Below are 72089 nucleotides of genomic sequence, written 5' to 3' on the forward strand. Positions count from 1 at the left end.
ATTAATGCATTTCACATTTAATTATAATAATACTAGGCGAATGCCCACGCGTTGCGCAGAAACACTTATACAGTTGAAGTCTTTACAAATATATGATTTTTTTAATATAACAATAACGTTATTGTTAAATTTGATATAATAATTTCTATATATTATATTGATATAATATATTGATTATTTATAATTATATGATAATATATACATTTATTATAACTTCATAATCTCAATCGTTTGAATAACTTCTACCCGCGAGTTACACATGAATAAAATTTAATATAATATATGATTTGATGTTATTTATAGTTGTTTTTACTGTTAATTAATTTTTTAAAATGTATTTGTTTAATATTTTAATTTCTATCATTATCATTATTTAAAACATCAAACATTGTTTTTTATTTTAAAACTAACAATATAATCATTTATATAGAGTTGTTTTTAACTATTGTTATTGTAAGTTATTTTAAGCTACTTATTTGGAAACTTTTAACGATTATAAAAATATATTTAAGAAATATTTTAGTTAAATTGAAATTACAATTTAGTTTTTGCTTTTATCACTACAATTTATCACTTTAACTATTTACAAAATATTCTTTAGTTTTTTTAAATGGAACTGAAATTTATATTTGAGTTGACATTGTAATGCGCAGAAACATCTATATAGTTCAAGTCCTTACAAATACATATTTTAAAATATAACACTAACGTTGTTGTTAAATTTGATATAATATATTGACTATTTTGAATTATATGATAATATATAAATATATTATAACGTCATAATCTCAATCGTTTGAAAGACTTCTACTCGCGAGTTACACATCAATAAAATTAAATATTATATATGGTTTAATATTATTTATAGTTGTTATTTTTAACTAATTTTTTAAAATATATTTGCTTAATGTTTTAATTTCTATCATTATAATTATTTAAAACATCAAACATTATTTTGTTGATTTTAAAGGTAACAATATAATCATTTATATAGAGTTATTTTTAACTATTGTTATTATAAGTTATTTTAAGCTGCTTATTTGAAAATTTTTAACGATTATATAAATGTATTTAGGAAATATTTCAATTAAACTGATATAACAAATTAGTTTTTTTTGCATTTATCACTATAATTTATCACTTTTAACTATTTACAAAATATTATTTGGTTTTTTTAGTCGAACTGAAATTTATATTTAAGTTGACACTTTAATGTTATATTTAAATTAACAATTTAAGTATTTTGTCCAAACTGTTCAAAAATTGTAGCTTTAAACTGATAATGGTTTACATGCAACAACATTTTAAATTTAATAAATTAAGTATAATATGTTAAAATTTAAAGAAATAACTTTATAAATAGAAGTAAATATATTATTTTAAAATTGAAATTTAGTCTATTTATGATTACACTTTAGGTTTGATATTTATTTAACCTTATTAACCAACTTACAATCATTATTAAAAAGACACTACAATTTATCATTTTTAACTATTTATAAAATAATCTTTGGGTTGTTTAAGTTAAATCAAATTTATATTTAAGTTGAGCCTATAATGTTATATTTTAATTAATAATGTAAGTATTTTCTTCAAATTGTTCAAAAATTATACCTTTAAAATGATAATTGTTTACATCCAACAATATATTAAAACTAATAAATTAAGTATAATACGTTAAAAGTTAAAAAACATAATTTTATAAGTAGAATTAAAGATATTATTTTAATATTGAAATTTATTTTATATATGAATACACTTTAGATTTGATATTTATTTAACCTAATTACCAAATTATAATTATCATTATAAAGAAATTGAAAAGTCATAAGAGTTTCAAATGAATGTGGTGGAAGGAAAAAAGAATGGGGGTTTCAAATGCATGAGATTCAAGAAAAAATGCTAGCTTTATAAGTATGTATAATTTTCCATAACAGGAATAGGATCAAATGAGAATACTTAAAAATTGAAAATGCGAAAACAGATCTGGACCATTTAAATACTTAGATCAAAGGTTATTATTAAACAGACGATTTATGAAAAAAATTTAAAACTAATGATATTAAAGTGTAACTTGTAAATGATCAGAATGGCATAATAGGAATTGTAGCTTTACCTATTACCTATAATTTCTCACCATCTCACCTCTTTCCTTTCATCTTTCTCGTATCTATATTCCTTCTGTCTCTATTCTCTCTCTCTCTTTCTCTAGGTTTTTATAATAAATTTGCCTCCATCATAAACATACTACCACGAGGATCTTTTCAGCATCATCACCTCACGTCGTGGCCACTATCGTTGTACCCATCACCGGTGACGCTAGAAGTGGCGTCGATGAGACCGGATGAGGCGCCTCCTTATGTCGCCTTTCACTCGATTCTAGGGCTACGAATACACAGATACACAATAGCAAAAACAAAAAGAAACACTTCTGCTCTTCGTGTTCTTCTTTCTTCTTTTTTAGACCAAGACCTACAAGTCAATTATTGGCAAAATGAGTACTCTTTAAGATCCATCAGGTAATCAACCTTATTGGCTATTTGATTATTCGATTTTCTGATTTTGAATACGAGAGAGTCTTTGGTTCCCTACTTTATACTTAGCGGATTTCTGATTATGAAATTTCCAAGTTCCGATTTCTGAAATGTGAAGAATGAAGTTTGATTTCTGATTCTGAAAACCAATATGAATATTGCTATTTTTTGCTAATCTGATTCTTAATGAACGAGAATTTTAGCCCAATTTACTTATTTTTTTTAACTTTACTTTTTGCTCCTTTGTATTTGAATTCGTTTTTCTTTTAATTGTAGTTTTCTGTAAGTTCTTTAAGGTTCTTATATCATCTGAATGTGACATTTGTGCTTTTTTTGTGAGAACGAGAGCAAAAACTGATTTTTTTTTTCTTGATTAAGTTATAATCATTAGTGACTAAACGAAGCAATATTCTTCGAGTTTAATCATTAAGAAGGTTTACTTCTTGAATCTATAAGAGGTTTTAGGATTGTGCTTTATTCATTTATGCATATTTGTTTTTTTGTTTGATTTTTAATATAGATTTAGTTCTTGTGGATGATTACAGTCGTTCTTTATTCATTTCATATTAAATGTGTATTTGGTTAATGAGTTAAGCACTTTGTTTACAAATAATACAATTTTTTTTGATTTCTTGTAGATTGACCGACTTAATACGGATAGCCTAAATGATTATAATGATGAAAGATGAAGAATGCACATAGACAACAACTTGGAACGAGTCGAAATTTATTTATATTAAGACATTATAATTTTTCATTTGTGATTATAATTGTATTCATATATGATTGTAAATGTGTTTTGTTTATTTATTTATTCCAAAGTTGATGTTTGATTTTTTAAATTTTATATTGTGCTTTATTCATTTACGATTATATTTGTATTTATTAAAGACAATAGTATTTTATATTTATAAATGAAAATGTGCATTCATATATGAATGCATGTCTCGAAGTGATTTTAATCACTAACTACAGTTGTGTCAAAATAAAAGTCAAATTCTAATATAATCATTTATGATTGATAGTTTGGTTTTTTATCCATTTCTGATTGACGTATAATTTATATGAAATTAGAGAAAAATTTTGATTTTTTAAGATTCTTTTTTTTTGTTTCAAAATAATTTTGGGTAAAATGTTTTTTATGCTCCATTAATAAGAAAAAAAAATCGAATATTTTTTTATGTTTTGGTAACTGATCCTAAATTTAAAGAAATTTGATTGAATTTTATTTTATTTTAATTTAATTAAAATATACAATTATTAATATGTCCTTACCCAAAATTTTCGTTTTTCAACATAACCAAAAACCATAATCTGAGTGTCATATCATAAACCATACATGTTGTATCTCAAAATAATAATAAAAACACTGTGCGGAAAACTGTATCATATCCATGTCATATAAAAATTAAGGACCAAATCAACTCCTAGGATAAAAGTTGAAGCTGTGGTGTGTGCGATGCCATCATCCCGAGCTCTTCCCTCTACAAGCGGGAGTACCTGAAACCAAAACTAAAACTGTAAGCACGAAGCTTAGTGAGCTCCCCCAAGCTACCACATACCATACAGTACATATAAAACACATACTGGGCCTTGCCCACTGCATCAGACCGAGGTCTGGAACTAGTTGCATCGGACCGAAGTCCGGAACTAACTGCATCGGACCGGAGTCCGGAACTAACTGCATCGGACCGAAGTCCGGAACTAACTGCATCGGACCGAAGTCCGGAACTGACTGATCATGACATAGCATATCACATAACAACTATTATATTCACACATACTGCATACTGCATCAGACCGAAGTCCGGAACTCATAACACAAATATGCTTGAATCACAAAGACGTCAAGCCAGCTAGCTACTACATCAAACTAAAGACCGGAACTACTGATAATTACACGGGCCGGCATTGTGGCCGTAGACCCGTTCCTACTGAAGGGAAACTCACCTCGTGAACTGGCTGCTGAGTGAAAAGCTCTGAGGGCTAACTGCTGCTGCTCCGGTACCTCCCCGGCTACAAGTCCATAAACACACTTAATCAAATACTAAACACTGCACTGGGTAAAATGACTCTTTTACCTTTGGTCAAAGTCAACCCTCGGACAAAGTCAACCTACAGTTGACCTGACTCGCCGAGTTGGGCCGCCAACTCGCCGAGTCCCTGTTCTCATTCCTCGACCCTACTCGCTGCTACTCGTCGAGTATGGCATCGACTCGACGAGTACTCATTCGATCCAAGAACTCAGACAATCTTCATCCGACTCGCCGAGTCATATGAACAACTCGACGAGTTGTTCTTGAGTCTAAGAAGATTGCCTTGGACTCGCCGAGTTGTATGAACAACTCGCCGAGTCCCTCCAACACTGAGTCTACTCTCAACTCGCTGAGTCCACTCTCTAACTCACTGGATCCACTCGACACTGCTAGAAATGAAGGAATCGGGAACTCGCGACCCAACTCGCCGAGTCGTTCTTCCCGACTCGCCGAGTTGCCGCCATGCAACTGATTTTTACTCGATTTTGTTTGAATCCAACACATACAATTGATAGATCTGAGTCCAATAAGCTGATTTACCACGTAAAGTTTCCAACTTTACGTGTACAACCTCATGAATAAGGGAAATAAGGCTAAAAGATGCACAAAATGGGTAGATCTATGGTTAATATGCAAAGTAACTCCAAAAAGGCAGTAGATCTGGGCTCTACAACACCCAATCATTCAGATCTAAAGATATCTCGACTTATTAAGGCATTCATGCAAACATAAGGCTTGGAACAAGCATCAACTAGATCATAGGAGAGCTCTAATGGAGGTTTAAAGCATATAACAAGAGGGAAAATCCGAAAATACCTCAAATAACTCAGATTTTCCCTTGGATCTTTGCACTACACCTCTTCTCCTTGCTCCTTGCTTCTTCTCCTTCTTCAAACCTTCACAAAATGGCACAAAACACTTAGCTCACACAAGGGTGGATTAGGGTTCTTTCTCACAGTGTTCTCAGGGTGAGGGAGGCGAGAATGGGGCTATAAGGTGACTTAAATAGTGGGCAACCCGGGGATTTAGGGTTTCACCCAGACGGATGCACTCGCCGAGTCTCCGGCTCCCACGTGCTCGAAGTCGCGACCCTACTCGGCGAGTCAGGCTATGAACTCGCCGAGTCCCTCTAGCAAAACTTCAAAATAAATACCAAGGAATTACCATACCGGACACGGGTCGTTACAATTCTCCCCCACTTATCTCAGACTTCGTCCTCGAAGTCTGCTACGGCTGAATCTGCAAATAACTCTGGGTAGTGCTCCCTCATCTCCTCCTCAGCCTCCCACGTCCACTCAGACCCCTTCCGGTGCTGCCACTGCACCTTTACTAACTGAATTTCCTTGTTCCTCAGGGTCTTGGTTTTCCGGTCCAGAATTGCGACCGGTCTCTCAATGTAATTCAGGCTGCTATCAACCTGAATATCCTCTAGGGGAACGACTGCTGACTCATCCACCAGACACTTTCTCAACTGAGACACATGGAAAGTGTTGTGGATCTGACTAAGCTCCTCAGGAAGATCTAACCGATAAGCAACCCGACCCACCCGGGCCAAAACCCTGAAAGGACCAATAAATCTGGGGCCCAACTTGCCCCTCTTCCGGAACCTGATGACACCCTTCCAAGGTGAGACCTTCAGAAGGACCATATCCCCCACCTGGAACTCCAAGTCCGAACGCCTCCTATCGGCGTAACTTTTCTGCCGACTCTGAGCGGTCTGCAGTCTACTACGGACCTGCTGGATCAACTCGGTCGTCTTGAGCACCACCTCTGTGCTCCCAATGACTCGCTGACCGACCTCGCCCCAACAAATTGGGGTCCTACACTTCCTCCCATACAGCATCTCAAAGGGAGGTCGATCAATGCTCGCATGATAACTGTTGTTATACGAGAATTCCGCTAACGGAAGATACGTATCCCAACTGCCACCGAAATCTAGGACACACGCCCTTAGCATGTTCTCGAGAGTCTGAATCGTCCTCTCGCTCTGCCCATCTGTCTGAGGGTGGAAAGCGGTGCTGAAATGGAGACGAGTACCCATCTCGTCGTGGAACCGCTTCCAAAATCTGGATGTGAAACGGACATCTCGGTCTGACACCACCGATACCGGCACTCCATGACGTGCCACAATCTCACGCACATAGATATCGGCTAACTTCTCCGCCGATATACTCTCCTGGATCGGGATAAAATGGGCACTCTTCGTCAACCGATCCACTACTACCCATATTGAATCCACTCCACGCGCGGTCCAGGGAAGCTTGGTGACAAAATCCATGGTAATGTCCTCCCATTTCCACACGGGAATGTCTAACGGCTGCATCCTGCCGTGAGGTCTCTGGTGCTCCGCCTTGACCTTCCGGCAGGTCAGGCATCTCTCAACGTACCAGGCGACGTCCCGCTTCATGCAGGGCCACCAATAATCAGGTCGAAGATCTCGGTACATCTTTGTCGCCCCTGGGTGGATAGAAAACCGAGACTTATGAGCCTCATCCATCAACACCTGCCGTACTCCACCCCAGTACGGTACCCACACCCTCCCGTGAAGCGTCAGCAAACCACGACTATCATAATCAAACGAGGCTACTCGGCCCACAATCCTTTCACACTTCTGTCTCTCCTCCTTGAGACCCTCTACCTGAGCCTCCTTGATCCGCTCCAACAACGGAGTGATCACTGTCATCCTCAAACATAGATCCCTGATAGGGGCCGCCGACACCTTGCGGCTCAGGGCATCGGCCACCACATTGGCCTTCCCTGGATGGTATAGGATCTCACAGTCGTAATCCTTTAGCACATCCAACCACCTCCTCTGCCTCATATTCAAACTCGGCTGAACCATAAGATACCTCAAACTCTTGTGATCCGTGTAAATAGTACAACGAACCCCATAAAGGTAATGCCTCCAAATCTTGAGGGCAAACACAACTGCCCCCAGCTCCAAATCATGGGTAGGATAATTAGCCTCGTGAGGCTTCAACTGTCTCGAGGCATAAGCTATCACATGGCCTCGCTACATCAAAACTGCTCCCATACCTGTGATCGAGGCATCACAATAGACTACAAAGTCCTCTACTCCCTCTGGCAAGGTAAGGATCGGAGCCTCGCATAATCTCTGCCTGAGGGTCTCAAACGCTGACTGCTGCTCAGGACCCCAACGAAATACCACTGACTTCCTGGTCAGTCGGGTGAGCGGCACTGCTATCTTGGAGAAATCCTGAATAAATCTCCGATAATACCCTGCCAATCCCAGGAAGCTCCGAATCTCAGATGGAGACTTCGGGACCTCCCACTGCATCACGGCCTCTATCTTGGCCGGATCTACCAAAATACCCTTCTGGTTGACGAGGTGACCAAGGAACTGCACCTCGCGCAACCAGAACTCACATTTGGAGAACTTTGCGAAAAGTCTCTCCTTCCTCAAAACCTCCAGCACCTCCCACAGGTGCTCCTCGTGCTGCTCCTACGTCTTGGAATATACCAAGATGTCATCTATGAACACTATCACTGACCGATCCAGCATCGGCCTACACACGCGGTTCATGAGATCCATGAACACGGCTGGAGCATTGGTGAGCCCAAATGGCATCACCACAAACTCGTAATGACCATACCTGGTCCTGAAAGCAGTCTTCTGTACATCCTCATCTCTAACCCGCATCTGATGATAACCGGAGCGTAGATCGATCTTGGAGAACCAAGACGCTCCCTGAAGCTGATCAAACAAATCATCTATCCTCGGGAGTGGGTAACGGTTCTTCACCGTTACCTTATTCAACTCCCGGTAATCTATACACATACGATGCGACCCATCCTTCTTCCTCACAAACAGGATCGGCGCTCCCCAAGGCGAACTGCTCGGCCGAATGAAACCCTTGTCTAACAGCTCATGCAGCTGTGTAGACAACTCCTGCATCTCAGGGGGAGCTAGTCGATACGGTGCCTTGGCTATCGGAGCCGCACCAGGAATGAGGTCGATCCTGAACTCAACCTGTCTCTCAGGAGGTATCCCCGGCAAATCCTCGGGAAACACGTCCGGGTAGTCACGAACAATAGGAACATCATCAACTGATGTCTTGACCTTCTCCCGGGCATCCAAAACGTAAGCTACAAAACCGACGCAACCCTGCTGAACATAGCGCCTCGCCCTTGCGGCGGAACAAAAGGTCGGTCCGTGCTGTGGCCTCTCGCCCTGAATCACCAACTCTCCCCCACTGGGAGTGCGAACCCTCACTAGCTGAAGCTCACAATCAATCACCGCCCCATTGGGGCTTAGCCAATCCATACCCACAATAACCTTATTCCCTCGCAGGGGAATAGGTACCAGATCCACTGAAAACTGCTCATCAAATAACTGAAGAGAACACCCTCTGTGCACTATGTCGACCCTCACGGTCCTATCATCTGCTATCTCAACCTCTAATGGACCATCCAGCTCCCCTGGAGCCCTACTAAATCTCTTGCTAAGCGCAAGTGATACGAATGATCGGGTAGCCCCCGAATCGAATAATACCAAAGCAGAAATGCCGTTCACAGAGAACGACCCCGTCACCACATCAGGAGTTGCTCGCGCCTCCTCTGCTGTCATCTGAAACACCCTACTCTTCGCCACTGGCGCATCAGCTCGGCCCTGCCGGCCATCTGTAATCCTCAAGGTAGCAGGGGCAGGTGCAGCCACCTTCCCTGCTGCAGCTAAACTCGGACACTGGGACTTTTTATGTCCCCTCTGATTGCACTGAAAGCAAATCAGATCTGATGCTGCGACGGCAGTAGCAGGGGCCGTACAATCCCTACACAAATGCCCAATCCGACCGCACTTGTAGCAGCCGGAACTCCCTGCCTTGCACGCTCCCTCGTGCAATCTCCCACACTTGCCACATCGACCGTGGCTCTGCTGACTCCTAGATCTGTGATCCGAAACCTTGGGCTTTTTGCCCGAACCGCCTGAACCCGAAACCGCCTCCGGTTTCCTCTTCTTCTCCATCTCGAGATCAATCTCCCTCTCCCGTGCCCTAGCAATCATATCTTCCAGCGTTTTACAGCTGGACCGGCTCACAAACTGGCGGATATCGCTCCGCAACATCTCATGATAACGGGCCTTCTTCATTTCCTCATCAGCTACATACTGAGGAACGAGAAGAGCCCTATCCCTGAACTTGGCGGTGATCTCCGCCACTGTCTCTGTAGTCTGGGTGAGGTCCTGAAACTCCCTAGCTAGCTGTTGCACCTCAATGACCGGTGCAAGCTCCGCCCTGAACCTGGTAGAGAAATCAGCCCAGGTCATGGCGTCCAATGCTGCATCATCCCCAATGGCATGTTCGACCTCCTCCCACCAATCCCGTGCCCTGTCCTTCAGAAGACAGGACGCCAATCTGACCTTGTCCCCCTCGGGACATCTGCTAGTACGGAAGGCGTTGGCCACATCCGCCAACCATCTGGTGCTCGCTATGGGGTCTCGCGCCCCATGATAGTCCGGAGCTCCACATGCCCTGAACTCCCTGAAAGTAAGGGTGCGCGACCCCATCATGGCCGCCACCTCGGCACGGAAGGTGCCCAATCTCTCATCCATTAGCTCTAGAATCCCCTCCTTGATCGAACCAAAGATCACAGGAGTCTGCTCTATAATGATGCGCGTAATCTCCGAAGAAAGAAACTCTCGGGTCTGCTCATCCATGCGCTCATCCCCCGAACCTGAACCTGATCCCTCCCCGGCACCTCCGCTGCCGGCTGCTGGTCTCGAACGCAAAACCACCATTCTGAAACACATCACAACTACATCAGAAAACAGAAATATCTCGAGGGATCATTGATACTACAACTAGCTTCCTGGTCTTGTCTCAGCCTTTCTTGATTCGAGTACGGATCCTCTGCTTCCAGTAGTACGGGCCCATACTACCTTCCACATCTATCCGTACTTTCTTCAAGAACTGCCCTGACTCCACCAAGTCACTTCTACTACTACTGATCTCTGCTACTCTCATCCTAGGCTTGCCCCAGGGAAACCTCAAACTCAACTCAACTAGTCCTCAGCTGCTGCAGGTCTCCTTATAATGCTAATTAACAACCACCTGAACACCATCACATGTGACGAAGATCAGATAATCCTTCAAGTAAAAGACCCGTCCCTATAACGGTTGGACTCAAACAAGAGCTGCGCAATAGGGCCGGTTCCAGCACTCTGGGATTATTCAACCCTGATCACATGTGGTGTAACGTGTTCACCTAATGGCTAACTTCCATCACTCGGATCTCCCACAAAGCACGAAGCAAGCAGCATTCGGATAAAGGAAACATACTAAGGCAAAACTATTCTCAAAACGAGAAACTGATCTAGCATACAGTGCTAAACTCATACTATCAGGCATAACCTAAACAGGCTATCCTACTGCTGTCTACTCAATACTAGCATGCAATACTCATAAAGCTGTAACACATAAAGCAGGCACATAAGGCATCCTCCTAGATCCTTAGTCTTATACTAACATGTTGTTCTACTGAAACTGAAACTGAACAAATAACTTGTATGGGTAATTTTAGAGTACTTACTTGAGCTCAGCTGATCGCATGCATCACACCCTTATCTTGTTTAAAAATTTCTTTCTTTCTAAGTGCTTTCAAAATTCTTTTAGAAAACATTTTCCTTTTAAAAATCTTTTTATTTCCCCTTAGTTTGAGTTCAGATACACCCGAAAGTGTATCCGAATCCCTCAAACCAGGGCTCTGATACCAACTTGAAACGACCCAAAAATACGACCCAAAAATTTCGTTTTTCAACATAACCAAAAACCATAATCTGAGTGTCATATCATAAACCATACATGATGTATCTCAAAATAATAATAAAAACACTGTGCGGAAAACTGTATCATATCCATGTCATATAAAAATTAAGGACCAAATCAACTCCCAGGATAAAAGCTGAAGCTGTGGTGTGTGCGATGCCATCATCCCGAGCTCTTCCCTCTACAAGCGGGAGTACCTGAAACCAAAACTGAAACTATAAGCACGAAGCTTAGTGAGCTCCCCCAAGCTACCACATACCATACAGTACATATAAAACACATACTGGGCCTTGCCCACTGCATCAAACCGAGGTCTGGAACTAGCTGCATCGGACCGAAGTCCGGAACTGACTGGGACCTTGTCCCCTGCATCGGACCGGAGTTCGGAACTAACTGCATCGGACCGGAGTCCGGAACTAACTGCATCGGACCGAAGTCCGGAACTAACTGCATCGGACCGAAGTCCGGAACTGACTGATCATGACATAGCATATCACATAACAACTATTATATTCACACATACTGCATACTGCATCAGACCGAAGTCCGGAACTCATAACACAAATATGCTTGAATCACAAAGACGTCAAGCCAGCTAGCTACTACATCAAACTAAAGACCGGAACTACTGATAATTACACGGGCCGGCATTATGGCCGTAGACCCGTTCCTACTGAAGGGAAACTCACCTCGTGAACTGGCTGCTGAGTGAAAAGCTCTGAGGGCTAACTGCTGCTGCTCCGGTACCTCCCCGGCTACAAGTCCATAAACACACTTAATCAAATACTAAACACTGCACTGGGTAAAATGACTCTTTTACCTTTGGTCAAAGTCAACCCTCGGACAAAGTCAACCTACAGTTGACCTGACTCGCCGAGTTGGGCCGCCAACTTGCCGAGTCCCTGTTCTCATTCCTCGACCCTACTCGCTGCTACTCGTCGAGTATGGCATCGACTCGACGAGTACTCATTCGATCCAAGAACTCAGACAATCTTCATCCGACTCGCCGAGTCATATGAACAACTCGACGAGTTGTTCTTGAGTCTAAGAAGATTGCCTTGGACTCGCCGAGTTGTATGAACAACTCGCCGAGTCCCTCCAACACTGAGTCTACTCTCAACTCGCTGAGTCCACTCTCTAACTCACTGGATCCACTCGACACTGCTAGAAATGAAGGAATCGGGAACTCGCGACCCAACTCGCCGAGTCGTTCTTCCCGACTCGCCGAGTTGCCGCCATGCAACTGATTTTTACTCGATTTTGTTTGAATCCAACACATACAATTGATAGATCTGAGTCCAATAAGCTGATTTACCACGTAAAGTTTCCAACTTTACGTGTACAACCTCATGAATAAGGGAAATAAGGCTAAAAGATGCACAAAATGGGTAGATCTATGGTTAATATGCAAAGTAACTCCAAAAAGGCAGTAGATCTGGGCTCTACAACACCCAATCATTCAGATCTAAAGATATCTCGACTTATTAAGGCATTCATGCAAACATAAGGCTTGGAACAAGCATCAACTAGATCATAGGAGAGCTCTAATGGAGGTTTAAAGCATATAACAAGAGGGAAAATCCGAAAATACCTCAAATAACTCAGATTTGCCCTTGGATCTTTGCACTACACCTCTTCTCCTTGCTCCTTGCTTCTTCTCCTTCTTCAAACCTTCACAAAATGGCACAAAACACTTAGCTCACACAAGGGTGGATTAGGGTTCTTTCTCACAGTGTTCTCAGGGTGAGGGAGGCGAGAATGGGGCTATAAGGTGACTTAAATAGTGGGCAACCCGGGGATTTAGGGTTTCACCCAGACGGATGGACTCGCCGAGTCTCCGGCTCCCACGTGCTCGAAGTCGCGACCCTACTCGGCGAGTCAGGCTATGAACTCGCCGAGTCCCTCTAGCAAAACTTCAAAATAAATACCAAGGAATTACCATACCGGACACGGGTCGTTACAATTTATTGATTGGTTCAGAACTATTCTCGTATTCTCAACCTTTTAGGTGTTCTTATTTGATCTTACTCTTCCATAACTAATGATGACACATGTTAGAAAATCCATGAAATCCACAAGGCACAAGATGCGTAAAAGGGTCTTTTTAAGCATTAATTAAAGCTCTAAATCACATTCAATTAAATGTGTATGCTACAAAAAGTACGTGGGTTTCAGACTTTGTGGAGCTAATTGTTAGGTGTTGTTTGTTTTTTCTGAGGCAAAATGTCTGCAGCCTGCGGACCACATCTGTAGACCTCTGCAGTAGAAGAGGTGGACCAAACGTCTGCAGTCTGAAAAAAGAAGACTGTTTGTTTTTTTAACATCTGCGAGCTACTAAAATAAACTGAAATCTAAATAAACTGATTGTTTTAAACTTCAAAGTGATTTTCTAATATTTTTGTGACTTTATTATAAATAATTAACGAATCTATATCAATTTTTATTTATTATTGTATAAAAAATAAAAATAAAAATAGTATGAATTAATGTATATAGTTGATAAAAACCAACTTTGATTGCAAAGTTATAACTAAACATTATAATTAGTAATCAAAAAATTTGATACATAAATAGATGGAAATAAACTTTAATTTTTTCAATTAAATCCATTAAAAACGTATCATGCATATTTTCTCGAGAAATTAACGATACTGTATTAAATAATGTTTTACAAAATTTGGCAAAAAAATATAAGAATATATTATGATTTTTTTTTCATATTTATATAAAAAACTTCAACGATTATTATTGTAATAAATCTTTATTTATAAATTTGTCAAAAATATCAATGTTTGTATCGTCAAACATTTTTTTTTAAGTTTTGTAATTTTTTTTTTCAAATTGTTTATTATTAATAAAGTTGGAAAAAATATAACTTAAAAAAAATAAACATATATATGTTTTTTTAAGCTAGAATATGTCTGAAGATGTTAGAAGACTCTGGCCCACATCTGCACCCAGAAGAGGGCTCACAGACATTTTTAGCTCAGCCGTCTTCAAAAAAGACAAACCGTCTGCGAAGACTAATGTCTGCGCATAGTCTACACGGCACAAATAGAAGAGATCACGCATATATGCACACAAAAAAACAAACACTACTTAAATGAACGAATGTTGTTAAAAAAAAAACAAAAAAAACGTCTTTTACTTCCATTTCTCCTTTATGGACACCTCACTCTGTGGATATATGTTTTTAACTGGTGCTTAGTCACGATACTTTTTCTACTCATGCCACGTATATACATGTTCACCATTTCCTATCTCAATTTATTCACCGTATGCACATAGGAATCACCAATTCTACACTCTAATCGTTATATATATATATACTAGGTTATAACCCGTGGAAACCACGGGATATAAGTTAGAAATTTTATATAGTAAAAAAAAATTAATAAATATACAAAAACATTTGATTGTGGATGGTAAGTAAGTACAATTTTATTTGATTTAAAAAAATAAACATAAATGTTCAACATAGATTTTGAAATACTTCCTTGAACACAACATTGGAAGTTTTATTAGTCAAATTACCATCCTTATCTAAAATCAATAACTTCAGTCCTTCTCTACTCTTTACTCTAGATAAAGCAACGTATAACTGACCGTGTGAGAAAACCGGTTCTCGCAAAAACAACCCAACCCTTTTTAACGATTGGCCCTGACTTTTATTTATGGTCATAGCAAAACAAACCGCTAGGGGAAATTGTCTCCTTTTGAACTTATATGGAATTTTGTTGTCTGAAGGTGTTAAAGACAACCTTGAAATAAAAACTCGATGTCCAATGTTACTTCCAGTTAAGACCACTGTTTCTATGATGCGATTACCCAATGATACGACCTGAAGTCTAGTACCATTACATAACCCATTTTTCTGGTCGATATTTCTTAGTAACATAACCGGAACACCGACCTTTAAAATCAACTTATGGTTTGGCAAACCGGAGATTTTAAGTCCATTTAGAACATCAGGTGAATATAAACTCTCATCAAATTGATCGTGAAGAAACTCTGTTTGGCAGATGCTATCTGAACTGAGGTATTCTTTTTCTTCTCCAGGAAACGATGAAAGCAGACGATCATTTATTTCTTGTACAACTTCATTTTTCGGTGCAAGTATTGATCTTTCTTCAAAATATTTGGGATCGTTCAAGTTGTCAAGAAGTGATGGATATACAAACTCAATTAATGAACCGATAGGATCAGAAGATTGAGTAATAAGAAGATCTTCAGGAATACGGATAACTGCATCACCATCATTAGAACCACCAGCATTTCCCTCTCCTATATCCAAGAGCCAATTTGCAAATAACCTTGTTTGTTGTATTTCAGACGGATCTTTTCCAACAGTCAACCTCATGTTCTTCGTTAATTTCAAAACTTTGCAATTTGTCCATATATATGATGAACTTAACGACGCGTTGACAATTTCTTGTCTGCTACCATTAGGAACAACCGGTAGAATCTGTCTAAAATCACCTCCAAATACGATTACTTTACCTCCAAACGGGATATGTGAGTTCCTAACGTTCCCAAAACTTAAAACATCCCTTAAAGTGCGATCCAATGCTTCAAATGCATGCTTATGAACCATCGGTGCTTCATCCCAAATAATTAGCGATGTTTGTTTTAGTAATTTGGAGGCATCACTGTCTCGATTGATAGAACAAATTGAATTTTCAGTAAGATTTAATGGAATACCAAAGCGAGAGTGTGCTGTTCTACCTCCGGTTAGTAACAAAGAAGCAATACCACTTGAAGCAACAGTCAAAACAATTTGACCTTTAGATCTGATAGTTGTTGATAAAGTCTTCCAAAGAAAGGTTTTGCCAGTTCCACCATAACCATAAACAAAAAACACACCTCCTTTATTATCTTCAATTGCTGCCATTACATCATCAAAAACACCTCGTTGTTCATTTGTTAATGAAACAATTAGTGTCTGAAATTCGTTTTGAAGACTTGTGATGTCATAAGATAACTCTTCAGCAATCAAACGATTATTAGAAGAAGACACACAATCAAAATCTGGGTAAGGCATGCCTTGGAAGTTCTTGAGGGTGGAATTGTTACGAAGTAGAAATGATTCAATCTCAAACAAAGTCAAGTTCTTCAATTGATGATTAGTAAGGGATAAATCTGTAGAATGGTAAATATAAACTTAGAAAAAAAAATACAAATATATGGTTTATATAAAAAAATGTTAAAGTAATAAAACCTAAGTATTATACCAGGAGACTTTAACCGGCGTCGTTGATTGTAAAGAATTCCATCAGAAAGGTATTCCCATGTATTTTCCCAAACAAATATTGGTCTTCCCAAACTTTCAGAGATCAACATCATTGAAAATAATGACCGTAGGTAATAACCAGTACCTGAATGGCTTGCTTCTTTAATAGCTTCAATATACTCTTTATCATCGTCTAGAAGCCCTAAAGCGTAACATGCATCTCTAAAAGTAGGACATATTTCTCGATTTACTGTTCGGATATCTTCAAAAGATGTTGGACCTCTGACCTTGTTTAAAAGAATTCTTAAGAAATATGCTTCACCAAGTTTAGGCGAAACCGCATGAATTCTCCCAATTGAAAATCCTACTTCCCTTGGTTCCCAATTCCGTGAATTAGCTTTCCACACAAACTTTGTCGGGAATTCAACATAAGTAAGATCTCGGGCTTGTTTATAGATCTTGTTACACTCAAGCCAAGATGTGAACATTGAAGATGCAACAGACGGTTTGTCAAGGATATTCTCGATATCATCATCTGGATCAAAAACAACTTGTTGTTGATCAGGAAGATGAAAAGGAAGCCTAACCACAGAAGGATACCTATAATGAATATCATAACCAAAAATTCGCCATGATGCTTCACATGCAGATATATATCTACAATCATAATACTCTTTGATTTCGTCTACTGAATTATCAGTAGCACTTTCATTGTTCGATTGTATGACAGCAAGTATAGCTCTGTCAGGACCTTTATTGATATATTTGAATAAATATTTTATAGAACCAGCTTGATTGCACCACTCGACATTAATGTGTCCTTGATATCTTTTCAAAAGGTCTTTGTTATAAGCAACAACATGTCTGTTATCCAATTTGACACCAGACTTTTCAACAAAACATCCATCATTTCGTCTCCTATATATCGGAAAACCGTCTTCATCGGCTGAAGTTTCATTGGAGAATTTTTTCGGAAAGTTTTTTGAACACTTGTTATCAACCATGCATGGACATTTCATATTTTCAGCACCACAAGGACCATGCATCATGAACTCACTCACAAGTGAATACAAATCAGGATCTTCATTAATGTTTGGAATCTCGGCCGAAATATAGTTATCAATTTGTTCAACAGTACGGAGTTTGTCATCGGAGTGCAAAAAGAGACATATATGACTATGAGGCAGTCCGCGCTTTTGAAACTCGATTGTATAAACAACTATAATTTTTTTTAAGAAAAGTAAAATAAAAAAAATAAAAAATGTCAGTAATGTAAATAGATAATAAAAAGATAAATATTAAATGAAATGTAATAATTTTGTTAAGTATGATAGTATTTATACTATAAATATGAAGATGGTAAAATTGAAATGTTAAAATCAGACATACCTCCTTTAACTTTTCCGAATAATTTTTTCTCTCGCAAGTCTTTAATCATTGCATCAAGCTTTATTTTAAATATCCTACATAGAATATCTGGCCTGTCTTCAGGTTTGAGATTTGTGTCTTTAAGAAACCTTTTGATTTCAGGCCATTTTGGATTGCATGTTATAGTTATAAAAAAATCTGGATATCCAAACCATTTACAAAGGGACATAGCATCCAAATAGTTCTGTTGCATGTAACGTGCACCACCAGTAAAAGAAGAAGGTAAGATAACACGTTGTCCAGTGTTGGAAAAAGTTGTCTTCCCTTGATGTTGTACGTTGCGAAGATGTTCGTAGGATGCACATCTAAGATTTTTTTGTTTTTTTCGTACGAAAAAAAGTCTCTCGCTTTCGATCATTGTATAAGCATCAACCAAAAATTGTTGGAAAAGCCTTCTTGAATTAAGGATTAATGAGAAGCTATTAATCCTATCTTGAATTCTGTAAGCAAAAAATTCTCTCATTGTACAGTTAGGGCGCTTGCTGTTGGTTGAACTTGTTAGACCTCGATGAAGGATGTCTACTCTATACCCATCATCACCATATGGAAAGAGTAATGGATACTGAAGAGGCAGATAAGAAGGATGTAATTCACTAATACGTTGAAGAGAGCCCGATGAATTTTGTACAATGATATCTCTATTTTGAAAAGAATCATCAATGTCTCCAACAATTAGAGCAGCAACTTCAGATGCAGACGGTAAATTATATGTCCTTCCATCTTGTATCCTTTTTCCAATAAGGCGTAACTTAAGGTCAATGTGAGGATTATCATGGAAACAATCTCTCACCATCCTATAAGTTTGAACCAACACATTATTTGAATCCAACATAACTTTCAAATCGTGTATAATTTGAAGATCAACTGAATCACCAGTTGATGTAGATGCATCTTGTTGTCGACTGCAAATAAAATGTAATTTAAATGTTAATAGTTGTAATGAAAAATATTGAAAATGTATAAATATAATTTTGATATGTCTAAATATGTACCCAAAAATTGTTTGCCTATTTGACTCCTCATTATCGGTGTCATATATGTATAACTGAGAGAATTTTGGTTTAGCTCCATTTGAGGGTAACAAACTTCCAATTCTATGATAATTTTGACCGCCAAGTCTGAATATGAATGGAGCTTTTCCACTGTTAATGGATGCATCAACTTTCCCACCCATTGAGGTAAATGAGAACATTGAATTGTAACGACGAATGTTGTTAATAAAGTACTTGGATTTAGAATCTGTTGAACGAAAAAGATTTAGGTAACTTGGTGGTGCTTTTTTAGAATCTGGCAACTCAACCTTGCCATAACCACAACATAGTGAAAAACTTGTATTTTGTTTATCTTTTCCTCTAATAGATTCAGCTGTCCATAACTTTGCATTACATATTTGACATACAACATTCTGATCACCATGATCAATGTAATCTGTTTAAAAAAAATCAATGTCAAATATAACAATCTATGTAGCTGTAACCATTGCATAAATTTAAGATAATAATAAATTCAAATAACTTTTTTATTGTGATGGTTACCTTTTGATACACCTTTAGCTATGTTTGCATGGGTATGTTGATCATTAACTTCTCCGTGTATTGTAAAGTCAAACATAGGAATTGCGGATATGTTGGTAGGCTTCCTTTTTAATTTCTGGGTTCGTCTTGTTAAATTATCAGAAGAAGAAGGTTGAATTATAGTCGAGGAGTCGAGGGATTGCATGCCATTGGAAAAGAAAGAGTGATGTCTGTTATTTGATATTGGTGTTTGGATGTTATTACAAGAACTATATATGCCTGTAAAAAACGTTAAAAGAATTAGACAGTATAATTTTTGGTAGAATTTTTATACACTTAATGAATTACATAAATAATAAGTGGTAGAAAATTACTCATACTATTGGAAATGTTAGATAATGGTGTTCTAACATTTCGAATTGAAGAAGGAGATTGTAAGCTTCTTTGTTGATATGAAAACGATTTATAGTTACTTGTATTTTCGTTACCAACATTTTTTGAGTTGTTTGAAGGTAGAAAGTTTCCACAAGCATTGCACATTTCTGTTATACAATATAAACATTTGTTAAAAAAATATATAATTATCTATATGAATTCAAGGTATGAAAAGAAAATATATATATATATATATATATATATATATATATATATATATATATATATATATATATATATATATATATATATAAGAAATGGAAAACGATTACCGTGTATGTGCACGTTGAAAACATTAGAATTATAGGGACTTTGAATAATTGATGCGGTAGAGATTCCTTTGGATTTTCTATTATCCAAATATAACTTTCTAATCTTTCTTCTCTGTCTAGCATAATTATAATACATGTCCATTCGTTCTATAAAACAAAAGTAACGAAACGATCAGAGATTGATATGTAATTTGTTCATATAATAAAGTCGAAAATAGTAAAAGTTCGATAGTAGGTTGTAAAAAATGAGTCATACCATTCGAAATGTTAGATAATGGTGTTCTAACATTTAGAATTAAAGAAGGAGATTGTAAGCTTCTTTGCTGATTTGAGAACGATGTATAGTTGCTTGTATTTTCTTTACGAATATTTTTTGAGCTCGTTGAAGGTAGCGGTTGTCCAGAAAGATTGCACATTTCTGTTATACAATGTAAACATTTGTTAAAAAAATATGTAATTATTTATAAGAAATGAAGGTATGAAAACCGATTACCATCGATGTGCGTTTTGAAAACATCTAAATTATATGGACTTTCAACGGTTGATGCGTTGGAGATTCTTTTGGATTTTCTATTATCCATATATAACTTTCTAATCTTTCTTCTCTCTCTAGCATAATTATAATACATGCTCATTCGTTCTATAAAACAAAAGTAAGAAAGACGATAATAATATTACAATAAAATTTATTCAAAATATAATGAAAAATATTAAATGTTTGAAGATATATAAAACGATTTATAAATAGTTTTAAGAGATTGATATGTAATTCGTTGGTATAATAATCTTGAAATCAGTAAAAGTTTGATAAAAAAAAAACTAAATTGATACTATCACCATTCTGTTTCCTGTTTAAAACATGTACGGTTGATGAATTATCCGGGACTGAAGTAGAAAAATAAGTTTTGGATTTTTTTTTATCCAAATATATTTTTCTAAGTCTTCTCTTTTCTTTAGCATGAGTATAGTCCATATTATTCGTTAAATCTGCAAAAAAAAAAAAAAAAAAAAAAAACAGTATTTAAATGTTAAAAAAGATTATATATACATGTAAATATGTTATAAGAATATATGGACAGTTAAATAATCATAATAAAAAAAAATTAAATTGGATTATGCAAAACAAATTGTTATTATTATAATTATTTTTGCATATAATATCATATTTGTTAATTAATAACATATATGAAGTTCTCGTTTTAAAAGTATTAATCTCCATAGTTATAAAAAAAAATGTAAACGTGAATGCACATATTACATATTACATATATTAAATAAATCAGTTTTTCCATATAGATACAACATTTAGTATTATTATAAAGTTATTATAAAGTTATGTGGCTCACTCAAAACATATATTGACAAACAAAAAACTCCGACAGTCAAAGAAGAAACCAACGCAAAACGAAGATGTAGACGGTAGCAACGGTGGCCGAATGTGAAATCGTTGAGTCGGTTTGTGCTACGCGAATAACAGGGTTCGTAATTGCATACTCGATCCGACTTTTTGTGGTAAAAATTAACAATTAGGTATGAATAATGAGTTTTTTTTTTCAACCTAATGTGCCGATTTTGGTTTTCAAAGAGAATGAATAGATAGTATAAAAGAAAGATACCTGGATGGAGGTCGAAATCTGGATAAAAGGTGTTCAAGAATCCCGTACTACTAATCTTGAAAGACGTTTGAAGAAGAGGAATCAAGGTAAAACCTAATTCTCATTTTTTTTGAAGAAGATGCAGATATAATTGTTTAAATAGATTGAAGATTTTTTGTTTACCAAACTGTTTAGGTGATTTAAGTTGAATTTCGAAATTTGAAATTTCAGTGTTAATTTGCGTAAATTTCAAAATACAAGATGTGAAATTTTGGTTTTATATTAGATTTCCCGCTTATGTGTTTTATCATGTCTTTTGAAATTAACAAATATGACGAATTTTTCTTCTATAAGTCAGTGTTCATATTAAGGGGGAGTATAAAATGTAATAAAAGCAAACAATTATAATTGAGTATAATAACAACTTTAATTATATGTTTGTTTCTTAGGGTTAGGATGCATGTTTGTTTGCATTAGGTTGAGAAGAAACCATCACAGTACAAGTTTAAACAAAAAACTTTGTAGTTCACAAATTTCCATACGTATAGCTTTTTATTGTTAAGGTATCAAATAAGGTTTTCTTTAGGCTTTAGATAAGGTTTTTCTTGTTAAGTTATTTGTTAGACAAAACAGAAAAAAAAAAGTAATTTAAAGACTAAAATACCCCTGGGACCAATTTCTGTGAAACACAACCTTGAAAATGTCACCCATCTGCCCAAATTGCCCTCCAGAAAAAACAAAAGTAAAAAAAAAAATTAATAAACACAAAAGTAGGATGCTATTATATGCAATAAAAAATAAAGAAAAACAAAAAAAAACAAATATGTTTCAAGTTTAAGAAAAATAAAAGGACAAGAGTGATATTTAGTGGTGGAACTTTCAAAATCAAATAGCATATATAACAAAACTAAAAACAAAAAAGTAAATTAAAGACTAAAATACCCTTGGGACGATTTAATGTCCAACACAAATTATTAGTTTACTGAGTAATGTGATGTGACTAAAAATCACGAAAATAAACAAAATAGTAAACATAATCGATTCCACTAAAAAAACTTTTAATTTATCTTATGATTAATTACATAAAGTACTTATGAATTATGTATTGATAAATAAGTTATTTGTTAGACAAAACAGAAAAAAAAAAAAAAAAAGTAATTTAAAGACTGAAATACCCTTGGGACCAATTTCTGTGAAACACAACCTTGAAAATGTCACCCATCTGCCCAAATTACCCTCCAGAAAAAACAAAAGTAAAAAAAAAATTAATAAAAACAAAAGTAGGATGCTATTATATGCAATAAAAAATAAAGAAAAACAAAAAAAAAAAACAAATATGTTTCAAGTTTAAGAAAAATAAAAGGACAAGAGTGATATTTAGTGCTGGAACTTTCAAAATCAAATAGCATATATAACAAAACTAAAAACAAAAAAGTAAATTAAAGACTAAAATACCCTTGGGACGATTTAATGTCCAACACAAGAGTGGTATTTAGTTAAAAAGAGTTTATCTTCTGCTAAAAAGAGTTTAAAAATATATATGGATTAGTTTATTTGATAAGTTAATAAGTGGTATTTTAATATTTATGAAAAGTTTATTATATTTGTTAAAAAACCAAAAATGATATGAGTTTCTAATATATTAAAAAAAGTGCATGTATCATATCGAATAAACCTTTCTTTTCTTTTCTTTTTTTTTTTATATATTAAAAAAAGTGCATGTATCAATCTAAACACTAAAACTTGATTGTTACCATTGTCAAAAGTTATTTTAAATAAACTATCCCAAATGTCCCATCAATATTTTTAAGTTTTGGAGTCGAGCATCCTCTATTGACCATTATCGTTTAATTGATTCCGAGCTGATTGATAAAGTCGATAATTGTAGCATACAATGATAAACTCGATAATTGTAAGAAAGACATAAAATTTGATAACAAACATTTAGGGACACAAATATAGTCATATGAAAAGAAAATTAAAATAGTATTCAATATTAATTTTCAAAATACAATGTCAAATTACTTAGGAAATGAAAAAAAGAACATTCAATAAAATTAAAAAACAAAACCAAACATAAAAGTCTTAAAATGCATCAATGCAAAAGAGGAGTCAACTGTACTTTTCAAAGTACAACGTCATAATAAGTTATTAACCAAGTTTGAAGAATTATTAAAAACTTCATGGGAAGTTATAAATAAAGCTAAAGCAAAAAATGTTTCAAAAAATGTTTGTCTTGTTATTTTTCAACTTTTGGTATCAAAAGCTTGATCCCCTCTCCAGTTCCGGTTGAAAGACGCGGTGCTTTTGTTGATGACGAATTCGAATACTGTTCCACATCATACACTTCTTCAAACTTGCGTGTTAAATTCATCGAAGTACTTTTTACATTTTCAAAACTTGTTGGTGTCAAAATATTTTCGGTAGACGGTGTAACATTTTCATCCGAATGTGAAACCCAATCCTTAAAAAAAATGAAAACATACTATGTAAAAAATGAAGAAGTATACTTATAATGCATTATATTAGTGTTAAATTATACCTTGGTAAGTATTTTTTCCTGGGAATTGGAGTCGGATGGTCCATCGTTTAAAGACTCTAAAGTTGCAGGCTATAGATGTGACAATATATGTTTTATATGTCATATACGTGCAAATACTTTAAAATAATAGTAATTGGTATTTTAAATCTGCATAATAAATCCAAATAATAGTAAATGATAACCTGCAACTGAAGTAGCTTTCTCTCCAAACTCTCGATTATTTGCTTTTCCTCCGTTACCCTTGAGATTGTGTAGACACTATTTTGAAATTTCACATTGTATTTTGTGACACTAACTTTAAAAGCTAAATGCTTGTTTTTCAAAAAATTGAGTTCAGGAGGATATATGCCCAAACTGAATCCAAGCTGAAAAAATGGTAAAAATAACTATTACATTTGTAGTCGAACGGTAAAAACAAATAAATTTAAAAATGTATTGGTAATGTACCCTAGTATGTTTTTCTGCTAAATCTCTGGCTGAAATTCCCAAGAGCCCATATGCTTCCCGATCAAACATAGTTAAGATTGTAGAAGCAGAATCGTCTTGAACACAAACTGGAATCATGTATCTAAAAAAGAAAGTTTTAACAATTTCAAATTGTTTAATTAAGAAGAGGAAAACATAATTTTTTATTTAAAATTATTTAAAAAAAAAAACCTTGGGATAGGAACTTTAGTAGACTTAGTTTCACATCTTCATTGCAATCCGGAATTTCAACTGCCTTTACATGACAATCGGGACAACTTTGGTAACACCAAGGTTTGTCTTGGCGGATTCCTATTATAGTACCAACAATTATGAACTCTTCAACCTGCTTAAAAAAAACAAAGATGTTAAGAAACATAAACATTAATATATAAATATATGTTTGTATAGAAAGTAGGATGCTATTATAATAAGTTTACTTGATATATAAAAATGAACACAAAACAGAAAACAAAAAAATAAATTAAAGACTAAAATAACTCTGAGACGAATTTATGTCCAACACAACAAATAGCATATATATAAAGATGAACAACAAATTTTTTAAAAAAAATCACTTATATAAAAACTGATCCAAAACAGACAACAAAAAAGTTATTTTAAGACTATAATACCCCTGGGATGATTTTCTGTCCAACACAACAAATAGCATATATAATCTATAATAACTTTATTTGATATATAAACATGAACAACAAATTTCAAAAAAAAAAATCAATTTAATAAAAACTAAGCCAAAACAGATTACAAAAAAGTCATTTAAAGACTAAAATACCCCTGGGATGATTTTCTGTCCAACACAACAAATAGCATATATAATCTATAATATGTTTATTTGATATATAAAGATGACCAACAAAATTAAAAAAAAATCACTTATATAAAAACTGAAAGGCAAAAAATATAATAAAAAAGTGAATTAAACAGTTGAATATCCTTAGGACGATTTTCTGTCAAACACAACCATGAAAATGTCACCCATCTGCCCATTTTGCCCTCCAGAAAAAACAAAACTAATAAAAAAAAACAAAACAAAAAAGTAGGATGCTATTATATGCAAAAGAAAAAATAAACAAAAAAATTGGTTTACCTGGACAGGTTCTTTACTTTTGTAAATTGTCTTAACCTCATTATTTTTTAGGAAATCATCATTGAGTGAAACATGTTTTGTCCGAATCAAGCTGATGGTACCGGATAATTGTGAAGATTCATTATCCTTAGCCAACCTGATTAATATTTAATTATAAGAATATTATAGTATGATATAATGTCATATAATAAAAAAAACAAATGTTTATTATAAAGAAAGTAACCAACTTTTCAATAAGTTAAAAAAAATAAACATAAACGAAAGTAACCAACTTTTCTCTAAACTGTTTGATTTCATCAATATCAGTGTTGATGAAGACAGTTGTGACATCATAGTAACTTGCAACACCGATATTACCTATAGACAACATAATAAATGTTATAAAGATATTTATAATTTATAATAAGAAATAAATTGACAATTATTATGTGACAAACCTCTGTAATCATTTATTTTTGCAAACTGCACAATTATAACAACACAATCATCAGTGTTATGAGTGTCAAGATAATCAGAAACTTTGTTGGCAAAATGACCCCACAAAGTGACCTTAAGTAGTACACCACTGGAAAAAACACAAAATTATAGATTAGGTAATAAAAAATTATAATAAATAACAAATATTCAAAATGAAATTTTTCTAACTCCAAGTTTTTGAGCTCAAGATGGATTCTTTGCTTGTCTTTCTTCTGAGAGGGGATAATAGTAGTACGGGAGACAACCACGCCAATAACATCTATGAAATTCATTGTGGATAAATATAAAATTACTAAATAATGTTAGGTAAAGTATTAAATAATTAGAATTTATTAAATAAATGAAAACGTACCAACAGATCTTTGGGTTGGGATAACCTTGGAATTAATTTTCTGAAAATCAACAAAAGATAATCCAAAAACATTTTTCGGAAAATTAAGACTTTCCTTAAGTTCTGTTTCCCTTATGAAGGTTATTTTATTTGGAAGATCAGAAAAGATGGTAGATTTGGGATGTGGATTGTGTTTTGCAACAGATAGGGTGGTAAATTCATAAACGGATCCCTCACGAAGACTTTTTTCAAACTTATAAAATAAGTTTTGGAAAACATTAGCTTGAATTAGAGATCCCTAAACATTAAAGAAGACAACATTATCAAATTGTAATCATGTAAGATATTTATAAAAAATGAACGGTAAAATGCAATATATTTTTTGGAAAACAATAAGAATATACCTGTTCATCCAATAAAATCATTTCGATGGAGTACTTTTCGTTCTCATTAAATTTAGAATTGAGCGTCCATAACTTCAATACTTTGACTTTGATAGTGAAATCCGAATTGACTGGGTCAATGTCTTTTATGAATGTAATCTTTGAAGTAGCCATATCTGTAAAAATAATTTGAAAAGTCAATGAAATGACAATAAATTTTACAACTTGTATTTACTTTATCCCCTAAAAATTTAGTAATAGTATATGTAATATATAATAAGCTTAGTTTTTATATAAACATGAAAAAAAACCAGTTATATAAAAACTGACAGCCAAAAGAAAAAACTAAAAACTTAATTAAAGACTAATATACCCCTAAGACAATTTTCTGACAAACACAATAAATATCATATATAAGAATATAATAAGTTTATTTGATATATAAATATGAACAACAAAATTCAACAAAAAATTAGTTATGTAAACACTGAGAGCCAAAGAAGAAAACAAATAAGTCAATTATAGAGTAAAATACCCCTAGGACGATTTTATGTCCAACACAATAAATAGCATATATAACGAATAATAAGTTTATTTGATATATAAACAACAAAATAAAAAAAAAAAAAAAACAATCACTTATATAAAAACTGAGAGCCAAAACAGAAAACAAAAAAGTAAATTAAAAACTAAAATACCCTTTAGATGATTTTCTGTCCAACACAACAAATAACATATATAACAAAACTAAAAAAACAAAATAAAAAAGTAGGATGCTATTATATGCAAAAAATAATAATAATAATAATAATAATAAAAATAACTTAAAAATAACATAAAATCACCAAACTAAACTGAAAGATTTTCTGTCAAACAGAACCTTCAAAATGTCACCCAAAAGTAGGATGCTATTATATGAAAAAAAAAATAAACAAAAACAAAAAAAACAAATATGTTTCAATTTTAAGAAAAATAAAAGGACAAGAGTGATATTTAGTGCTGGAACTTTCAAAATCAAATAGCATATATAATAAAACTAAAAACAAAAAAGTAAATTAAAGACTAAAATACCCCTGGGACGATTTAATGTCCAACACAAGAGTGGTATTTAGTGCTGAAACTTTCAAAATCAAATAACATATATAAGAAAACTAAAAACAAAAAAGTAAGTTAAAGACTATAATACCCCTGGGAACATTTTATGTCGAACAAAAACATGAAGATCAAACTTCAAAGAACATCAAATAATATGAAAACACAAATTGCGAATAATCATTTAATTTAAAAAAAAAATAGCAAACATAGCTGCATTGGTTTTAATATATTTTCACAAAATGGTTTTATATTTTCAGTTATGATGATGAACTCACCAGATTTGTTATGTCAACAACGTGCAGAATGCAGATGCAGAAATCGTAATACTGAAGATGAGAATGGATGTTGAAGACAAGAATGCAGAATATAAACGGAGTTAATATATGAGTAAATTGGAATTCCTGATTTTTTGGGATTCATATAAATATTCAAAACAGTCAAAATAAGATAAGATATGCAGTGAATGAAATTGAACGTAAATTGATATTGTTTCCAAAACAACATGGATTTTTTTATTTGAAATTTGAATTTGGATGTTTATATGATCAGAAAATGATAAAGATGAAAAAAAATCGGGTTTTCTCCTAAACTTATGCAATTTATACGGTTTTTTTAATATTTGTTGTGTTTATTAAATTTTTAAATTTAGAAAATTTAGAAAATAGGATTTAAATGAATACATGACACGTGGCAAGTATGCATTGTAGAAAGGGGACATGTGGCCAATTATAGGTTTTGTTTATTAGAGGAGGTAGATATATATATATATATATATATATATATATATATATATATATATATATATATATATATATATATATTGAAGTCTAATTTAGTGAATTTAAATTTCAATCCCACTGTTGCTTCTAGACCTGGCAATGGGGCGGGTTTGAAGCGAATCGACCTTGATCCAAACCCTTTTAACAAATTTCAAAATCCGATTCAAACCCGCTCCGTAACCCGCAGAGTTTTGAATAATCAAACTCATACCCTTATCCACCGAATCAGCAGATATCCAAACCCGCCCCGTAACCCATACGTTTTTTGAATAATAAAACACATTTTACTTAAATCATAAAATCACATTTATTAAATAAAACTAACTTTTGATTTAGAAAACACATTATGTACTCGATGACTTTCTATTGGAATTAAAATCATTATTTTAGTTACTTCCTATTGGTTTTTGACCGTCGATTGCATTGATAGAGAATAGAAACTTCCTTCCGGTTGATAAATAACCTTATTGATTTATAAATGAAATTGGTGATTACATGATGAAATATAAATGAAATGAAATCATGAATCTTGGGAGAATAGTAGAAGACTGGAAGTCTAGAAGTTGAGTCCTTGACTCCTATGTAAAAATAATTTAGTCTTTGGCCATTTATCTTTGGATTTCTAATTGGAATTTAATGTAAACTTTCGGCAATATAAAATATAAATTTATATTTCTAAAATTTATATGGGGCGGGTTATAAACGGAGCGGATCGGTGTTGATCCATACCCGACCCTTTTAATAAAAGGGTTAGCGGGTACGGGTCGTTAACGGGTAAATAGATCAAAAACTATGCTCCAAACCCATATAATTGTTAAGGGTTTGGATCGGATCAGGGTCAAAACCCGCTCCATTGCCAGGCCTAGTTGCTTCACCTCTTAAACGACTAAACCCATACCCGCAAATTTCAATGTAGTTTTATACAACTTTAATATTTTAAATTTTAATGCATATAATGGATGTTTGGGATGTGCTAATCGGGGCTATTGGCATATCGCAAGCCCAAAATATTTGAAGTGCCTGCTCCAATTCTATTGATGTCATGTTATCATTAATTTATTAAGAATGTATTTTCAGGAAATTTTATATGGAAGAAGCAAAAAAAACCAAAATATATTAAAATAATCTCTAAATATTATTAAAAGAGAACCTTTAATTCTAACTTGAAGAAATCAGGATCATTGATTGCATTTCAATCATATATTTTCCATCATTGGATTATTTGCTGACATCATCTTTGTCATCCCTTTTATTTTTGTCCAAAATTTTTATAAAACATATATTATGTTTTATTTAAATTATAAGTCTATTAATCACAATTAAATCTCACCAAAAATAAAATGAATTAAATTAGGAATTCTATTAATAACAGTTAAATCTCACCAAAAATAAAATGAATTAAATTAGGAATTCTATTAATAACAGTTAAATCTCACCAAAAATAAAATGAATTAAATTAGGAATTCTATTAATGATAATTAAATCTCACCACAATAAAATGAAAAAAAAATGCCCCGTCTCATCCCTGATTACCAGTACCCCTACCCTCTCTCTCTCTTTTTACTTGACATAATTTATCTAACCTAAGTTTTGTAGAGAGGAAGAAAATGGGGAAAGAAGAAATAAAATATATGTTGGTTTCGATCTGTGTAGACTAGTCTTGTGTTCGATCATCATTAAAGAATGAGGAATGATATAGAGATAAATTTCTTTAGATTCTAATTTAGTTTAGTCATAGTTTAGATCCATTTTGGGTACGTTTTAGATTATATTTCTTTTATTATGTTTCAACTATGAAGTTCCAATCTATAAAACCTTTCGATTTTAGTTTAAATGTATAATGGTTACATTTTCTGAATTTGCTTCGATTTTTGTTCTTATGATTTGTATTGTTGATTTTTATTTTTTAAGTTATAGATATTTGGAGAGCAAACTGATGGACACAGCAACACCGCTACCTCTCATCCATTGTTTCAATTTGGAAGATATGTCCACTAGGTAGTGAATTTGTATATATCGATTTTCTTTTTTATTTTTACATTTTTGTATATTCATTTAGTCGATGATTTTTTATGGCTTACCAGGTCGTGAATGGAAAATATAATCGAGTCAATATCTATAGTGCTTTACCCATTCAATCCCTTATTGGATTTGGAGATGAAATTTAAACCCTTATACAATTGAGTGATCCACATATTCAACAACTTAGGAAAACCCAGTAATGATATGTGTTTTGATTTATTGTAAAAAAACATCTTTAAAAATACAAAGTGGGCAGTCAGAAATAAGTTATTACTTATCCTTTTTTTAATATTATAAAAAAACATCTTTTAGACTCAATAGCAAAGAAAATACAAAGTTTTAGTATACCATGTAAACAGATTACATCGATAAATCTTATTGGAAAATGTTTGGGATTGATTAATTTTGGTAAATTAGCAGGGTTTTTTTTTGGTTAACTTGTGTTGTCTAGGCATGCCGAGAAACATAGTAAGACCCTTGCTCAACCTTATTCTTTCGTTTAACCGGTTTGAATCTTCTTATTGAGTTTACTTTCTCAATGATAAATCGGTACACCCTACCTTCTTGAAAATAGGGTTGGTAACATTGTAAGTATCAAGGTTTTCTCAGCAATAAGAGAAGATATTAGTATAAAAGTTGCAATATAAACCATTTTTAATTATATAATAATAACTAAACACGGATATGCGAAAGATTATCTTTATAATTTAAATTGCAATATATAACATAAAAATCGTATCAAATTTTCATTATTCCATTCCATGCCTCACAAATATGTTTCTGGAATGGAATTACTTATTCTATTATCTTGCTTTTACGATTACCTATCCATTCCATTTCTTTGTTGTTCCATTCTTTACAACCTCACACATCTCAAAAAAGTAATTCAGAAATCCATCATACAATAGAAAATGTTTTATAAACTCCTATAAGGGAAGAAGAAAGATAAGACTAAATGAGTGTATGATGTTAATCTAATTATGATGTTCTCTAGTCTCTATTTGCATGTTTCTAGCTTGTTTGTAGTATTGTCTATAAAATATTGTTGTTATATTTGAAAGTTCATTTTAGCATTTTCATCTTTTTGTGTGTATATTTTAATCTTTCAGGTTTTTTTAAAGTATTTGAGGGACCGTTTCTGCTTGGGAGTGGGGTGAAGTCAAGGATCCTAAAACTGGAGGGTAGTTGTATTTAGAGTCACTTAAATATTGAAGATTTTTGTTGGCATTAATTTCAATAATCATATGTACCCTAGAAGAGATATCATAACCACAGTTTATTTTATATATATTTTTTTGTATATTTGTTAAATGTTGTTTAGGTGATGTCTACACAGTATTGGTATTTTTTTGACAAGTTATTACGCTATCTAACACCCCAATAATCTATAATATTTGTATAAGATGGTGACAATTATTATTTTTTTTATTGCAGCTTCTCTTCATATTTGATTATCCATTGTGGTTTGAGTTATGGAATTCTGCCACTGAGAGGATTTCACATTGTGGGGCGTTGGAATTAATTACAAAATGAGGCATGTTTTATATGCCTTTTTGGGTATTGATGGAAATGTTTAATTCTTGCTCATATAGATCGATAAGTAATTTACAATATGCTCTTTTAACCTTATATTAAGACCTTTTCTGGAAAAAATTGCTTTTACTATTGAACTTTGAAAAAAACAAAGTTCATATATAGCATCGTACTCTTAAAAAAAATGAATTTTTTGAATTATTTTTAGTTAATATGGAAAATTACATTTTTTGTATATTGAAGATCATTTAAAGGATTGTCTTCTAGAAAACAAAATATTCATTAATAGCATTAAACTTTGCAAAAAAGTTCATTAATAGCATCGTAGTTTCAGAAAATGACTTTTTCATATTCTTTTTGGCTAATCTAAAAAAGTTTTATTTTTATGTACATTAGAGCTCATTAATAGGATTTTTTGAAAACATTTTGTTAATGGAAAGTAAATTTTCATTTTCTTTCACATATAGACCATTTATGTAAAAAAATATTTCAAATATGGACAATTTATGTATTTTTGTTCACAAGTGAACCATTTATATAATATATAAATTTAAATGTTAATTAGTAGGTCATTAATATGACAATTTTCTAGGGAAAATTTGTTTTTAGTATTGAAATTTGCAAAAAAAAAAAAAAGAGTTTATTAACGGCATTATACTTTAAAAAAATATTATTTTGAAATATTTTTAGATGATATTGAAACGTTTCATGTTTTCCAACATTGAAGCTCATTTGTAGGACAATGTTTTGGAAGCGAATTTCTTTAATAACGTTAAACTTTGCAAAAAAAAATCATTAATAACATCGTACTTTTAAAAAATAACTTTTTTTGGAATTCTTTAACTGCAGGTAGATTCCTTGAATGCCTACCTTGATGAACATATATGGAGAAATCTTTTTGGAAAAGGATAAAATCCTGATATGACAACCCGAACCAGAAAAAGAAAAACCCAGTTTTGACTAACTCAATTTATTCAAAATCTTTATTCATTTTAGTAGCTTACACACCATTTAGATGCTCTCAAAATAGCATATGAATATGAAATAACTTCGAGATGTAATAAAGCTAAAATGTTAATTGACATGTTTTGTACTTTCTAATGATCATTACCAAGAAACATTTGAAAGATTTTTTTTACCATAAAGAATGTGATCAATATACAAATCAATGTTGCATATTCATAACCTAATGTTCTTAAGTTACTGTAATAAGGTCTTTCTGTAATAGTTGATTGGCCCTACCCAACTATCACATGCAAGTTAATGGATTTATGTTGTTCTAAATGTGTTAAAATGCTTCACTTAGGTGTTACTCGGCACATTGTCTGCGGACTATCCACATTGATTTCATGATTGAGAAGAACACATCACATCCACCAAGATCAAACCATCAACCATATTAGTGACCCCACTGAGATTATCAATGTAATTTGAGTAATCATCCAAAACAGACAATGAACTTTGAACTGTAATAAATCTAAAATCAATTCCTAAATTGTACATCAAACTTCCAACATTAAACCTTGAACATTTTCAATTAATGTTATCGAGTTGATATGCATTTGATTATTTAGGTATATAGTAAATTGTTTAGCTTCCCCTGTTGAATTATGACATGAATGTACAGTTTTACGTTTAACCGTAAACATGAGGCTTTAGTTTGGTTATCTAACTAATGATTTGGATCAGAAAAAAGCATTTGATGAGTGGATTCTTAAAATTAGTGAAGGTAACATTGGTGGCCCTAATGATGGTGAAGTTGAAGTTGAATTTCCAGAAAACGTTGTTGTTCGCTCTACAGGTGACCATATTCATTCAGTTGTATCCACCATTTATCCATAATTTAAAAACCATATTGATGATCCATCATATTTTCGAGATAAAGCTATTTTGGTACCTACAAATGAAGAATTCGATGCTACCAATGACTACATTTTAGGATTGATGAAAGATGAAGGGAAAACATATATGAGTTTAAACTCTTTATGTGAGATAGAGTTACCAGATTTTTTTGAGGAATCAATCTACTCTTTAGTTGTGTTGAATGGTTTTAAGGTGTCTATAATTTCCAACCATAAACTTACACAAAAAATAGGTGTTCCAGTCATGTTACTTCGTAATACCGAACAAACCAAATGACTATGCAATGGTACTAGGTTACATATTATTAGGATTGGAAGACATGTCATTGAAGCCTGAATCATATATGTTAGATTTTTCAACGAGACTACTTATATACCTTGCATGAAGTTAACTCCGTCTAATAAAAGAATTTCATTCTGTTTTTAGTGGAGGCAATTCCCCATAGTTGTTTATTTTGTTATGGCCATTAACAAAAGTCAATGACAATAATTATCAAATGTTGGATTATATTTGCGTAGGCGCGTCTTCACTCATTGTCAGTTATATGTTTTTTGTTTCTCGTGTCACAAGTGAAAAATGATTGAAAGTACTCATATATGACGAGGGTCGTCCAACTAATAAAACAAAAAGTTATGTCTACAAAGAGATCCTTCAACGATTATAGATATTCAAATGTTTCATTGTTTTTTTTTTCCAGACATTTCAATGTTACCAATAATATTAAATCTGTTTCTGTTACTTTATTTTTTTTATAGTGCCAAATTTTTTATACCTTTATATATAAATTTTTATATGTTTTCCATGTTTTACGCGGGTCATAATCTAGTTATATTATGATATTAAAAAGACAAAAAAAGAATTTAATGAAACATTGATCCGCTTGAACTCGTCTTGGACTTGGAGTACGTCATTGGGCCTTCATTTATAGGTCCGTAAAGTTTGGGGGGCGGGAAGGGAAAGGGGAGGAACATCTTCTGGCTTCTCTGGTACGATTCAAACCTCCGTCTTCGTATTTTCTGTCCAGAGAAAATGGCTCGAAACAAGGTGAATCTTCATTACCTTTTCTGTTTATTTTACAGTATTTACACCTGCAGTCGTTTAATGTTTTGTTGCTGAGCTTTCTAACTTGAACATTATATGGTTTCGATCATGATCATTTCAAATATAAGGAAACTCCACATAGTTATAGTTCATCTTTCTTTCCATGGAATCACTGTTTGGTGTCTACTTAGGGCAAAGAAAAATCAAAGTTAGTTTTGTTGCTTTTGATTTTTGATTGTTTTTAAATTGTTTGTTGAGAAGTGAACTCATGAACGAGTTGACGCTGCTCTTCGTAATCTCTGCTAAAACGCTGAAATCCGCCTGTATTCTATGTAATTACTAAGTAAATGTTTGCTAGGGCAAAAGAGGCATTATCATGTCAATTGTAATACTAAGCACTTCATCATTGAGTTCAACTGGTTTCAGTCGAGCAGACTGCATAGTCATCATCATACTTGCTAAAATCTCAGAAGGCCACCTGTTCAACTAGTATTTTGCTGTTAAGCTATTTATAGCCTGAGTTTCATAACTTCTGACCATGTTAATGCTTGTTTAGGGAAAGAAATATCCCAATTGCTGATACTCAAAACAACTGTTATTTGTTTATGTTTGTTGATTGCATACATTAGTTGGTTTAACCACACCCATTAAATGTTTTTTTTTCATAACTTTTTTAATATGTTTGATTATTTATGGATCAATTACTGGTTGTTGTTTACAGTTTTAACTGTTGTTGAATATATACAGGAAGCATTGATCTTATTGATTGATGTTGGTCCATCAATGCACAGTGTCTTACCAGAGATTCAAAAAGTTTGTTCTTTGCTAATACAAAAAAAGGTAATTCTTTTCTTGTTTTGTTATAAGGGTTAATCCCATTGGTTTTACATCATTTAACTTGTTTTAATCATCCAATCTTCTATCCTTTTATTCCTTGCAGCTGGTTTTCAACAAATATGATGAAGTAGGAGTTGTTGTATTTGGAACAAAAGGTAATATCATTTTACTTGACCAAAAAGGTGTCTACTTTTATAATTTTCTTGTCCATTACCTTATTTAAAATATTTAAAATACCACTTTAAACATACAGATACCGACAATGATTTGATGAAAGAAGTAGGTGGATATGAACATGTCACAGTTTTACAGCCAATCAAAGTGGTTGATGGAGATCTTGTTGATGTTACACAACAACTTCCTCAAGGAACACTTCCTGGAGATTGTATCCTACATTTATCTTTACATTATTTATAATCATTTAATATCTACATTATATTTATCGGTTTTTTAAAATTTTCCCATTTGGTACCTTGACCTCTTACAATAGTTATGGATGCGATTGTTGTTGGAATGGATATGCTAATTAAAAAATACCAAGATACAATCAAGGGTAAAAAACGTATATGTCTCATAACTAATGCCATGTACCCTATCAAAGATCCATATGAAGGTACAAAAGAAGATCAAGTCTACACCATTGCTGAACAGATGGCTGCACATGGGATGAAAATTGATTGTATCATATATAGAGGAGATCAAAACCGGGTCCCACATAATACCATGATTGAAGAAAACGATATGCTGTTGAGTATATTTTCAAAAAAGACAAAAGCAAAAGCAGTTCATGTTGAAAGTTCAACTTCATTATTAGGTGCATTGAGAACACGTAACTTAGCTCCTGTAACCACATTCAGGGGTGATCTTGAGTTAAGCCCTACATGTAAAATCAAGGTGATTTCATTAACTTTTTTTCTGCTCACTTTTATTTGCTTTTTTCTAGGGCAAATTAAAGAAAAAGAATTTGGTTTATTCTTTTACTTGATAATCTTGTTATGATTAGGTTTGGGTATACAAGAAAACATCTGAAGAAAAATTCCCAACTCTCAAAAAATATTCCGATAAAGCCCCTTCAACAGATAAATTTGCCACTCATGAAATCAAATTAGATTACGAGTATAAAAGTGTTCAAGATCCTAGTAAAGTTGTCCCTCCAGAACAAAGAATAAAAGGCTACAGATATGGCCCACAAGTCATTCCTATCTCATCTGCTGAATTTGAAGCAGCCAAATTCAAACCAGAAAAGGGCGTGAAGCTTTTAGGGTTCACAAATGCTTCAAATGTTATGAGGTATATAACTTCTTTTCTTTATAATAATTTATGTTATAATTTATAAACATACGTGACTTTTTATTTTCAATTTTTATAAAGACACTACTACATGAAAGATGTCAACATTATCATCGCTGACCCTGGCAACAAAAAGGCAATTCTTGCTGTTTCTGCATTAGCAAGGGCAATGAAGGAAATGAACAAAGTTGGAATTTTGAGATGTGTGTGGAGACAAGGGCAAGCAAATGTTGTTATAGGAGTTTTAACTCCTAATGTATCCGACAAAGATAATATCGTGAGTAGTCCTCAATTGTAATTTTTTAACCAAAGGGTATTTTCGTCTTTTTTGACTTTTTTGTTGTTGAATGACAGCCGGATTCTTTTTACTTCAATGTCCTTCCTTTTGCTGAAGATGTAAGGGAGTTTGAGTTTCCTTCTTTCAGCAACCTTCCAATATCACTTCAGCCAAATAAAGAACAGCAAGAAGCTGCAGATAAGTTGGTGATGATGATGGATTTAGCGCCAGCTGGCAAGGAGGAAGCTTTACGCCCGGAGTTCACTCCGAATCCTGTTTTGGAGGTAGAGTTGCGAAAAGTCAAAAATGCCCTTGGTTTATGTAGTGTTTTGATAATTCCATTGACTTTTCTTTGCTATTTGTGCAGCGTTTCTACCACCATCTTGAACTGAAATCAAAGAATCCAGATGCAGCAGTGCCACCACTTGATTCAACTCTGAAAAGAATAACAGAACCTGATCATGAAGTAGTATCACAGAACAAGCTTGTAATTGATGAGTTTTGTAGAAATTTTGAAATCAAAGAAAATCCCAAGGTTATTTATTTCATCTTTAGTGTTATAATTTCTTTGTCTGGAAATTAACATTTAGGAATCTATTTTCAGCTGAAGAAATCGGCTAGGCGCTTACTGAGGGATCAAAAGTCTGGATCTTTTGAAGGGCAAGTTGGTAGGATCGAAGACAAGTCAATGGACATAGTAGGGTCCACGTCAGCAGTGAAGGTGGAGACAATTGGGGAGTTGACAGCTGTACAAGATTTTGAAGCTATGATTTCGCGTAGAGATAGCCCTGAGTGGGTTAGTAAAGCGATATTTGGCATGAAAAATAAAGTATTGGATTTGGTGGAGAATTCGTATGAAGGGGATAATTATCCAAAGGCTTTAGAATGTTTGGTTGCTCTCAGAAAGGGATGTGTCATTGAGCAAGTAATTTTTTTTTTCTAAAATTTGAAAAAAAAGTAAGTTTTTATTTAGTTAATCACAATATTGTTTTACTAAATATGCTGTACAGGAACCGAAGCAATTCAACAATTTTCTGCAACATCTTTATAGATTCTGCGAAGAGAAAGATTTAAAAAGTTTCTGTGAGTTTCTTGCTTCAAAAGATGTTACGTTTATTACCAAAACAGAGGCTGAAGACAGGTATTCATTTTTAATTTAATTTTTGTTTTTTTCTATCTGTGTGATTGAGTAATGCTTATCAATCTCTAACTCATGTAATTTTTTTTTTGGCGATTTGAGCAGTGACATTGCAGAAAAAGATGCTAGAAGCTTGTTTGTGAAAGCAGAGACTTGAATGATGGTGTAAGTTTTATGTTTTTGAAGATGCGTCAACTTTGGAAGTAGAAGGTTTAACGTCTGTAATGAAGCTTTGTGGATTTTGGGCATATGTATTTATGGTAGAAAAAGTTGTGTGTTTTTAATTTTTAATCATAGTGCCTTTAAGGCACCTATTAAAAATGAAAGGTGCTAGGATGGATATATTGTTACAGTCTTACATATAGTATTCACATTTTTAGGATATAGGACTCATGAAATAACATAAAAAAAGCAGAGGATGTGGTTATTGTTAAAAATAAATTGATTCTGTGATCAAAATCAATAGATTAATTGGAAATAAAAAGAACATTCCAGTAGTTCGAAGGGTAATTAAAGTAGAGTTTAGCCATTTCAGTATATACAAATAATACCAATACAGCCGTTAATTGGACTTTAAAGTTAATTGAGTTTTCAGAGCAGGCGTGATCTATTAGACTAGAATATAGTCATAGCATACATTTACAAATTATGAAATCTTCCTCAAAACATTTATCTTATTGTTGACCTCCCAATTTGCTGTAACTATGTATATAATTAATTTTTAAATATAGATCTCAATGTCCACTTCAATTGGGTTTTAAATTGAAAACCACTCCTTAACTCTTTTTGGCATCTCCAATCAAACATCATCTCACTTTTTTATGTAAAAAATAATGCAAAACCACTCCAACCCAACACCATTTTCTACATGAGATTTGGTGTTGATGAACAGTATAATATAAATTTGGTGTATTCATTAATCATTACCACCAAATTTGATAATAAAGTATCATGTCTTTTGCGGTTCTTCAAGTTTGAGTTTAAAGTTTATTTTAGTTGTTTCAAGTTCGATTTTGTTGATAGAGTTAATTTAGTTGTGTAGTTATATTTTAAAATGTAGCAGTTCTTTAAAATTAATTCAAAATCTTACATTTGTTAAATTTGTTAATAAGACAATTTAAAGTTAAGACAAAATTGTAAAAAACTAACAAATACAAAGGGTATAATATAGTTGAAATTTTTTGGTGTAAAAAGTGAAAAATGATATTAGGGTAAAACTTGACCCTCATTAATATCTCTATTATAAAAACCCGAAACAAAATGTAACAACACAGCACAAAATATTTTGCTTTCTTGTGAAGCTCAAGCTATAAAGCAAGAAGAGTTGATAAACAGAATGTACAAATACTAAAATGTGAAGTTAAATTTTAGCCTTTTCGGTTTAGATATACATGTTTTGGATTTAAAGGAAGAAAGAAACAGAGAAAACTCATTGAAGAAAGATGTTTGTAATTAAAAATATGGCCAAAATTGGGCATTTAAGTAACAAAATGTCCCCCCTCCGTGCAAATACAAAAATGTAATGTTTCTCAACACTTTGATTTTCTTACAATAAGAGACCGATAACCCTAACAAGAACAAAAACTCTCTGTGTATTGGAAAATTCAACAAGAATGGTGTGGTGTAATGAGTAATGTAAGGTATCAGTGGACACTACACAATTCCACATCATATACCAGCCATGAATTTGGAGGAACATTCTCACCCGTTCCTATATACCCCAACCTGCACAACAACAACATACCCATACTAAATGATGCTTTTATTCATGCAAGAAACAGAGTTTGGTATTTATTATTCAATAAAATAAAATTTTGCATACCTCATTGATGGTGGAATGGTAAGTCTCCTTTTATCCCCAACTCTCATACCTGAAATGCAAAACACCACCACATGTAATGTAAGCTGTAACATCATCAACTAATAATAGTAATATACTAGTATATTTTTTAATCTAAAGTTATTTTATTATTATTATTATTATTATTATTTTTTTGTAAAAGTCATAATAGATTATACATACCATCTAAACCTACATTGAGCCCCTCTATAACTTGTTTATCACCTAGTCGAAATTTATAAGGGGATTCCCCATTTGAATCAACAACATGTCCATTCTCCTTTAACTTCACCACATATTCTACCTTCACCTGTATGTAATGCACCATAACATATTCTTCAATATTTTTGTATTTATATAATTAATATGAGCAACTAAAAACTGATTGAAAAGACTTGCCTTTTTCCCAGGAGCTGCTACTTTTCCTTTAGGCTTGTTGCTTGTCACAAGCTCTTCAATAACAAGTCCATTAGACAGTGTCTTTTTTTTATTTTCTTTTTCAACCTCCATATTTCTGTTTTCCTCAACCTCAACCTCAGTTGTTTTTCGCCTTTTTTTTTTAACTTTCTTCTCCTCTGACTGGTTTCCGTTATCTAACTGCTTAGAATCAATTCCAGAGTTCCTGCATTTCATTCATTGTTCTTGTGTTATACAAACTAGAATTTCAAATCATTTTGCATTACCAATGCTGAAACACAAAAGCATACTTGTCTATTGGTTGTAGATCATCCTCCTGTTTATTTTCTGCACCCAACACCTCAACTGAATTGCCACGTGCTTTTCTCTTTTTCTTTGGTTTCACATTCTCTTCACCCATAACTTCCCCAACACCCCTGATTTATAAAAAACAAATTCATTCACTTTTTGGTACCCTTTTGAGGTCAAGACATACATGTGTTTGAAAAACAAAAAATCCCCTCTACTATAATAATAAGCTCAAACTTACATATTACTAGGCTTCTCATCATCTTTAGCAACCAACACATCATCATCATCTTTAACAGCATTCCCCTTCTTGCTCTTTTTCTTCTTTGTTTTCACTTCATTTGCAGATCCGCTGTTCATTACATGAAAAATATCATTTTACAAAGTTAAAAAAAAAAACAAGATTAAATAAAAGACAAAAACAAGATTAAGTAGAGAACAATGCAGGAATACTCACTCATTAGCAACAACCTCAACAACAGATTTGTCATCAACATTGTTGGGATTTTCCTCATTCTGCTTGATTTTTTCCACTTTAAGACCATTGCTCTCATCAACAGTATCCTTCTTCTCGTTAGAGGACCCTCGTTTTTTCTTTTTAGGTTTTGATTTACTTTCAGGCATCACTTCAGCCCCTTTCCTGTTGCAATATATTGTTATTAAGAGATAAATAAGATCAACTTTTTTTGGAGAAAACTAGTTAATTGCTCAGCCTTCTGGTTTGCTATTTACTAAGTGTACATTAACATCATCCTTTGAATCAAGAACCTGAGAATCCACGTACTCATCATCATTGTTTTTTGTCTCTTTGTCTGTTGTTTCTTTCTTGATTTTCTTTCCTGAATCTTCTGATTTATTGATATTTTGTATGGATGCAACTGGAGAAGCGTTTTTATCATCAATCTCAACAAACACCATTTCATCATCAGATTCAAAAAACTGACACTTCTTTTTGAGTCTTCTACGCCCGCCCTTCACATCTCTTTTCTTCTTCTCCAAATATTCTCCATCATCATCATCATCATCATCATCATCATCGTCATCTGCTCATTGAAAATCAAATTCATTCGAATGAGAAAGAACTTCATGAATCATTTTCTTGAAGTAACAAATGTATGAATTTATAAAACCTCTGTCACTTGAGATAGGAGAAGGTGTAAGAGCTTCAGGTTCATCATCATTGATAAAACTGTCCTCATATTCATCCTCATCACTATAATGATCAGATTCCTGTGTCTCAGAATTTGCAATGTCCTCTCCATATGATTCTCTTTGCCATCATAGTAAAGGAAAAACAACATTACCTCATCTTTCTAAAAGGGGTGAAGAAAAAAATTCAATGAACAAAGGATACGAATCATCTTGCAAAATTGATTGTCGGCTGTGGCCAACATAGTATCCAGTGAGATATACGCCTCGTGGACCAATAACAGAAAATATTACATCTTCAGCCTCATCAAATTCCAAATCCAATTGCAATGACTCAGTCTTATCAGGAAGGAGTGCACATAAAAGAACAGGACTTTTATCTCCTACATTGCATTGGACCAGACTCTTTTTTGTTGCAGATCCAGTAGCCAATGTCGCCTAAAATGCAAACAAAAGAAGTAGAATCACATGGAGAATTTCATAGATTAAACACCATTCAGCAATGTGATGCCTGCTTTGAAATTGATCTCCAAATATCTTAAGATTTGGAGAGTCTATCTAACCTGTGACAAATTCAAATCCTATTGTTCTTGCTTCATAACCTAGATAATCTTATCATATCACATTTAGAATATATTTTATCGCTGTTAGCCTCAGATGATATGATCAACACTCTTCATTTCATTTTTCCAATTAAATCAGTGAACATACTAACCCTTGGTTCACTATTTTTGTTGGAAGAAGTTTTACAGAGATTAGATGACAACCAAAAGCAGATGACATTAGTAATACTAATACATATCAATTCATATAGAACAGAGATTTCCTGGCCCCACTCTCGTCAACCTAGAAGTTTTAAAAATGAATATGTGGATGATCATACCCTTAAGTTCTACAAAATCGTCAAACATTGTTTTGTTCGTTATTGTTATTATTTCATAACCCAAAAAATCATCGTCATAGAGAAAAAAATCGCCCAATAACAATTCAGTGGAAGATAAAGCATCTACCTGAGATATTCGCAGTCGTCCTCTACCCTCTTTGGATGAATGCGTATACGGCTTTCCAGGTTTCACTTCGATTCCTAACGTATTATAATCGAAACATTAATCGTAAAAACAATATATTAAGGAGAAATTGTGTTCGTTAAACGCAAATCCGTGATACACATGATAAAACATATGATGCAGTCGGAATTTATACGATCGGAATACGAGCAAAATAACCTAACTACAATGAAATTTGATATGAACTTCCAACAATTTAAGATAGTTTAATCAAGACTGACCCCAGAAAGCCATGATAAGAATTTGGGAATCGAATTGCTAGGGTTTTGAAAAGAACCCCTGTTTCTGTTCCTTCTGTTAAAACCCTTTGGCGTTACTAGGGTTTAAATAAAAAGGTTATAAAGTCGGAAAATGGCAGGAATTACGATTTGTTGTGTGGACCACCAATTGCCGACGTGGACGGTTAAGATTATATGCACGCGACGTATTTTACTTATGCGCGGGAGAATTTAAACGACACTCCAATTAAAAGGTTCTACTAAAGTAATTGTACGTTTTTTTACCCTTTCCAAAAGATTGTATTGAAAGACAATCCGTATGTTATCCGGCATATGTCCCCAAAGCGGTCCGGTGGCAACGTGGAGCTCGGACACCCCTCGGACACACCACGTTCCAAATAAAACAGGTCCAACGGAAGCAGATCAAGTGGACGGGCACCAAGCTTATTTCTTATTTTTCTATCTCGTGTTATCTCTTTATAATGAAGTTTGGAGGTGTTCGGGAACACTATATCTCATAAGTGTTTGATGATGTAAGGTGGTGGTCACATTGGTATAGGGTTGTGGGGTATGTATGTCTTATCTTAAGATTTAAAATTTAAGTACTTTAGTTTGGAAATAAGTATATTAACTAGTTCATAATGCTTACAATCATTCAAATCAAAGAGTTGAGAGCTCAAGTTGATTAGGAACGCTTTTTATCCAGTATGAATCATTCTCAAATCATTTAATACATCATTGGGTGTTTTCAAGTATATAAAACCACAACCAATATCATTGTAGGTACCTAATGTAACTATGGAATCCTCAATTCCATTTCATGTTCCCAAATTACCCTTGGGTCAATACAACCACTAGATTTAGAACTTCACTAGCATTCCTTCATTTTAATGTTCCAATAACATATCGAGAGTGTTAATTCATGTTCATGAATGTCATTCATCTTCTTAGATGTTAATCATTATGTATTTATCAACAGATTTCCCAAAATACCCTTATGATCAATAAATCCATTTATCAATCTAGGAATCAAACAACACCTTATGTTGTTATTTCAAATCATTCCAAGAGTATCCATTCATAATTATGAACTTCTTTTACACATCAATCTCTCGACTACAAAGGACCCCATTGGTTTTGTAACATCCAAATATCAGGTATTTTTATTATTTCTTGTATCTTTATCAAAAGTTGCACAATTGGTCCGTTGAGGAAAAAGGCTTGAGATTGTGGTCGTACGTAGGGCGTAATTAAGAGTATGCGCGGTGTACTCATGCAGCATGGAATCGCGAATGATCAGCTTGTACGTTGGGCGTACGTGTGGTATGCCGGGAGTACTAGCCCAAACTCTAACCCCTAATATTAAGGGTTTCTCCTTATTTAAACAACATTATGTCCCCATTTGATCATCCTTATCAGCCACCATACCTTCCTTAAACCATAGTTTCGAGTTTGAGTTTCTTGTGTGAGTTTTACAAGCTTATTGAGTGTTTTTGGTGTATCTATAGAAGAAGGAGTGGGTGCTAGAAAGCTTGTAGATCCATAAACCTTTCCTCTTTGTGCCTTATTTTCAGGTATAAAGTTTATACCTTGATAATTTTTCCATTATATCTACATGGTTGAATTTTTATGAACTTTTGTCCCGAATATTGGACATTTATGAGTTTGGAGCACTCCGAGGGCTTGTACCTGTCCTTTCATGCATTATAGGACTTGTAGATTCATAAAAATGATTGCTTGATCAATTCATATGGCTCATGCATAAGCAAAGTAGCTTAGAATGTATTGGAAGTTTAAGTTTGTTGCATTGGGACTGTTCTAGCCATGCAAAGTCTTAAATTCGATGACTTTATAGAACAAGACATCTTAGAATGCTTAGATTTGTGGTTGGGTTAGTTGTCTTGAGGGTTTAAGACACAAAGTTGGTGAAAGTGGAAGTAGATGGAGTACGTCGTGTGTACTCCTATCTACACCCCGCGTAACCGGTTCCGACCCCGACCATACGCTGCTCAAGTTGTACGCCCCACACAAGAAGAGGTACGCCCAACGTACTCGATGGGAAGTTGACTTTTGTAGTGTAACGCCCGTGTTTCTAGGCTAGGCATTAATGACGATGTAATAGTCTAGGTTAATCTTTGTAACTCATTTTGAAATAATAAGAATGTATTATTTGAGTATTATATGTTGTATGTTTAATTATGTGGCTTAATTTAATCAAGAATAAAAATAAGCGTAATAATAGAATGTTAGATAAACCCAATAGCTACGAAGGAAGTTGTAGCGATCGTGACAAAGTTTCCGAATATATAAAAAATGCCGAAATCCGAGTTATAACGAAGAAGTTATGACCGGTCGAAGTTTCGCGACGGAACCGGTACGACACTGCGTGACGTAAATACTGAATTTACGATAGAGCGATATTTAGCCTTAGTGATCTAAACGAAAGTCGTAGAGTTCGTTAAACCGAGAGTGTGCATAAAAAGAACGTCCAAATCTGACTTCGTACGAGGAAGTTATGATTTTTCTAAGTTTCAGCTTAGCAGTATGCAACCCGAAGTTCGGATTTGAGATCGAGTGATTTATAACTGAAACAATCTAAATGAGAATCAAAGATCTCATTGATAGTAGTGCAACGGAAGAAAGACAGACGAAAACAGACGTCAGATGAAGAAGTTATGTATTTCTAACGGAGTTTTCCTGTCCCGGCCTACTAAAAATATTATAATAAAAATAAAATCAAAATTAGCCGATGGAGTCTAAATGAAAGTTGTAGAGCATAGTCTCACCTACGCGTGGATATAAAGAACGTCAAAAACGGAGCTCGTATGCGAAAGATACGAATTTTTGAAGTTTGAGAAATGGGAGTACGCCCAGCGTATTCATGATTCGTGGGCTGAATTGGGCCACGTCGCCCTACTCCATCACTCGAGTGTCTCGGGTCCGAGACCATGACGCATCCGATCTAATCCGCTTAGTACGCCCATTGTATCGGGTGTACGCCCAGCGTAATGATTGTAGAGGGAGTACGCCCCGCGTACTCTGAGATTACGCCCAGCGTAATCCGATGCTCAACACCCTATAAATAGAACACAAGGTCAGCCGAGTTTAGTTGCTCAAATTCTTCTCTCTCGCCCTTATTCTCTCGATTTACATGCAAGTTATACCCCCGAAGCCCCGGTATCATCCCGACACTCGAAGCAAGTCCCGACGCTTTGAAGATCCCGAGAAGAAAAGAGTTTTGAGCCGAAGCTGTGCCCGCAAGAAGCCCGGTGTTTGTGAAGATCTCCCGGTTTCATTGAAGAATTGCTACTTGTAGAGCCGTAGTGTTTTCCGATAATCATCTTATCAAGTGAGTGTGTAGTTACTTTCTTCTAACACATAAATACGAAGTATTTCCATAAAATATGTGCTATGTGTTTATATGTTATGTGTTATTCGAAATGAGTATTGGTTGAATGTTCTATACATGTTTTATGTTGTATATATATTTATATTTTTATCTACGAATATGTTGGGTAGAACATGGGTAGATAGTTATGTGTGATAAAAACGATGAGAGGCCTCGATGTGATTGTGATATAGTTGTCCAGCAGAATATGGATGATGACCACGAACTTTTCTAGACAGTTCAGTGGAACGTTGGCAGGCTCATAACATGTAGGTGTAGTGAGCGTGGGTGTTCATTTGTTGTATTATATCCCCCTCATGGTTGCCTTTAGGACATTTATTGTTGAGGAAGCCCATTTGCAGTAATGTTCGTCTCGATGAAAATTCCTAAACTAGGTCCCTTTTGATAGTTGTTGTTTTAGGGACGTAAAGTGAGGATAACGGGAATGGGTAATCGGGTTATTGTTGGTTGGTTAAATTAAATATAATTATTTATTGTGGGTTGAAAACCCTATATGCTCACCAGGCTCCCAAGCCTGACCCACTCAGTTTCTTTGTATTACAGGTAGTGGCGCGAGAGCATAAGTTGGAGAACTTGTGAAGATGTTTTTGTTTATAGACCAGTAGTTGTATATAACCGTGTAAGGTCTATGTTTTATTGTTTATGCTTTTGTGTCTGTATCGGAACATGACATCCCGAGTTTTGGTATATAATGAAAATACATTTCTTTAAGAAATGTTTTGGTAAATATTATTTTTTATCATATTTTGTTTGGGAACAAATTCTGCAACTTTTTTAAATCAATGGATTTACTTTGAAATTATTTTAAAAAGCATAAATGAAACCGGTCTTTTTTGGCCGTGATTTTGGGGATGTCACATGTAGACTTTTGGCCCTTGGTCAAGATTTAGGGTTTTGGACCATGGGAAGGGCAATGGTATTTTTTCCCTTTAGGGACTTAGTTATGGGATTTGGACTTGCGGGTTGAGTTTTGGACCTTAATTCTTAATTAGGGTTAATTATTTCGTTGAGTAAGCAGAGTCTAGTTTCGGCAGTCCGAGTGTGAGGTTTACTTGTCGTCAGTATCAAGTGAGTCTCCTTACTTATTCTCACATGTATGGTAGAATAGTTATATTTGTGGTGACCAGATGGGTGTAGTTGTTATTATTATTATTATGTAATGTTGTTTATACATGATTGAGACTGATGATAGTCTCCAGGGTTGTCGATAACCTACAGGGCATGCTGTTAGCCCACTGGGATTGCTGATAGTCCCTAGGGTTGCTGATAACCCATAGTTGTTTATTTTGATGTGTTATTTCGGGGAACACGCTAAGCTTCGTGCTTATAGTTGTCGGTTTTTATGTGACAGGTACTTCTGTGGACCGTGGGAAGGCGAATGTCTAATTGTACACACTCGCTGGGAGATTTGCTACTGAGACAATTGTGAAATATGATATTTTGTGATACTAGTTGTTTTGGATAATTATGCATTTGGTAACTTGGCTTGTGAAACCTTAATTTTGGTAAATTAAAAATGAAAACTTTGGTTTATGATTTGAGGTGTTACAACTTGGTATCAGAGCCTTAGTTTGAGGGATTTGGATGAACCTCATGGTGATTCCAAACTCAAACTAAGGATCTGAAATTTTTTGAAGAACTTAACAAAGAAATGAAGATTTTTACAGAAGAAAAAAACCAGATAAGCAGTGTGTACAATCAACTAGCGCTCAGGTTGTAGTTTCCCAAAATACCCAAATCTATATTATGAGTAGTGCATGGCAGATATATTATGAGCTGATAGAATGGCATGCTAGTTAGAGGTAGGCTAAGGGATCTTGCATAAATAATGTGGTAATGATTGCCTGATTTGTGATGCCTTATCCTAGGAGTTCATTCTTATGAGATTGAATATGTCATTACTATTTTCTTAGTGTATGCTATATAATTGTACATAATTAGGAGTTTGTAGCCTTAGAATGCTTGATTTAGTATTTTTTCCTGTTCCTTGTCTAGTTGTGGATTTGAGGTAGGATCATTTATTTGAATGTATATTGAGTCTCGTATTATGTACAATTGACATATATGGAGCAAATGGAGGGGACAACGGTGATTTTGTGAGGTAGAGCAGTGCTGGAGAGAAGTCTAGAGTTAGTGTTTAGATGCTTAGTCATGGTTCTAAGGAACTAACATGGCAAGTACATAACTAATTTGAGGAAGGTTATTGTCTTGAGGGGACGACTTGAGACAAATATGGGTTGGTATGGAAGGTAGTATTGGGCCCATACTACTGGAAGCACTGGATCCGTACGTAGCTCGAGGATGAACCTCAAGAAGCTAAAGAGTATGTAGGAGTGTGTGGGAGTCGGTATATGCGCTTTAGCCCGATTTCTGACGATTTTCCTATATGTTTTAGTATGGTGGTTACCTGAGGTTTAGGCTCCATCGACCCCGAGAGGTCGAGTGCCAACGATGATGAGATCCGCAAGATTATTGCCGTTGAGGTGGCCGCAGCAATCAGAGGCTATTCCAGAGTTATTTGGGTCTATCAAGGCCATGCTAATTAAAACTTTTAACGAGTGCTATGTTGTTGTCACTAAGGTTGTTGATGCCGCAGCTACCATAGTTGTTGTTGTCACAGCTACCGTAGTTGTTGTTGCTGCGATAACGCAGGGGGTGATTCATTATGGCACCGAAAGTTCAACAACACAACATGTTCAAACAAGAAAGTGACTCTCTTCAGCTAAGATGGACCCGAATACCCTATGCCTAAGTGAACCCGAAGAGAGCCACCCGGAGACTACCTTTGTTATTTTGTGAACCCAAAGAGATGTTGAAGACCCGCATATGAACCATACATGAAGATTCTCATAAGTTACTTTTACTGACTTTGCTTGTATTCATTGTAATATCCAGTGTACCATTCAAGGACACCGAAGTTAGTTGCTTTAAATTATTTTATCATTTCCTTGTAACTTTTGGGACTCTATAAATAGAGCTTCCCACTTTATGTATTCTAACCACTTCAACCACTTAAGAACTTATCAAATACAAGATCGTTCATCTCTATATCAAGTTATCTTAACTGATACTTAAATCGAGTCCCTCTTCACTTATGTTGTTCATCATATAATAACTTGTGTTTGCATGCAAACCATGTTACGATTCAACTAAGTGTCTACTTGTTTAATGCTTATTGATATAAAATTGTTGATATTTACTTTCCTTACATTTCCGCAATCTAACTTATCTAACTTATTATTGTTGAGCTAACAAGATCCATTGAGATTAACTTATCATTCCACAACTTAATATCTCGTTACTAACGTTTATCAAGTTTTTTCTCTCAACAATTGGTATCAGAGCCAAAGTGGTTGCCTTTTAATTTATTTCAGAAAAATGAAACTCTTTAAAAAAAAACTATGATCTGAAAGGCCTTCTATACCACTAAAGCGCATCTTAAAAAAACAAGGAAATATGGCACAAGCTTATTCTCTAAACTTTTCAAACAATGTTGGAGGTTCTAACAGGGCTCCAATACTTGTTGCAAGTAAATATCACCATTGATCCCAGAGAATGGAAATATATCTAAAGAGACTCGAAAGAGATGTGTGGTGATCTGTTGAAGAAGGAACTCATGTCCTTATTCTCACTCCCATTGTAGTAGATGGTGCTCAGGCTAGACTTGGAGGTGGTCCAGCAGCCATGAACAGACCTATCAACGATGATTTTGAAGAGATGGAGAAAGATGCAATTGCTTTCTACGAATTTCATGTGGTGTTGCTCCAGTCAATTTCGATAACATCATCAACTGCAAATTTGCCAAGGAGATCTGGGACGTGCTAAAAAATCTCTATCAGAGGTCTGCACAAGCTCAAGACAAGAAACTCACTACTTCCCTCAACGAGTTTACCAACTTCAAAGCTCTACATGGTGAGAGTCTTGACGATTCATTCAAAAGATTTAACCTCATAATCATAAAGCTGTCAAATGTTAGAACTGTTCGAAGCAACCATGGAACCAACATACAGTTCCTGAATGGTCTAGGAAGACACTGGACGCCCGCAAAGATGATAGTTCAGGGTGATAGGAAAATTCATACTCTTTCACTGTTTAAACTCTATAGAGAACTTCAGGCTCAAGAGTCCACTATGTTCAAAGAATGTGTAGACTTGGGCGGTGCACTTGCGTTAGTGGCTCAAACTTCTCAGTTTGCCATCAAAGCCTCTCAATACTCTTATCCCGGAGAGTCATCCTACCAACAGTCATATGACAACTCTCTGTAGTCTTATGAGGCTAACGTTGAACTAGATGATGAAGAAGAATTTAAAACTTCCTCCACCCATTTTTCGTAAGAACCAACAGTTCACAAAGCCATAATTCAACCGAAACTTCAACCCGCAAAACAACAACCAACGTTATCCTAGAAACACTCACCACAATCCTCAGCCTCATAATGCTCCCCAAATTAAAGAGAACCCACAGACCAACAAGTCACAAGACTCCGGTTCTACTATCGAGGACGACAAGGATGGAGGCTTGGTCTGTCACAAATGTCACAAAGAAAATTACTTTGCACGTTATTGTAAAGCAAATTTGGTAAAGGACAAAGCATTTTATCTCATAATGACTCAAGAAATGGAGGATAGTGAAAAAGAAAAGACAAGGACGTATGTAACTCATGTTCAAAGGGATCATCAGGTGTGGTCCTCGGGTGATGAAGACGATGAGCCTGACAACAGAGGAAAAGAAGGAAGATATGCATGATTGCAACAAGTGACGATGATGGATCCACCAACTTGCGGAGGAATTACTACTACATGGTAAAGGAAGGAACCCACAACATTGTTGAGCGGGTAAAATTTATGATTCGTTCTAATGGTTATAACATGCATGATTGTGAACCACATTTACAAAGACTTAATGAAACATGTGCTTCCATCCTTTCAGGCTACAACAATGCCTTAGATGAAAAGAACATAGCGACCCAACAGTTGTACCATGTGAGAGGAAGACTAGAAGACAATAAGCTTAAGGTCATTATGTTAGAAAAAGATATGTTTTTAGAAAAAAGATGTCAAAATTCTTAGTGAAACCCAGTTAGATGTTGCTTTTACCCAACGAGATATTGTCCAAAAATAAATTGTACGCTTGGATCGTTTAATTGAAAAATTGTTTAATGAAAGTGAGGCTATTGAGAACTTAGTAAATAATGGGACCATTGACAACACGTATAACTGGGGATCGTCCAATGGGTACTCTACCGATGAGAACTCGCCTCCTCGCTTCGATACCGAACATACCTATGTCCCACCAGATCGAGTCTTTCATTATCTAATCAATAACAAGACCTTTCCCGAAGACATTTGATGTCACTTCGGTAGACTTCATGAACTTAGCAACAATTGTGTCATCTAGGAAATTCATTATGAATCCTTGGGAAACTTAGATAGTTTCTTACCCATCATTAGTACAATTAGTCCCGATTCTCAGTCCAACTCTGTTATAGACGAAGAAATTGCTATGGAAGAACCCGAAACCAAGAAATGTGCCAACAATGACTCTTCCTTAACTTACTATGTGGTACTCCATTCTTTATTACCGCAGACCCTAGTCAAGTTCACAACCACTCTTCAACCTATTTCACATGAATTGCCCATTAACAACTTTGAGTTTCGACAATGTTCCTAGAATCATGAACTCTCTAGTTCTGATGATTCAAGTCCTCGGTCGATACCTAGATCAAATAATTTCAAAAAACCTCAGTTAAATAACTCTGAAGTTGTTCCACCAAAAGTTGAAGCAAGATTGGCTTTGGAAAAAGAGATTAGATCCCGATGTGAAAAGCGGGAAGCTGATTACAAGAACAAAACTTTCAAAAAACCAAGATAAGTTTTCAAACAAAAGGAATTTCGAAAAACCCATCACTGCAAAAACTTTTCAAAATCACATTGCAGTTGATGGATCTTGCAAAAAGGCATGTACCGTGACAAAATCTTTTGACTCAAACACTTCAGTAAATTTTCAAAAAGAAGTCAAGTCACCATCACCAAATTCCTTAAAAGAAACAAAATTGAAGGGTGTTTTACACACCTCGCATTCTTCGAAAACCCATCAATCAGTCAAAAAGTCAAAATCTAATTCTAGGTCCTTTAACAAGCCATTTTCAAAAACATCAGACACTCCAAAAGAACACAACCCAAGGATCAGTCCAAGGGAAAAGACCACACCTTCTGAAACATCCGAAAAATACAAGGCCAAAAATTTTATTTTTAAATAAGTTGTCACATAAAACCATCAGTGTAAAAACATTCATAATAATATCTCGTGTCAAACCAAAGTGTCGGTAATCAAAACATATTATCATAAAACCATATCAGAGCGTAATCCCCAAGGATCTCATGTGCGGAAAACATAGTGTGATGAAATGCGATCAAGCCGACCCCTTTCCTTTGAAAACGAAGTACCTGAAACCAAAAATGAAAACCATAAGCACAAAGCTTAGTGAGTTCCCCCATCATACCACATACCATACGATCATATAACATACATATACTGTCAGGCATATCTGGGTGCCCGACCTACCCCTTCGGTCCTCTTGACCGGATACTGCCTAGCATATCTGGGTGCTAGCCTCCCCTTCGGTCCTCTTGACCGGATACTGCCTAGCATACCTAGGTGCTGGCCTCCCATTCGGTATCTTTCAACCGGTAACCGGGGACTATACACTACCACATAAAAGCATAGCATAAACACATAAGTCATATACTGCCTACCATATCTGGGTGCTGGCCTACCCCTTCGGTCCTGTCGACCGGTAAGTGGGGACCATTTCACCCCCTACTACTACCGCATAATATCATATCACATATATCATAATCTGTCTAGCATAGTTGGGTACTAATATACCCCTTCGGCCCTATTGACCGATAACCGGGGACTATTTCACCCCCTACTATCACTATCACATAACATCATAACATGCTAGCACATAAACATAACATGTAGTAGCAAACATAGACAATTATCACAAAGACAATTATCTAACAACAACTCCTACTGGTGGGCCGACATTGTGGCCGTAGACCCGCCGCTATTGGAAGGTAGCTCACCTCACACTGCTGAAGTCCCATAGACACAATCCCACCCTGCTGAAGTCCCGCAGACTCAACCCCAGCTACTGGCTGACAGATTCCCGAACTGTCAACACCAAAATAACACCCAATTAATAATTGGGTCCCACTACATAACCATAAGTACATTCTTTGGGTAATTACTACATTACCCCTAGCTTGGCTTATTCAAGCCCAAGGCCCAATCCATAGGCCCAAATTCAATTAGGAATCAAAGCCTAACACATGGCCCAATTTTCCAAATTGGGCCTAGGCCTATACATGGTCTCATTCTAAGGCCCAACATCATATAATCATTAAGGCCCAAACTATTGCCCAAACTATGGCCCAATTTTCCAAATTGGGCCCAATCCCTTTACATGGGCCTTACCCTAGGCCCATTAAATTATTTTAGTCTAATTTCTTGATCTTGGATGGCCCATTAATAACCCAATCATCAAGGCCCAATAGAAAGGCCCAACAATAAACCCAAGTGTAATTAGGGTTTCACATAAAATGACGATTAGGGTTAAGTTTCCTACTTAACCCATTAAGGACTTAATCCTTTAAGGACTTAATCAATTAAGTCCAATATTGCTTGGATTAATTTTCTTGCCAATGATTATTATTGAATATCTCAAGTTATTAAATAATTCCCTGTGTGTCCCGATTACTTCCCAAATTAGGGTTTTGATGGCATTAAGGTTTTCCAAACCCTAATTAGGGTTTCCAACCCAAATACTAGCCCATCTAATGATTTTTTGGGCTTTTAGGTCAATTAGGGCTTTATTGGGCCCATTAAGCCCACGAGAATACCGTTAAGCCCATTAGGGTTTTATTAGGGTCCATTAGTGTCCATTAAGCTTCATTGGGCCCATTAGGGTTTCAAGCATCCCCAATCGAGTCAACTCACAAGACAAGCACACTGTTACCCAATGCGGCGGCCGGTGGCAGCAGGAGGCGGCAGCCACCACCCTAAGGTGGTGGTTTTCAATTCCTTTAATTATTTAAATTTCATATTACATTTTTACAGGCTAATAATCAAAATAAACAAACAAAATCACTCCGACACATGGTGTTTCAAGGCGGCAGCCACCACCTCACGGTGGTGGCGGTGGTTGTTCTTGATATTCTGGCCAAACAATCCAACACCACTCAACTAAAATAATTACATCCACACACACTACACCTACCCTTTGCCCAGAAAAGCAACACAGCCACCCACCTGTGGCGTTTGGCGGCGGCATAACCCTCGGAGAGGCAACAGTGGTGGTGATTCGCGATGACAGTCGGAAGTTCTCTTGATTCCCAACCAAGCAAACATATGTGCACACTCAAAAACATGATCTGAAGACCGAGACATCTCCCACTTAGCCGCTACAGGTGGCCGGCGACGACTGGAACCCTAAAGACGGCGACCAACAGCGGCGACGGCCCAAAACGGCAACCCACGACAGCCGGCAGTCGATCCGTTCCTTTCACTGCTTTGCTGGAGGCTTGAAATAACACGATGGCAGCGGTTGCGTCGTTCGACGGCGTCTGTGAGCAAGGGATACACGCAGTGCCACGTCTCGCCGACATCCACGGTTGGTAGTGGTGGCTCGCGCCTTCAACGGAAAGGCACAACGTTTTCTGTCTTCATGGCGGCTGTACGGTGGCGGAGGGAAGGATGGTGGCGGCTACAACACACCCGACGACGAACAGATGAGAGGAAGAAGAAGTGGCGGATGATCTCCTCATTTAGGTTTAGGATTGGACTGGAGGGGTGACGGGATATATACCCTGATCCCCTAACTTATTCCCATAATGACATAAGTAGTCCCTCTCTCTAGAAATATTTTGCAAACTGACCCAATATTTACCCTTTCATCCCTCAATAATAAAATTCATTACAATCTAGGTACGATAATTACCAAACATACCATTGCCTCTAGAATTCTTCTCAAAATGACCCGTAATTTACTAATCAACCCTCCACTATTAAAATTCTTCACAAACTAATTTATTTAAATAAACGGGGTGTTACAAGTCTCCCCCACTTAAATTATATTTCGTCCTCGAAATCATTCCTTACCATCTCTTATACACCAAACCACTCTAGTAACATGGTCACCATTATGGGTAGCACCCTAGCCTTCTCAGGGTAGTTGTGACCAATCATCACAAAGCCTTAATATCTACAGGTGAACCAATCCCTCGCAACAAGATCACATCTACTTCATCTGGATTCTGATGTCTCGAGATGATCTAGCCCTCTAACTAACCGCCCATACTGAATCATTATTGTTGACTCCAATCCACTCGTCTCTCAGCTGCCTGCTCATCTTCTGATAACTCAAGGCTCCTACTAAAAGAATAGAATCACAGACCCCCTATCCCTGCGATTCACTTATATGTAGCCAAAACTCATATAATCCTGATGTAAGTGACTTAGCATAACCCGAGCTATCTGTGACTCTAACCATACATGAAATCCCCAAATACCATTACTGTTGGAGACACAAAACTGTCTGAAACATTGATCTGCCTGAGACACTGAACTATCTGGACCTGTATGCTGCCATATGGCTGCTTCCCAACATCTACCGAGCCCTACCTGGTCTCAATTTTCCGCCAATCATCTGAAGTATCGGGTTCCAGCCCAACGGCGAAGCCAAAGGACTCCCTGCTTAGTCGCGTCACACGACTTTCGAAAGAAATCCTTCTCTTGAACTCGTTGCCACTAGTTAGCATGATACTGAGGCTCTAATAACCTTTCGATCTAACTATTCAGGTCCATGTGTCAAATCCTGACGTCACTAAATCCAAGGCTAAAAGTGATTGCTACCTAACCGATGGTAGCCTTATATCACAAGCAATCTTATACGGTCTGTTGCTTCCTTGATCCGATAACTGTATTGGCACTCCTACAGTCGTATCGTTGGCTCAACCTGATCTAATCCTTATGGATAAATCTGAAATCCAATCCATGGATTTCCATATCCCCAATGTTGCACCCAAAATGGGGCGTACTACTTGTTCATTATGCGTCCTAACAACGCACTGACGCTATCTACCAACCTAGTGAATGCTACGGCTACACTCGCAGACTTACAACACTCTATCACTATCTGGCTACTAGTGAATGCTACGGCTACACCCGCAGACTTACAACACTCTAATACTATCTGACTGCTAGTGAATGCTATGGCTACTCCCGTAGTCTTACAACACTTTCCAAACTATCTGACTGCTAGTGAATGCTACGGATACCCCTGTAGTCTTACAACACTTTCCATACTGGGTCGAACACGCACTCGACCTAACACACAACTGAACTTGAGTCCTAACCAAAAATCTAACCTGGTTCCCGAAACCTGCTATCACGTGACCGCATTGTATCAATATCGTACCCATGCCTGTGATCAAAGCGTCACCATAACCCACAAAATCATCTACACCCTCTGGAAGGGTGAGAATCGGTGCCTCGTACAACCGTTGTCTGAGAGCCTCGAAGGCTGCCTGCTGCCCAGGCCCCCAACGAAAGGCCACTGACTTCTTGTTCAGTCGGTTCAAAGGAACCTCAATCTCGGAGAAGTCCCGTATAAATCTCCAGTAATAACCCATTATACCCAGGGAATTCCGAATATCAGATGGAGACCTCGGAATCTCCCACTGCATCACGACCTCTATCTTGGCCGAATCAACTAGAATACCCTTCTAGTTGACAAGGTGGCCAAGAGATTGCACCTTGCGCAACCAAAACTCACGGTTGGATAACTTTATAAAAAGTCTCTCCCCTGCTTAGATTCGACCAAGTCTTCACATTACTTGAGAATTGAAGGGTTCCCAATCCTTCTCGCTTTCTAATATCCTACTGATGACAACCTGTGCCTGCGAGTGCTTACGTTTAATCGCCGATTAAACCTTAAGATCTCCCATCCTCAGAAGTCTCGATGAGTACTCTTGAAATCTGATCCAGTCTGACACCTCAATCCATTTAACATGTTATCAATTGAAGACCTTAATCTTCACTCTAGCTGACGAATCCTCGTTCCCACTGCCAATCTTGCAGTACCACTGAACTCTAATCGAACACAACCCATGCGAAAACACAATTCTCTTGAACATCCAGTAACCAACCACTTATGCATCTAACACCCGTGACTGACACAACCCTCTTCCTGTCACCAGTTCTGTCCTAGAAACGGTAGTGCCTTGAACTCCAAGGTTCATCCATAAACAATTACCGACCATACCTGAACAATGATAGAACCTCTGAACGTTGACTTCATTGGAGAACAATCACTCCAACCCTGATCGAGTATCCTCTAAATAATACTCCTGCATAGATCCCGAAAAAGATCCGAAATGATAATGGTATGCGCGGAAGCCACTCCGCAAGATGCATCCCTCTTTGGGTTCATCAAGGACTTTTCGGCATGCAGGATGGCATATATGATCCTTGATAACCCAAACACTAGCAGGAAAACCGACCCGAGGTCTGACTTATCCAACTCACTCACAATTCCAAAGCGATACATATTCCCAACATCCAACTAGTAGCAGTAAAATATGACATACCCGCAACATCTGGAGGAATCCGAGTCACATCCAGATGATATGATCAACCCCTTCCACACCTGTAGCAGCCTAAACCCTTGGAGTGACAAACCCCCTCGTGCACTTTCTCGTATGCGTTGCACTGACTCCGACCCTGCTGGCCTTTCACCCGATGATCAGAAATCATGGGTCTCTTCCCGAGACCCCTACTATACTCACCTGGCACACACCTCTCTTTTCAGGGTGCTCCCAAATCGATCCCGCATCTACAATTCTTGGAAATCATATCCTTCAGGGTCTGACACCCTGTCACGCTCACTAGCTCGCTTGCCAATGGCTAAGCTGCAACAACTGGAACATCCTCTGTCCCCAAATTGGGTCACAAACTCTTCCCTGAAGCTTCTTAGATTCTCCAAGACTCTCGTTGATTCGAGTATGGATCTTGTGCTTTCAGTAGTACGGGCCCAATACTACCTTCCACACCTATCCATACTTTCCTTAGCAATCCTCCTGGATCCTCCAAGTCACTTCCTCAATTGGTACACCCAAGTCTAACTGAGCCTCAGTACTAACTCACTGAAATATATCCTAGGTTTCCCTAGGTTCCCGAACTCACCCAGTCCTCAGCTGCTGAAAGATTCCCAGTAATGTCAACTAGCTACCTCGTGAATATAACCACATGCAACAGAGATCAGATAATCCTTCAAGTAACAGACTCATCCCTATAACGATTAGACTCAAATGAGAGCTGCGCAATAGGGTCAAGTCTATCACTTTGAGATTACCCAGCCTGTGCCACATGTGACTTAGCATATTCACTTAATAGCTAACTCACATTACTAAGAGTCCCACAAAGCACAAAGCAAGCAACATTCAGACAATGGAAAATCTAACCATCATATTCCAATCAAATCATTCTATCCCCTAATCAGGAATTTGTACATGCAGTTCAAAGGCTCATACAATCAGGCATAACCTAAATAGTCTATCCTATTACCGACTGATTAGTACTAACATGCAAGTCTATAAGCACATACAATAGGCATATAAGGCATCCTCCTAGATCCTTAGCCCTAATCTAGCATGCAATTCTCATAATCATATCATAACATATCATCTCATAACATGTATGGATATTTTGGGGAAAACTTACTTGAGCTCGGCTGATTGCACGCATCACACACCTTGCTCTTTTCAAAGTTCTTTTCTCTTTTCAAACTTCTTTTATAAAATGATTTTACTTTTGGAAATTTGCATACCAAGTCCTTAGTTTGAGTTCAGACACACCCAAGAGTGTGCCCGAATCCCTCAAACCAAGGCTCTGATACCAACTTGAAACATCCTAAAAATACAAGGCCAAAAATTTTATTTTTAAATAAGTTATCACATAAAACCATCAGTGTAATAACATTCATAATAATATCTCGTGTCAAACCAAAGTGTCGGTAATCAAAACATATTATCATAAAACCATATCAGAGCGTAATCCCCAAGGATCTCATGTGCGGAAAACATAGTGTGATGCGCTGCGATCAAGCCGACTCCATTCCTTTGAAAACGAAGTACCTAAAACCAAAACTGAAAACCATAAGCACAAAGCTTAGTGAGTTCCCCCATCATACCACATACCATATGATCATATAACATACATATACTGTCAGGCATATCTGGGTGCCCGACCTACCCCTTCGGTCCTCTTGACCGGATACTACCTAGCATATCTGGGTGCTAGCCTCCCCTTCGGTCCTCTCGACCGGATACTGCCTAGCATACCTAGGTGCTGGCCTCCCCTTCGGTATCTTTCAACCGGTAACCGGGGACTATACATTACCACATAAAAGCATAGCATAAACACATAAGTCATATACTGCCTAGCATATCTGGGTGCTGGCCTACCCCTTCGGTCTTGTCGACCGGTAAGTGGGTACTATTTCACCCCCTACTACTACCACATAATATCATATCACATATATCATAATCTGTCTAGCATAGTTGGGTACTAATATACCCCTTCGGCCCTATCGACCGATAACCGGGGACTATTTCACCCCCTACTACCACTATCACATAACATCATAACATGCTAGCACATAAACATAACAGGTAGTAGCAAACATAGACAATTATCACAAAGACAATTATCTAACAACAACTCCTACTGGTGGGCCGACATTGTGGCCGTAGACCCACCGCTACTGGAAGGTAACTCACCTCACACTGCTGAAGTCCCATATACACAATCCCACCCTGCTGAAGTCCCGCATACTCAACCCCAGCTACTGGCTGACAGATTCCCGAACTGTCAACACCAAAATAACACCCAATTAATAATTGGGTCCCACTACATAACCATAAGTACATTCTTTGGGTAATTACTACATTACCCCTAGCTTGGCTTATTCAAGCTCAAGGCCCAATCCATAGGCCCAAATTCAATTAGGAAGCAAAGCCCAACACATGGCCCAAATTTCCAAATTGGGCCTAGGCCTATACATGGTCTCATTCTAAGGCCTAACATCATATAATCATTAAGGCCCAAACTATGGCCCAATTTTCCAAATTGGGCCCAATCCCCTTTCATGGGCCTTACCCTAGGCCCATTAAATTATTTTAGTCTAATTTCTTGATCTTGGATGGCCCATTAATAACCCAATCATCAAGGCCCAATAGAAAGGCCCAACAATAAACCCAAGTGTAATTAGGGTTTCACATAAAATGATGATTAGGGTTAAGTTTCCTACTTAACCCATTAAGGACTTAATCCTTTAAGGACTTAATCAATTAAGTCCAATATTGCTTGGATTAATTTTCTTGCCAATGATTATTATTTAATATCTCAAGTTATTAAATAATTCCCTGTGTGTCCCGATTACTTCCCAAATTAGGGTTTTGATGGCATTAAGGTTTTCCAAACCCTAATTAGGGTTTCCAACCCAAATACTAGCCCATTTAATGATTTTTTGGGCTTTTAGGTCAATTAGGGCTTTATTGGGCCCATTAAGCCCACAAGAATACCGTTAAGCCCATTAGGGTTTTATTAGGGTCCATTAGAGTCCATTAAGCTTCATTGGGCCCATTTGAGCTTCTTTGGGCCCATTAGGGTTTCAAGCATCCCCAATCGAGTCAACTCACAAGACAAGCACACTGTTACCCAATGCGGCGGTCGGTGGCAGCAGGAGGCGGCAGCCACCACCCTAAGGTGGTGGTTTTCAATTCCTTTTATTATTCAAATTTCAGATTACATTTTTACAGGCTAATAATCGAAATAAACACACAAAATCACTTCGACACATGGTGTTTCAAGGCGGCAGCCACCACCTCACGGTGGTGGCGGTGGCTGTTCTTGATATTTCGGCCAAACAATCCAACACCACTCACCTAAAACAATTACATCCACACACACTACACCCTTTGCCCAGAAAAGCAACACAGCCACCCACCTGTGGCGTTTGGCGGCGGCAGAACCCTCGGAGAGGCAGCAGTGGTGGTGATTCGCGATGACAGTCGGCGGTTCTCTTGATTCCCAACCAAGCAAACATATGTGCACACTCAAAAACATGATTTGAAGACCGAGACATCTCCCACTTAGCCGCGATAGGTGGCCGGCGATGACTGGAACCCTAGAGACGGCGACCAACAGCGGCGACGACCCAAAACGGCAACCCACGACAGCCGGCAGTCGATCCACCTTTCACCGCTTCGTTGGAGGCTTGAAATAACACGATGGCAGCGGTTGCGTCGTTCGACGGCGTCTGTGAGCAAGGGATACACGTGGTGCCACGTCTCGCTGACATCCACGGTTGGTAGTGGTGGCTCGCGCCTTCAACGGAAAGGCACAACGTTTTCTGTCTTCACGGCGGCAATGCGGTGGCGGAGGGAAGGATGGTGGCGGCTACAACACACTCGACGACGAACAGATGAGAGGAAGAAGACGTGGCGGATGATCTCCTCATTTAGGTTTAGGCTTGGATTGGAGGGGTGACGGGATATATACCCTGATCCTCTAACGTGTTCCCATAATGACATAAGTAGTCCCTCTCTCTAGAAATGTTTTGGAAAATGACCCAATATTTACCCTTTCAGCCCTCAATAATAAAATTCATTACAATCTAGGTACGATAATTACCAAACATACCCTTGCCTCTATAATTCTTCTCAAAACGACTCGTAATTTACTAATCAACCCTCCACTACTAAAATTCTTCACAAACTAATTTATTTAAATAAACGGAGCGTTACACCTTCAGACCATTGACAATGTTTTGTTCTATGGATAAATGAAAAGAACCTCTCTTTTTGCTTTTATCCACTGACAAAAAAAAAAAAGAAACGTCAAATCCCACCTCAAAATGTTCAGAGGAAAGTTGGACATCATGGACAAAGACAATAATGGAAAAAGAAATCCGTTCATGACTCCCACATGCATACTCTTAATTGAAATGTTTCCCACGTTACCTCGGGCTCCAAACTAGTTTGGGTGCCCAAACTAACCAATCCTTGCACATGATAGGAAGGTTAGAATACCTTCGAGATTTCAGTTCGATTAGTGGTGGCGGACATGTCACCTTCGGGAACAATGCAAACAAAATAATCAGTGGATATGGAGTGTTTGTTGGATTAGGTGTCTAAGCTCATAACTATATTTGGTATGTACTTGATTTGATTATGAGCATGGTCCTTTTGGTTGCCTTCATTCATGCAACTTGATAGGATGACAAGGAGAGAGTGAGTAGGATTTATTATATGAATAATAAATTGGTACTCAATATTATTTTATTAATATATTATAAGATTAATGTATTATTGGGAAATCATATTATTTATTAGTAATTAATTAGAAATTAATCTAGTATTAATTTTGGGATTAAAAGGAACTGATTAATAATTGAGGGACTATTATGCAAATCATTGATAGTTGCATAATTGGGTTGGTGGACTCCATATAGTGGAGTGGACGAAATCCTAAGGGGAAGCCCTATAGATTTCGTCGAAGGGCTCTAAAGAGGGAGTCCATGAGCTGCTTGGTGCCTTAATAAGACATTAGGGTTTCCACTTGAAAACCCTAGCAGCCACATCTATATAAAGACCCTCATACTTGATGAAATCGGCCCTAAGATTCAGAAACCCTAAGGTGGCCAATTTTCACCTCTCTCTAAGTCTTCCTTTGCATTGAGTGTTTGTGACTCCATTAGAGGTGCAACACTTAGGGCACTAAGATTTCAAAGGTCAAGGATTTTTCAAGGTGAACTTGTTATTGCTACATAACAAGAAAGGTAACATCTAAACCCTAGTTTACTTGGCAATTTCGAAAATTGTATGCTACTTTAGGGTTTATGCTTTGGATTATTATTGGTATGTATAACTTGAGAAAAACCTAGATCTAAAACATTAGGGTTGCATGTACACCATAAGAATGTTGTAGTGCTCAAAAACCATCAGTGGTATCAGATCATAGGGTGTTTTTTGTTATATGATGTAGTTGTAATGTTTTCAAAGCTGTAAATTTTTCAATTTTCTTTTCTAGCCGATGAACACGATGTGTTCATAGTTGAACACGACATGTTGGACTTAACGACGTTGCATGGCCTGTCACGACGTAGTATCGGGTTTGTTGGCAGATTTTTCGAATTTTAGGACTATATTTGATTTGTATAATTACCATAATTTATTTTTACTAATTAAATTCAAATTTTGTAATATGGTAATGGATATCCTCATCTAATTAAAGGATAATTGTCAAATTTTAAGATAATTACAAGATTACGTGATAAATTAATTACTTGTAAAATTAGATTTGAATTATCTTACCATATAAAATAGATTAGGTCTAATTTTTTTTGATAAAGATAAAATTATATGATTAATTTAAATATTATAAATTTGATCTAGAGAGTTTTTGAAAAGTTTCAAAATTTGCCCTCAAGTTTTGGAATTTAAATTTGATTAAAAGTTTTAATTATGGAATATTAAATTCTAAAACCCTAGTGTTTTTAAAAGTTTAAAAAATACACCCTCATGGTTTTATTAACAATTTAATTAAAAACAATTAATAATTCCTTTACATGGTTTAAAATTAATTAAATTAAAAGCTTAATTTATTAAAACATTAAACCATCTAGTATTTTAAAAGTTTAAAATACACCCTTATATTATAAAAATACTAAAAGTTTAATTTATATATGTATAAGAAAATGTCAGTCTTACCGTTAGTAGGTCTCATTCACGAAGCTGGTCTATAAGGGGTGGTTAAGGAAGTAACTTGTAAAATGACCGTCATTGGGTATCCACTCTTACCCACCGCAACCTTGACTAGTGGAGGGTCGTTAGCCGAACGGGTAGGATAGGACACTAAGCTCTCTTTAAAAGTATAATGAAAATACAAAGTAACTAAATATTTTATAAATTCTCAATCTTAGTTACTTAGAAAAATGTGAATTTAATGTTAACTCATGAAATTGCACATTGCACCTTATTGGTCGTTAGTGGAGCGTGTGCGGTTAACCGACACACTAATATGGGACTAATGAAGGATGGAAATGGGTTTCTCGTAAATTATCGTTGATTGATGGAGCGTGTGTGGTTAACCGGCACATTGATTATATGATAAATGACATCGAGAGTATCAAGCTAATTTGCATGGTTATTCACACCTTGTTTGTGATCATCGGTATCCCAGTCACAAACTTGAAGGGCATAATCGAGATTAAACATGTCATTGAAAAGTTCAATGAATCTCACTAGATCTAGGAATTTCATTTAAAACTTAAAAGTTCAAAGTCCTCCAGTAATTCTCCCTGACCACAAACTTGAAGGGCATAATCGAGGTTATTCACACCTTGTTTATAATATTCCACACGTCAATCAAGGTGAAAGATCAATCCCTTCTTTGTGCAAAGGTGGAACTGGAAATCATACTTCTCTTCCTCCATCTTCTCCAGTAATTCTCCCTGACCCACGTTTTAGTCAACTTGAAAAGTTCAAGGTCACTCAAGCCCTATTGGCACACAAACACCAAGATGGAAGGTGTGTGTGTGCACACGTCTTGAAGATGAAGTCGCACATTGATAGACTAGGATTGTTGGGTGTTGTTTTCCCGAGGAAGTTGGCTGTTGACTTGGTTCTTCAATCAGTTCCCGAGTCATATAGTTAGTTTGTTAAATACTACTATATGATAGACCACGATGTGGCTCTTATTAATCTGACATATTTGCTAATTATTACTGAATCAACAATGATTTGGCACACTGGTAAAAGCAAAATTTATTGGAAGATCTACATCCCAAATTTCCATGGACATTGGTGATGGAAAAGGTGATAGTCCAGAGATGGTTTCTCCTCCTAATGGAGATAAATTAGCCATGGTCAAAAAAAATTGATCACAAGAGAAAGGCTGACTCTGAGATAGTTCCACATGTCACTCCGTAAGAGTCCATTTGTTTCTACTGCCAATTGAAGGAACATTGGAAGCGAAGCTGCCCTGACTACCTGAGAGATCTAAGAGACAATAAAGTCAAATTGTATGGCTCTACTTCAGGTACATTCACTATCTAACTCTGTTAAGTTCCTACTTATAGATTCTTATTACATGATGTAAAGTTAAATTTTGATGTTTTTCAAAATCAAAAGAGAAATAAGGAAGTGTAAAGGAAAAGTAAGTTGAGTCTGATCATGATGAGATGGATTTTAATCACATGGTTCGATGATCGGATTTTTGAGATGCTGCTTAGGAGTTATGATAGATTGCTTAGGAATATTTAGAAACATAGTTTTCATATGTATTTGCGTTGTAAGGATAAGTTTTCCACACATTAATAAAATTGTTTTATTTACTTTATGTTTCCTTGCAATGGCATTTATGGAAAATTGGTGTTTGTATATTTCTATTATTAGCAATGTTGAAAATGGATTTGATTCCTGATTATATAATTTGTGGAAGTGTCGTAATTTGCCAAGCGAGGAAGGATTCTCATCACCCAAGTCTCAATTTGAGAGAAACTTGGAATCATACTATTTGTATGATGTATGAGAATCTTGATCCTTGGGAAATTGGGACTAATTACTAGTTCACATATGTATGTGAGTCAAGTGAAAGACTATAGGATCTAGTACACATTAATGTGCACTAGTTAGATCCGCCACAAAGGACAATAAAGTCTATTCATCACGATTTTCTGATAGTTCAGTAAAGATGGTTATGCTTACAAGATTAAGTGTAACTCTAATACTTTGAAAATGTTCAAAGTATAACAGAACGAACAAGAAGAATCAATTAGGCAGAAAGATAAAAGTTTCTCCAATCTGAAAGGAAAGGAGAGTACTTTAGTATCGTGTTTTAAGATCATCTTAATGATTATGGAACCATGTCACAATTGATCCTCGAAGGAAACCTTAGTGCATGTACATGACTAAGAAGAGGTATCGGAAATTGTTGAAATGGTTACAATCAAAAGGATAAGCCATACTTCATTCCAAAGTTAAGTTTTGGAGTTATACTCTAGTTACTCAAAGATTGTACCTTGAGTAATATGTTTTAAGTAGGTTTATACCACCTTATGAAATCTGGAGTAGAATTTTTTCTTGCTCTTGCGCATTTGAAATTGATAGTCGTGATGTTTTGGTTAAAACAAAGACGAACTAAGACCAATTATATGAAATGTTAAGAATCCGCACCAACTCTTGAATATTTGTTTGTCAAGGAATGTTGCTTGACAGAGAATCTTATATGTAAAGAGATCAGTGGGAGTCTTGATAGTATTGAATAGTTTCAGGAACTAATCAAGAACAAACCTTTTAGTAATCACTAGCACACGATTTGAGGTTGATAACCTATTGTGTTGACACATTTTTGTTTCTGTTCCCATTCCAGTTATGTTGATTATGCGTGTGAGTTCTATGAGTTCTCATTTGATGGCATAAGGCAAAGCACCTTGATCAGTGAAAGTACATTGATATGTATAGGTGAGCTGCTCAATAACTTGGAAGCACTGATAGGCATTTGTGCTACCGGATGGAAAGAAATTAAGATTAAGCAAGTTCAATCCATATGAGTTTGACCTTGTCTTTATGATAGTGGTTGGAAATGACGAATTCACATGGATAGGAACACATACACCATAAAATCTAAAATGGTAAGAGGTTTCTCTCTCCTTCATGAAAATGATTGTGAGGAAACGCTTTCAAGAGTAGATTTTAAAGGATCAAAGTTAGCAGTTGTGGTAATTGCGTTCTCAAATTCAATTATGATTACGACATCCCTTTTCATGGTTTGAATTATGAGAAATGGAAAATATTTTGAACATTCGGGACTTATTTCCATAAGTTCTGAAAGGGTTTAGACACACACATAAGTTGTTTGATGAAAGGTGTATGAGCTTGATAAGTCTTGACAGAGACTTATCGAAGCTCCGCGTATCAGAAATATGAACTTCAACAAGGAAGTCAATAAGTATTGATTTCTAGAAGTCCAGCTGATTTTTGAGTACATGTCAAAGCTAGTGGGATCATAGTTGTTATGTTGGTAAGACCATAATTATTATGCTAGTTGGAGCGTGATTATCATGTTGAGTGTTGCAAGTTAGCAATATTGTTTATAGGAAACAAAGTTCTAAATTTGCAAAGTTGCAAAATTTGGAAATTGTTTCACTATACTAAGGCTTAAGGGAGAAGGAATTAATGCTTCATTTCGAATCTAATAGCTTAGATTGAAATTTTAATCAAACTTAGTCATGGACATATATGAGTGTCATGTTGAAATGTTTCAACATAGAAAATTCTATATATGGAAATATTATAGCGAAAGACTGTCAAGTCTTTACATAAGACATTATGAATCGTATCCCATATGCTTCGGGTATATGATCGATTGCATATGTTATAATATTCCACTGTTCTAATTTTTCCAAATTCCTAGGGCATTAAGAGGGAAAACGACTAGAACCGAATATGACTAAAGTTGTTAAACAACAGTCAATGACATTCTAAGGTTTACCAAAGATTGGTTGCTTGTGGATAGTTGTAAGTATAGTAATTGATGGACCATATTGATATAATTCCGAATAGATAGGATTCTATTTAGAATAGATAGTCATATGACAATTACGGAAATGTTTCCATAATGGGAGATGGAAATTAAGAATCTCTTTGTAAGTTAGAAACTTTTATGCAAGAAGGATGTTCAAAGGAGTGTACCTTGAATGTGAGACTTCATTTCCATGGAATTGTTTTTGTGACCAATCTCCAATGAAAAGGTTTGTAATATCGTTGTCCAAGTCTCGGTGACTTTGGTGCCTCGACATTACAAAAGGAAAGTTGCGTGAAAGTTTAGACTCTAACGGATTCTATTAGTGGCAATAATTTTGTATTCTTACACTTATAATAAGGATTAGAGAATTGTGAAATGAGCATCATTAGAAATGTGTTCAGTTGATCTATTTCACAAGGAAAGGACCATAGATAAACATAGTGTGTATGCTGGGAGCATGAGATGACTATTGTTTTAATTCAAGTATTAAGTTGACTGTTCAAAACATTATACAATGAATAAGGTCTAATCAATATGGTAATTAAATAATAAGTGTTTTATTTAGATTCAAAAGTTTTGAGACCATATTGAATTAGTTTGTTCTTGTGTTTCACTTCGCATGTTTTACTTCCCTAATAATAAGATTATTCAAACATTCACAGTCAATCATACTTTGGAAGTCAGTAATCAGGTAAGACTGTCATGAATCCATTTATTTGATAGCTTCTTGTTGTTGTTTTTTCTTATAAAGTCCACAGTTCCAAAAAAGGCTTTCATAACATCGCTAATATCTTTCTTAATATGATACAAAATAACAAAATAGTCGTTAACCATTATAATCCATTTTTTACGAAGCAATTTTTTATTTGTATACTTACAATTATTTTTACTATAGATCAATAATATTGTCTAGGTATAAACAAGTATGTTTGACAATAAATTTTTGAGAGCTTTTTAAAATTTTAACAAAAAATCTTGAATTAAAGAAAAAAATTTGTATGATCATTTTAAATGTTAAGAAAGCTAAAAACCATTTTTTAAAATGTTTTCATTAAAAGCATTTTGGTCTAATCCATCATTTATATTGTATTAAGTAATTTTTTTCATTTTCTAATTTGCAAACTACTTGTCACTTGTCAAATCACCGTCGGACCGCTACCGGACCGTCGTTGGACCGCCGTCAGACTACCAGCAAATTCAGTGGTATTTTTCTGGTCGTATTCACAGTTTAATAGAATACACATTATAAATCCTATTTATTTGGTAGTACTTTTTATTTTTCAAACCAAAATACAAAATTTTAGTAAAAAAATAAAACTATACATTGACAAATTCAGTTTTTTTTCTAAGTTGTATTCACGGTTTAAATTTCTATATTCACAGTTTAATAAATATATTAATTCATTAATACATAGTTTAATATTTTCGTTTTTGTATTCATTCATATTTTAACACAAAATTTTATTAAATATGAAATTTAATAAAGTTCGTTTTAGTTTAATATAAAAAATTTACAACATAATATAATACAATTCATTATATATTAATTCATATATTTAAATAAATCAAACCCAAGCTCTACCACCAACAACCACATGTGTCATTGTCACAATCATCATTTCTTCCAAATCCGTATATAAAATCGTTAATTGACTACTTAAAAATTATATTCACAATTTAATTAACCAATTAATTCACTTATTCACACTTTAAAGCAAAATAATTAGAAAAACTAATACATTCTTACATATTAATACAACGCAAAAATATAGATATTCACAATAAAATTAATACAAACGTTCATACATAAATCATTCATATTTTAATAAAAAAAATCATTAAAAAATTAAAGCTTAATACAATCAATTCAGAGTTCAAAAAAAATTTACAGTTTAATGCAGTCAATTCATATTTTAAAACACAACAATCACAGTTTAATACACAAAATTCAAAGCATAATATAGTCAATTCATTGTTTAAAAAGAAAATTCACAACTTAATGTTTTTAATTCATAGTTTAAAACACAAAAATCACAGCTTAACACTTACAATTCACATCTTAATACAACAATTCACGGTTTAGTACACAAAAAGTATAAATCACAACCATATTATCAAATTAAAAATTTTAATATAATCAATTCACAATTTAATATAGCAGATTCACATCTTAATACAATAAATTAATAGTTTAATACTCAAAATTTACAGCTTAATTGTAGCACCTCGTTTATTTAATAAATAAATTGATGAAATTAACGAATGAATTGTAACCCTAAAATTAATAATTATATAGCAAGGTGTTGGTTTTGGAAGCCAAATACCATAAGTTGGATTATTCGGGGGTCAAAGTATAAATTCAAGATTTATTTTGTAAATATTTTAGAATACAGTGGGATATTTGGTAAGTATTAGTGTAACGCCCCATTTCTGGTATGTGATTTAAATATAAGTATTTTCCTTCCTTAAGAGGAACTCGACGAGTCTGTAACCCAACTCGTCGAGTAGAGACGGGATTTGAACACGTTCTCAGTTGACGACTCGACGATTCCATATTCCGGACTCGGCGAGTCCGCTTGTCTGGATGAAACCCTAGATCCCAGGGCTTGTACCCTATTTAAACGTCATTATAGCCTTCCACCCCAACTTCCAGCACCTTTAGAGCATTCCTCTATAAAACCCTAGTCCCCCTTTGTTGAGCTTAAGTGTTTTCTGATAGTTTGAGAATTGTAGAAGAGAAGGAAGGAAAGAAGGTCCATAGAAGAGAAAGGAGATCCAAGAGCTAGCTTCCATCTGTTTCTCATTCAGGTAATAAAGTTATTACCTTGTGTATTCCTCCATTAAACCCTCTTGTATGCTTGTTATGTCTCTTTTGGAGCCTTTTATGATTCAAACTCGAGATATGAGCTCTCCTTAGGATGGAGGATCTGGATGTTATTGAGCTCTAGGAATTCGATGTTATTGGCGACTCGACGAGTCCATATTCAGGACTCGGCGAGTCCGCTTGTCTGGATGAAACCCTAAACCCTAGGGTTTG

The 72089-nt window shown here is 35.4% G+C and overlaps 4 protein-coding genes and 1 long non-coding RNA gene across 5 annotated transcripts; 2 read left to right on the forward strand and 3 right to left on the reverse strand.

Annotated features, from left to right (window-relative positions):
• The first annotated feature begins 2153 nt into the window (after window positions 1-2153).
• Window positions 2154-3381, forward strand: LOC111879976 (uncharacterized). Its single transcript, XR_002846298.2, has 2 exons — window positions 2154-2519; window positions 3173-3381. It is a non-coding gene; the product is annotated as an uncharacterized LOC111879976 (long non-coding RNA).
• A 10881-nt stretch (window positions 3382-14262) lies between these two features.
• Window positions 14263-23667, reverse strand: LOC111916104 (uncharacterized). The gene is made up of 12 exons (XM_052770895.1): window positions 23608-23667; window positions 23002-23062; window positions 21069-21218; window positions 20725-20871; window positions 20488-20649; window positions 19998-20066; window positions 19546-19803; window positions 19003-19438; window positions 17972-18912; window positions 16584-17801; window positions 14887-16491; window positions 14263-14447 (listed from the first exon to the last, which is right to left on the reverse strand). The coding sequence occupies exons 1-12, from the start codon at window positions 23665-23667 to the stop codon at window positions 14263-14265; spliced, it is 5292 nt and encodes a 1763-aa protein (XP_052626855.1).
• Window positions 23668-23885: 218 nt separating this feature from the next.
• Window positions 23886-27449, reverse strand: LOC111916117 (replication protein A 70 kDa DNA-binding subunit C). The gene is made up of 11 exons (XM_052770896.1): window positions 27157-27449; window positions 26774-27050; window positions 26590-26680; window positions 26382-26509; window positions 26217-26301; window positions 25945-26080; window positions 25040-25179; window positions 24816-24936; window positions 24551-24733; window positions 24369-24437; window positions 23886-24290 (listed from the first exon to the last, which is right to left on the reverse strand). Exons 1-11 carry the CDS (start codon window positions 27307-27309, stop codon window positions 24066-24068), a joined length of 1608 nt encoding a protein of 535 aa, XP_052626856.1. The 5' UTR covers window positions 27310-27449; the 3' UTR covers window positions 23886-24065.
• Window positions 27450-35314: 7865 nt separating this feature from the next.
• On the forward strand, window positions 35315-39394 carry LOC111916115 (ATP-dependent DNA helicase 2 subunit KU80). The gene is made up of 12 exons (XM_023911748.3): window positions 35315-35471; window positions 36216-36308; window positions 36409-36460; window positions 36559-36690; window positions 36796-37199; window positions 37309-37595; window positions 37677-37872; window positions 37950-38156; window positions 38240-38407; window positions 38477-38797; window positions 38883-39013; window positions 39116-39394. The coding sequence occupies exons 1-12, from the start codon at window positions 35457-35459 to the stop codon at window positions 39165-39167; spliced, it is 2058 nt and encodes a 685-aa protein (XP_023767516.1). The 5' UTR covers window positions 35315-35456; the 3' UTR covers window positions 39168-39394.
• Window positions 39395-40442: 1048 nt separating this feature from the next.
• Window positions 40443-44122, reverse strand: LOC111916116 (peptidyl-prolyl cis-trans isomerase FKBP43). Its single transcript, XM_023911749.3, has 12 exons — window positions 43993-44122; window positions 43715-43788; window positions 42910-43142; window positions 42686-42825; window positions 42340-42598; window positions 42013-42195; window positions 41797-41907; window positions 41558-41683; window positions 41250-41472; window positions 41034-41160; window positions 40833-40881; window positions 40443-40735 (listed from the first exon to the last, which is right to left on the reverse strand). The coding sequence occupies exons 1-12, from the start codon at window positions 44003-44005 to the stop codon at window positions 40654-40656; spliced, it is 1620 nt and encodes a 539-aa protein (XP_023767517.1). The 5' UTR covers window positions 44006-44122; the 3' UTR covers window positions 40443-40653.
• Window positions 44123-72089: the final 27967 nt, after the last annotated feature.

This window comes from Lactuca sativa, chromosome 4 (assembly GCF_002870075.4).
Source record: "Lactuca sativa cultivar Salinas chromosome 4, Lsat_Salinas_v11, whole genome shotgun sequence".
Lineage (NCBI taxonomy): Eukaryota > Viridiplantae > Streptophyta > Magnoliopsida > Asterales > Asteraceae > Lactuca > Lactuca sativa.

Coding starts and splice junctions, on each gene's coding strand:
- LOC111916104 (XM_052770895.1), bottom strand. CDS start 23,667: ATGGTCAATAGAGGATGCTCGACTCCAAAACTTAAAAATATTGATGGG. Junction 20,872..21,068: donor TTTAAACAGGAAACAGAATG/GTGATAGTATCA, acceptor TTTGTTTTATAG/AACGAATGAGCATGTATTAT. Junction 16,492..16,583: donor ACGCCGGTTAAAGTCTCCTG/GTATAATACTTA, acceptor ACCATTCTACAG/ATTTATCCCTTACTAATCAT.
- LOC111916117 (XM_052770896.1), bottom strand. CDS start 27,309: ATGGCTACTTCAAAGATTACATTCATAAAAGACATTGACCCAGTCAAT. Junction 27,051..27,156: donor TGATTTTATTGGATGAACAG/GTATATTCTTAT, acceptor TTTAATGTTTAG/GGATCTCTAATTCAAGCTAA. Junction 26,681..26,773: donor CCCAACCCAAAGATCTGTTG/GTACGTTTTCAT, acceptor TGAATTTCATAG/ATGTTATTGGCGTGGTTGTC.
- LOC111916115 (XM_023911748.3), top strand. Junction 37,200..37,308: donor GCCCTACATGTAAAATCAAG/GTGATTTCATTA, acceptor TGTTATGATTAG/GTTTGGGTATACAAGAAAAC. Junction 38,408..38,476: donor AAATCAAAGAAAATCCCAAG/GTTATTTATTTC, acceptor ATCTATTTTCAG/CTGAAGAAATCGGCTAGGCG.
- LOC111916116 (XM_023911749.3), bottom strand. Junction 42,599..42,685: donor TCCTATCTCAAGTGACAGAG/GTTTTATAAATT, acceptor TTCAATGAGCAG/ATGACGATGATGATGATGAT. Junction 40,736..40,832: donor ACCATTCCACCATCAATGAG/GTATGCAAAATT, acceptor GTTGTTGTGCAG/GTTGGGGTATATAGGAACGG.